This window comes from Temnothorax longispinosus, chromosome 5 (genome assembly GCF_030848805.1).
Source record: "Temnothorax longispinosus isolate EJ_2023e chromosome 5, Tlon_JGU_v1, whole genome shotgun sequence".
In the NCBI taxonomy this organism is placed as follows: Eukaryota; Metazoa; Arthropoda; class Insecta; order Hymenoptera; family Formicidae; genus Temnothorax; species Temnothorax longispinosus.
Window position 1 is genome coordinate 8,290,619 of NC_092362.1, and position 72,089 is coordinate 8,362,707.

Below are 72,089 nucleotides of genomic sequence, written 5' to 3' on the forward strand. Positions count from 1 at the left end.
GTAACGTGGATCAGCGCTCGAGAAACGTATCAGTTAAGGTGTTATACGTTTTTTGTGCGTTGATCTACGTTACGTTGTGACCGGAACAACGATTAATGTAATAAAAACTTATGTTTTAGCCACTTACTACTTGGGCTGTAATTACGGTCGCCACTGTATTTCAGGCTTGAATACAGAAACCCGAATGCGTTGCCCCGTCCTTCCTCTCAGCTTAATGGCTGCCGTCTTTTACGTCGCGGAAGTGTTCAAGGCCGTCGGCCACGCCCTGGTTGCGCGTTGCGTAATTCACGGATTAATGGAACAGAATTTTCACTGGGGTCGCCAATAATGACTCGTTTGTTTATTATAAACAAATAACAATTTAATATTTCACAGTTTACAGTCTCTCCGTTATAGCGGTCTCGTTCACTCGTGCTATCACCGGCAACGAGCCTTCTCGAATCTGAGTGTCGATTCAGAGCTAATTGCGACTAAAAGTCGTTTCGCGTGTATGGAACGTGCTCGTACTTGTAATATATGGCTGGATGTTCGCGCTTATCGTAGGCGATCACGGGATAAGCCACCCTGACTCGAGTTTATTCGCGTAACCGTCGAAACGTGTTAACGCCTCGAAATCTAACGATAGACTGTCCTGTTATTTGCTGGTTAATCTTCGCAATAATTACTCGCATTTATCGTAGGCGATTACAGGATAAGTCGTACTGAACCGAGTTATATCGCGCAACGTGTTGACGCCTCGAGATTCAACCGTAGACTGTCCGTGTCCGGGAGAAACGGGTAGAGTTCCCCCACTTTGATGTTGGCGCAGGCGCGGTGCCTCGCATTTTGGCGCGAACAGACTATCTCGCGCGCCTACCTTTCTCGTCTAATCGTATCGCTTGCTGACGAGCGACACGATCCCATTCTAAACGGCGCATCGTTCCCACGCGCTGAGCCGCTGTGATTGGCTCAGCTCTGGTACATCAGAGAAACTGCGATTTGATTGGACGGCGGACAAGGGCTCTCGCTTCGGTCTCGGCGATGCGGCAACCAATGCCAGCCGTCGCAATACGCACAAAGTGCATCTTCGCGGCTAGTCACTCAGAACGGTTCCGAGTGACCTTGTATGGTCATTGTGACGTTCCTCGACAGTGCAGGTAAGTATTTCGTTTACCGGAATCAAATTTTATTAATTCCCCTTTCTTTTCAGGTACCCGCGTTTCGTAGGATCGTCTCGCCCAATCAATGGACGTGATTGGCTCACCGGTAATCACAACGTCGGTGAGTATACGGTAATACATAATATGTAATAAAATATGGTTAAACATAATTATCTCGACAGGGAAACATAAAATAATAATTATATAATGTAAATTCGCGCGTTTCGACGCTGTCTCGCTTCGCTGAGCTACGCTCGCTTCCTATTGGTCGGTTCGTCGCGATTATCTCAAAAGGTTGCGCCTCGCGCTCTCATTGGCTGAAGGCCTCGCAAAATCATAAAGTATTCTGAAAACATGTAAAATTAAATCAAAATGCCAGGAATCGTTCCTATTGGCCATCGCTGTGTCGAGAATGTGCGATACTGATAAATCTATCGAAACTAATGCTAATCTTAACAAAATTGACTGGGTCGTTCCCCATTGGTCGTCTCGACTCGACATGACTGCTTTGCTGTCAAACCTTTTAATATGAAGTGAATAAATGTGAAACCGTTTATCTCGGACTCCATTGGCCCTTTCTCATGCAAAACTCTACTCCGACGGTTCATCGTTCGTCGATGATCAATCGCGGATCGATCTCGATACTTAATAATAATATGTATAGTGTGTATAGTGTAAAAATCATCGTAACTGTCTGTACGTCTGAAAATGAGATTATTATGGGAATAAAGATGATTAATGTGACAACTTTGTATTCTTTGAACTACATCGCTCTGATTGGTCGTTCTACGTTAAGTAATAAGGTTTTGCTTTCACCCGGTGTGAATAGGTTAATAACAGTATGCAGATGATCGCTATTGCAAATAAGACAAAAATAAATGACAAAACTAAGATACGGAACTTATCCGAATCCATTGCTTCTAAACTTTGACTCTGGCCTCTGATTGGCTCTTTACTTGACTCTAATGACTACTTTACTTAAATTATGAATTTTCTGTCTCAGGATGATTGGGATTGGTAAATGTGTGTTTTAAATGTATTTCAGTCGTGTTTATAGGTCATTCTTGTTTTTAATGTGTTTGTAAAATAAATCGCTCGCTTACATATATCCTTTACGCTTATCTCGCGCTATCTTTCTAATACTTATATAAAATGAATAAATCACTCAAAATAAAAGAAAACATTCGTATAAAACTTGTAACGATGCACCCCCAAACATGCATCGTTCCGGCAGGAACACCACGCCGAGACCACCCCGCCGACCACTCGCGGGGGTGAAGAACGGGCACGATGTGCCCAGCGTATTTTTTAATCATCTCATACGTTAGGAAGTCCGCGAATGGACTTAAACGCGGCAACCGCTTCACCGCGCCGAGCGGTGCCGAAGGCGGCCGAAGACCGCCGAACGCGATCACGGCGTCAGGGCGCCGCGATCCCCGATCGTTCCGCCGCACCGGCCCGGCGCTCGCGATCGCCGTCGCTACCCCCACCACGCCGCGACGCCGCCGCGACGCCGCCGCGACGCGTATAAAAGCCCGGCGTCGCTGGCACAGAGCGCGATTCCCGATCATCCGTCTTCCAGACAACACCGATCCTGAATTCCCGCACAAAAGCCAGTCCGAACGTAAGGTAGAGCGCCTCCGGCATTCTCTGTCTTCACCGAGTGTGTCTCGGCGAAGGACCAGCTTGTCATCATCCGAATCATCCGAAGCCTGTCCGGACAAGACGGTAGAGCGCCTCCGGCATTCTCTGCCCTCGTCGAGTGTGTCTCGGCCGACGACCCGCTTCCGCCGCGTTATCCACGCTTCGCGATCCATATTGCCGCCGCGCTTCGCGCCATTTTTCCGCGCTCCGGGCCGAGCCGGCCGGGAAACCGGCGCCGCCCGTGCCGATACCTGCCACCACGCGATTCGGTCCGCGCGAATACCAAAAGCAGTGGCTCCGCCCCGCACATACCGCGAGTTACCCCGCGCCGCCCGCGACCAAACCAACGTCGCCTCGCACGCATCGACCTATTGTAAATGCCGCGAGCGCAAATTGTAACTATCATAGAATAAATTTATCTATTTTCTTGTAACCGAGACGCGCCTTCATTTCGCTAACCTCGCCCTCCGTCTGCTTCTCCGCACCTCCTTCGAACCCCGGCCAACCGCGAGCTCGATCCGCGCTTCGAAGACAGGTTGTTTTAAACTCAAACATGCTCAATCGCACCTGTCATAATTAAAACAAAGAAATAAAATAAAATATCTCTCGCTCGGAGATTCGCGCTTTGTCACGCTTCGTTTTAACATGCGTTAATATACTTTTCAATAAAATACATCGAAATGAAAATTAGAAATAAAATATATCGAAATAACATTAGAAAAAAGGTTCCTCAGCCACGGGCTTACGCCTCCGTGCGCTGTGATTGGTCCTCCGGTACCGTCGACTCGACCACCTCCTCCGCTGCTACGAATTGGCTGGCCACCACGTCGTCAACCTCGCCTGGTTCAGCGGGCTGTTCGGCTCCTTCGGCAAGGATAATAGCTTCCGCTACCCCTCGTGGAATTTGTTCGAGGATTTGTGCGATCTCGGTGTTCTCGAGATTACTCGCCTGCTCCTCATTGGCCGCCTGTGTCGTCGACGCCGTCGTCTCCGTCATGCCCGCTCTCGGCTCCGTCGCCCTCTGCACGCTCATTGGCTGTTGGATGTCGTCTGCGGCACAAGCGGAACTCGACGCTGGAACGAATGATTTATCACCCGGTTCCAACGTTACGCTACATTACTATACGAGAGTCTTGTGCGGAAGCTCTTAATTACTCGTCAAAGTTCTCCCAACATATATTTTAAAAATATTTTATAATAATATATTTCAAATAAATAAATAATTCATTAATACTATAATCTTAGGGTGTATTAATTAATAATATAATATCAGGGAAAGTTACGTTTGAAAAGTAACTCGTTACCGTAATTCGTTACTCATTGAAAAAGTAACTTATCGTTATCGTATACAACTCGTTATTCTTAAAAGAAGTAACTCGTTACCGTTACTCGTTACTCATTGAAAGAAGTAACTCATCGTTACCGTAACTCGTTACCGTTATGCGTTACTCATTCAAAAAAGTAACTTATCGTTACCGTAACTCGTTATTCCCATTGCAAGAACACCGAAAGAACGGTTTTGCTGAAGATTCAAAAAATTTAGCTAGATACAGATCTGAAAATAATTTGATTATATTTTGTTGTACCATCAAAATAATTATGTAGAACGTTCAAACTGATTTCTAAAATGTCAAAATTTTTTACAAAATTATTATACCCTAGCGACTTACTATAATTATTTTGATCTTACAACAAAATTATTTTCTGTATCTAGCTAAATTTTTAGATACTTCAACAAAACCGTTCTTTCCGGGAGTAACTCGTTACCGTTGCTCGTTATTCATTGAAAAAAGTAACTCATCGTTACTGTATATAACTCGTTATTCTTATTGAAAGAAGTAACTTGTTACCGTGTTACTCATTACTCATTGAAAGAAATAACTTATCGTTACCGTTACATTAAACAGATAGAAACAGAATAATTGGATTACATGAAAAAAAGCTCATAAAAGAATCAAAGAATTTTCTGAGATATTACTAATGATATTTTTTAAATATAAAATATGGAATATTTTGTAACGTATTGACTTTTCGATTGACTTTACCTCGATAATTTTATACATAGAATAATAAAAGGAATCGATTGTTGTAAAAAGAAAACAGAAAAAATTATTTTAAAAACTTTGCATTTTGTAGACGCATTTAATTTTCAAATTGCAAATATAAAAACTAATATTATTATTCGATTTCTTTTACCATTCTGTGTATAAAAATATAAAGGTAAAGTCATCGAAATGTGAATACTTTACGAGATATTCCATATTTTCCACTTTTAAAAAAGGCGTGTTACCTGAGTGAATTTCGTTTGTATCGTAAAATTGAAGCCTCTTTTCCGCGATGCCGATTGGCTATCTCGATTGATTGCCGCGCCGTAGTTTGCTTCATCCCGTGAGGGACTGTCATCGCGGAGTGTGGTGAGTTTCGTGCGTGTAGTGCGTCGTGTGTGTCATGATGTGACAGCTCGCGTCGTGTCGCGAGGTTAATCGTCCCGCGTCGTGTCGCGATTATTATATAATAGCATAATGTTAAAGCTAAATAGCGCGCGCGAAGCGCGCGTCTGTAGTGTCTAGTATATTAAAAATATGATATAATTTAAAATATCAAAAAATTCTTTAACAAAAGAGAACTTTATTGCAGTGTAAAAAAATCATACAATTCTATTTTAAAAAATTGAATTTTATATGACGATAATTTTGTGACCTAAAAAAATTAATTTAAAAAAAATGATTTTACCATTAATTGTCCTCCTCCAAGTCATACAACTTTTGTCTACAACATTTTTTATTAAAACTACATGAGATATCGATATTTGACTGTTCAAATTACATCCAAAACTTTTTCATTTTTGATTGTAGAAAAAAATTGCTTTAGACAAAAGTTGTTTGGTTTGAAAAGAGGACACATGATTCTTACGTGAGTTATGTCGTAGATGTCGTTTTTAAGAAATTTTAAAGGCCACTAATTTTTTAAATAACTTGATTTTGCCTTTGAGAGAAAAGTTGTAGATCTCGAGACGTTTTCAAAACACTAATCTCTCTTCCGTTAAAGATTTCTTGAGATATTTTAAATTTTTTCATGATATTTTTATAATATAAAATATGAAATACCTCGTTAGTCTAAAGTATTCACCTTTCAACTACTTTACCTTGACACTTTTGTATATAAAATAATGAAAGAAAGCGTATAATAATGAAATTAATTTTAACATTTGCAATTTTGCAAAATTGAATGCGTTTACAAAATCTAATCAAATTTTTTTGTTCTTTTTTTACAACAATCGATTTCTTTCATTATCTACGTATAAAAGTATCAAGATAAAGTCATCGAAAAGTGAATTAATACTTTACAAGGTATTTTATATTTTATATTAAAAATATAACAAAAGAGGGGTGTCAATAAGGCCGTTTTTTGGCCTACGTCAGAATCGCTCCAAACTGTGGTATTTTTTTCCTACCGATGTAGCTTACAACCTCCTAGAACCGTTTGCTGTCCGAGCAATTAGAGGCTGAGAACGGGCAACTTGAAATCTCAAAAATCAATGAAGTTTTTCACATGGTGGTACTGCCGGTCTCATTTCAGCATGCCATTGAAAAGGACGGAGAAAGGGAGGGTGGGGGAGGGAAAGAGGGAGAGCGGGAGATAGAGAAGGGAGGAAAGGAGGGAGCGGGGAAGTAGAGGGAAAGAGAGGGAGGCAAAAATGGGAGAGGTTCACTGGCGCACAGTACAATTGCGCACGTTGCAATTGCACACAGTACTATTGGACACATAAAGTCGCGCACCGTACAATCGCGCACCGTACAATCGCGCACAATTCGTTTGGACACATTTCATTGGCGCACAGTACAATTGGACACCGTTGCTTTTGGACACAACACATATTATTAACTTATTTAAATAAATAAACGTACTCTCTAAATTTCTCGGAGTGAAAATTCGGCCGATAGAGTGAGATCTCACTCTTTTGGGGTGAGATCTCACTCCAAAAAGAGTGAAATCTCACTCCAAAAGAGTGAAATCTCACTCTATCGGCCGAATTTTCACTCCGAGAAATTTAGAGAGTATGTTGCATTGGACACGGTTTTTGCGCACCGTACAATCGCGCACCGTACAATCGCGCACCGTACAATTGCGCACCGTACAATCGCGCACCGTTCAATCGCGCACCGTATGTACAATCGCGCACCGTTCAATCGCGCACCGTATGTACATTCGCGCACCGTACAATCGCGCACTGTACAATCGCGCATCGTACAATCGCGCACCGTACAATCGCGCACCGCATGTACAATTGCGCACCGTACAATCGCGCACCGTTCAATCGCGCACCGTATGTACAATTGCGCACCGTACAATCGCGCACCGTACAATCGCGCATTGTACAATCGCGCACCGTACAATCGCGCACCGTACAATTGCGCACCGTACAATCGGGCACTTTATGTTGTAAAGCGAGTTCCACGCTTTCAACCACGGGGGGGTGCAAGAGGGGGGGTTGAAGGCCCCCCCTCGCATCGCCTCATCTGTGTGTGTGTGTGTGTGTGTGTGTGTGTGTGTGTCCACGCGGAACGAGGTGCCACATGGGTTCATGACGCGCTTTACAACTTAGCATGTACTTTAAGTTGTAAAGCGAGTTCCACGCTTTCAACCACGGGGGGGTGCGAGGGGGGGCCGAAAACTCGTCTGTGTGTGTGTGTGTGTGTGTGTGTGACATGCTGAAATGAGACCGGCACTACCACCATGTGAAAAACTCCATTGATTTTTGAGATTTCAAGTTGCCCGTTCTCAGCCTCTAATTGCTCGGACAGCAAACGGTTCTAGGAGGTTGTAAGCTACATCGGTAGGAAGAAAATACCACAGTTTGGAGCGATTCTGACGTAGGCCAAAAAACGGCCTTATTGACACTCCTCCTTTAAAATATCTCAGAAAATCCTTAACAAACAAGAGCTTTATTATAGTGTTTTGAAAAAGTCTCGACGAGCTCTACAACTTTTATCTTAAGGAAAAAAATCAAGTTTTATTTAAGAAATTAGTTGCCCTTAAAATTTCTTGAAAACGACATCTACGACACGACTAATGTAGGAATCATATATCCCCCTTTAAACCAAACAACTTTTGTCTAAAGCAATTTTTTTCTACAATTAAAAATGAAAAAGTTTTGGATGTAATTTGAACAGTCAAATATCGATATTTCATGTAGTTTTAGGAAAAAATGTTGTAGACAAAAGTTGTATGACTTGGAGGAGGACAAATAATGGTAAAATCATTTTTTTTTAAATTAATTTTTTTAGGTCACATAAAATCATCGTCATATAAAAATTCAATTTTTTAAAATAGAATTGTATGATTTTTTTACACTGCAATAAAGTTCTCTTTTGTTAAGGAATTTTCTGATATTTTAAATTATATCATGATATTTTTAATATAAAATATGGAATATCTCGTAAAGTATTCACATTTCGATGACTTTACCTTTATATTTTTATACACAGAATGGTAAAAGGAATCGAATAATAATATTAGTTTTTATATTTGCAATTTGAAAATTAAATGCGTCTACAAAATGCAAAGTTTTTAAAATAATTTTTTCTGTTTTCTTTTTACAACAATCGATTCCTTTCATTATTCTATGTATAAAATTATCGAGGTAAAGTCAATCGAAAAGTCAATACGTTACAAAATATTTCATATTTTATATTTAAAAAATATCATTAACAAAATTTGAAATATCTCAGAAAATTCTTTGATTCTTTTATAAGCCTTTTTCATGTAATCCAATTATTCTGTTTCTATCTGTTTAATGTAACGGTAACGATAAGTTATTTCTTTCAATGAGTAATGAGTAACCCTGGGAAAAAAAAGGAGATCTGACCATGTCTGATTTGATAAAATGAGATACAATGAGATCTGAAATTCAAGTAAAGTCAGATCTGATTGGATACAATTTTATCTCGCCAGATCTGCATGGCCATATTTAATCACATGCAGCCAGATATGCTGAACTATAATCCGATCTCACCAGATCTGACCATTGCTGCCGTTCGATATTGAATCGCAGATCCAATCGGATCTCTTCCGATCTAATCGGACATTATCTGATTGCTTCAGATCTCCTGAAGTACGAGCAGACATTAGCTTCAGATCTTGTCGGATCTGAGCAGACCTAGCCAGACATGTCTTCATCTCACCAGATAAGACCAATCTTGGCTTACAAAGTTGTGTTGCTGATTCAATCAGATCTCTTCCGATCTTGCCGGATCTGAGCAGACCTAGTCAGACATATCTTGATCTCACCAGATAAGTCCAATCTTGGGTTACAAAGTTGTGTTGCTGATCCAATCAGATCTTTTCCGATCTTGCCGGATCTGAGCAGATCTCGCTAGTATAGAACTTATAAAAATTTCGTTCTCAAATCGTCCATTATTAATTTTTACACCCAATGTTGGACATTATATCAAATATAATATTAACTCTAAAGGGAAAGCTAATATAATATAATATCAAATATAATATTAACTATAAAGGGAAAGCTTTTAAATTATTTTTGGTCAAAAAATCAATTAATTTTTATATTAAAAACAGTTTTCTCAATTTTGAAACATTAACATATATAATAAATATAGTCTCTGCCAATTTAATAATAATTGTTAATTTCGACACCATATTTAGAATTTATTATAAATATTCCATTAAAAAAGTACCGTGCAAAATTAATTAATAAATGTAAATATAAAAGATTAATGTGTATATGTATATATAAAACATAAATCTTTTAAATTATTTTGCAAACATACCTTATAATTTAAACTGATAAAATAATATAATCACATATAAACTTATATAGTCATATAAGATTATATATGATCAGATCATAATGCTGCATCTCAAAGTATCCGATAGATGGCATCCGACGGAATCTGATTCTCGTATTTAAAATTTGATGAACAGTGGTATAAGAACGGTATCAGACACGGCAGTGTCGTGCTAAGTTGCGCCAAATTATGTAAATTGTAGAACGGCACAACTTTTGTATCGTGGAGTCCACTTTTATAATAAACCCAGATAGCACTAAACATTTCTATGAACGTTCTATGACAAATCTTCAAGAATATTTCGAATATTCTATAAGTCAATCTTATATATCTACAGTATCTTTATAATATATTCGAATGGCACTACTTCAAATGTTTTTTTAATATAAATAGAATAATCTATCGAATATTCTATATAATATTATCTGCATATTTATAGAATATTTTATAACCATTTTAATAAAATATTTTATAAATTTGCATAGCATATTTCACAGAATGTTTTATAGATCATTCTATGTATTTACATAGCACATAAAATAAATAGGATTAAACAGTACAGTTGTTGGCCACTCTACAATGATTGGCCACATCTTACAAAATTAAAGATTATAAAAAAAATACTGTTACGCCCGTGCTGTCCTCGTGTCGCGCATATATGCGAGTCGCCCGTTATTTAATGTCGCGTCGCGAACCGTCCTTAGCGACGGATGCTGTTTACTAATATTGATTGCGAGATGCTCAATTAACTATTGATTTTCCTGTTATACCTGATGTTCAGATTTGCTCTCGGACGCGTCTCGTTCGGACGTGTCGTCCCGAGCTCCTCTATTATATCGAGAGTCGTAATAAAGAGCTACTGATTTCTAAACGAGTCATCTTATTTGTGCGAGAGTGTCGTGACGCGCGCCGTGAGTGAGAAAGTGAGAAATTGTGTGGTGAACGCTCGGCGGCGTGTAACATTTTGGGGGCTCGTCCGGGATCAAACGCGACGAGCGAAATTTTCTGAAAGATGACGACCACGCACACCCCGCCGAGGACCCGTTCGCAGGCCGCGACATCGGCAGGAACGGAGGCGGGCGCGACCCATCCGCTGGATGCGGGGGTGACGCTAGCAGAGAGTCTTCAGACCGTCATTCAGGAGGTCCGGCTCCTGCGCGAGGAACAGGCGCAGAGGGAGAAGGAGTACGCCGAGACGTTCCGCCGGCAGGAGGAGGAGCTCCGTTTTCTCCGCGGGATTATCTCCAACACAGAGCTAAGTCATTCTAATAATAGAGCGTCTGGAGACTCGGGGACGCGAGTCGCGGGCGGCGCGGAAGCGCGAGACGCACACGCGAGTGAGGGGGAAGCGATCCCGAGCGGCGCGGGGACGCGAGACGCGTACGCGAGTGAAAGGGGCGCAATCTCGAGTGCCGCGGTAGCGCGAGTCGCGCGTGCGGGAGAAAGAGACACGATCTCGAGCGGCGTGGGAACGCGAATACACGCGAGTGATAGTGTCGCGGTCGCGAGTGCCGACCTGGGGTACAAATTGAAACCCGACACGTACGACGGAACAACCCCGTTACAAGAATATTTTTCGCAATTGAGTTTGATCGCGCGTGCGAACCATTGGGATGACGCGACGAAAACTGTTGTGTTAGCCTCGAGTCTGAAGGGAAAAGCGCGCTCCATTTTAGAGACCGTGCAAGATGTCGACTGTTTAGATTTTGCGGACCTGGAAGCGAAGCTCGAGCTACGTTTTGGGGAGGGTCATTTAACGCAGAATAGTTACTCCGCTCTCACCAATCGCAGACAGAGATTCGGGGAGGATCTAGCTACTCTCGGTTCCGATATTGAGCGTCTATCTCGTCTTGCGTACCCCGAGTGCCCCTATGAGATCCGTGATAAGATTGCTTGTTCGCAATTCGTTTCGGCTGTGTCCGATAATTTTGTTCGACGTACGTTGCAAATAGAGGGGATAACCTTATTAAGTCGGGCAGTCGAGCGAGCAAAAGCATTGAAAATTATTCAAGGAGAGGGTTTCGTCCGCGAGAAATTTAATCGAAATACTCCGAAAGAAGGACTGGAGGCGGACGCGAATCATGGGAAGGGAGAGGGCGATAAGGAGTGGAAAGAGAAGGGGGAGAAAGATCAAAAAGAAAATAGCCGTGGCAGCAAATTTAACGCCAGCCGCGGGGAATGCTGGACATGCGGGAAAACCGGACATTTCCGGTCCGAGTGCCCCGAGCAAAACGGGATTTAATCATTATAATGTGTATTTAATAAAAGTTGTGGAGCAATGTGTAAAGTGTTATAATTTTATTTTATTCAAGTGTTCTTGTATTCTTTGTTTCTGTGCGGTATGTTTATTTTCATAGTGGAACGGAGTTCGAGGAGTCAGCGGTTCACGTCAAAGCGTGGGATACCGTGGCAGAACATCGGCTGAAGACTTCTTCGGGGAGAGTTCTTTATTGAAAGAAGACTGCCTCTCCCTCGGTTTTCGACTGAGGTTTCCCGAGGGACTTGGGCGAATGCCGAGGCAGGGACCTGGGGAGCCTTGAGTGGCGCTGGGTCCTCAGGAAGTTTCCCCCCCCTTGTCTGAAGATTTGGGACGGCGTCGCGGGAAGCCGACAGCGAGGGATACGCCGGGGGAGCGGAGCAGAAGTCATCTTCGGACCGTGGAGGGGGAGCCTGGCCAGCTCGCCCCAAAAGAGGTTCGGGAGAAGACTGGCGTGCGGCTACCGGGGGCCAAGAGAAGCAGAGCCCGGTAACTTGGAGCAGCAGCTCGAGGAGGGCAAGGACTGTTTCGGCGCCCTGGGGCGCACAAAAGAAGCTACCGCGAGTTGACTACCCTCCCGGATTGTCTGGGACGACAATCTTGAAAGAGGGGGGGTAGTGTTACGCCCGTGCTGTCCTCGTGTCGCGCATATATGCGAGTCGCCCGTTATTTAATGTCGCGTCGCGAACCGTCCTTAGCGACGGATGCTGTTTACTAATATTGATTGCGAGATGCTCAATTAACTATTGATTTTCCTGTTATACCTGATGTTCAGATTTACTCTCGGACGCGTCTCGTTCGGACGTGTCGTCCCGAGCTCCTCTATTATATCGAGAGTCGTAATAAAGAGCTACTGATTTCTAAACGAGTCATCTTATTTGTGCGAGAGTGTCGTGACGCGCGCCGTGAGTGAGAAAGTGAGAAATTGTGTGGTGAACGCTCGGCGGCGTGTAACAATACTATTAAAATGTTTTTAATTATAAATGCAAAATATTTAATACACTTTTAAGAGAAACATTTTTAAGGGGATGCTGGAGCCGTAGCCGAACTCGATCGGCGTCGGTAAAGAAGACCGGCGAACTCTAACGCGAATTACAGCGCCGTACCACAGGGTGGTAGGAATTGGAATAAAAAATAATCAATATGTCGATATTTTTATTTTTTGCTACCGACGGCCTCGGTAGCATGTGTGTGACAGATGACTCTGTACCGCACACAAGTGCGTGCCATGTACGTGTGCGCTGAGAGCACCGCGTAACAACCGAGGCGCGTTTCTATTATTCCGTAACATTGCATTGGATAATTTTCAAATATATATATATATATATATATATATATATATATATATATCTCACTTAAGTAAATGAACATATGCAAAGTAAAGCATTCGAGAGAATGTTTAGGCTTATATAAATATTGTGTGAGATTCTGTAACTTCAATATATTGCTCTTTCTTTCTATCAATTGACACAGTAACTTACGTGTTAATTCAAGTTATATAAGTATTTCGAGTAATAGTATATATAAATCGACAATTGAAGAGCGAACTCAATTAAATGATAATTAACTTTTCATGAGTAATACGGTGTTTCGTAAACGTTAATCGCTGGCAAATAGCCACGGGTTGAATCGCAATATTCGTTAAGATAATATCTACCATGCGTGATTATCCGAATCATGCGTGCATCGATAACGTAAGTTAAATTACTACACATCGAGAATCAATAACTTTATTCACGGGTTGCAACCATTCAGAATGACTTTAAGTTCGACTGAGCTCAGACCGATAATTAATTCCGGAATATTTAAGTAGCGATATAGCCTTTCTGCGAGGATGTAATCCGTCGCCCCGTGTTATGCGAGGATGCTATCCATCGCCCCGTGCTTTCTCGAACTGTGTAATCAGAAGATCGTTGTTTATGATAGAACGTTGCGTTCATCATAATCCGCTTGAGGATTGCCGATCAATCTCATAAGTGATCTCTGATTTCCACGAGTTCGATATGTTATCTGAAAGCATCCGCCGTAGTTATCTATGGATAGGATGGTCATTGACCAAAACCGTGAGGGCCTGTGCAATGGGCTAAGATGGCCGCTTCTTTCCGTTTTTCCGAGGCCTCGTCGCAATGGCTAAGTTCGTCCTTCCTTCAGTCGTATATGTCGAGCGAGGTACTTTCAATCGCCTCTGAGCCGGGCTGCAATGCCTCCTCTGATGTTGCGGAGACGTCCTCGTGATAGTCGTGAGCTGTCTCAGACTTAATAGTCTGGCGGATTTCAATCGCGTAGCAATTAAACTAATATACGACGCCGTGTAAAGGAACGCGACTCTACGCCTCGCTAGCCGGAAGACGATTGCTTGTTCGGCGGGCTTCACGCCCGTCCCGACACAATCACGCTTGCGCAGTATCGTCGGTCTGTGCCTTTTTGCGGCGCTGGGGCGCAACGTGGTCGTCGCAGCGCTCGCAAAACACTGAACGCTGAAGATAACTAGAGAACTGTAACACCGACGCCTTCTGTGAGCATTCTACCGAATTGCCACTTACATCAACAATGTTCACATACGCAATCTCTTCACGATTCTTATTGCCCGTTTCTAACACGCTTACTCCGTAATGTGTCCACACGTTTTCGGATATTGCGAACGACTGACTTGTCTCTTCGGTCGCGCGTCGCGGTCGAGGCTTTCGCGCCCCCCACTCCTTGTTTACGCTTCGCGCTCCGAAATTCCGCGCGTGCCACCTGTCGCACATGTGTCGCGCTCCGAATTCTCGCACGTACTTTCTAACAACGGTATAGCCACCGCTATATTCCAGCCGCATAAATTTTTCGATTTCTATCCTCATTGCTAGAAGTGGCCAGCATCTGAAAACAATATTATAATATAATTATCACTCTTTAAAGTAATTGTCACAATAATCATTACTCAGCTGATGCGAGCACGCGTTCTTAAAATAGCTGGCACAAGTCTAGAGAACATGGCTGCCTAAAGACACCCTTTCAAGCTTAAGCCCCATTTTCATGAATCACACTATAAACTTTTGGACAATCGCTTGTTAAAATTCCCCAGAATCTCTAAAATTGATCATAAATAGATATTACAAGCTTTGTGAGAGCCTTTATGCAATATAAATTCAGTTTGACACGCGGATCTAACGAAAATAAATGCATGATCCATAAGAATAAACTAAGGAAACTAAAATAAAATATAAATAAATAAATTAAAAGCAGATTATTCATAAGAATATAACCTTTTGCGCCTAAAGAACATTATCACACTAAAATAATAATTATCCTACTAGCATTTTTCAAACATGATTGTTATAAACAATTAAATTATACTATTAACAGACCTAGCTAATGTGACTACCGGAATTATCACAAAGGGTCAAACAACTTTTGGTTATATAAATCATTATTGTATCTCTCAAAATAAACTAATTAACAATAAAATTTATCATAAAATTATTATTAAAAATGATGAATAAAATCACTGCAGACACTCAGTAAAGTATGTCAAGTAATTTCACAAAAACCCTCACATCATATATCTTCTTAATTCCGAGACATAATTAAAAATTACGGAAATCCATAAAACACAAAAATTTTAAACAACCTAAAATAAAGTCTTTAATTATCTGAACACAACAAAAGAAACCCTATCTCTCTACCTCTTACCGTTTCTAAGTTATAAATTATTAAAGTTTCGCATCCGCCATTTTGAATTTCTTACCTTTTAAATTTACAAAGACCAAATCACTTTTACATTAATATTTTAGTCTTTTATACATTTTAAGATCAATCATTTCTGAATGAAAATTTTGACACTTAATTATTATGATAAAAATGGAATCCGTCATGTTCCTAAACACCAGTAGCGTTAACGCCAATTTTCTATTTAAATTAATTAAATTAATAAACGAGATTGAAAACTGAACATTCGCCCCATGAAAGACGAGGATAGTTTAATACCAGTTCACAGAGAGTAATGCCGGAATTACGATGAACTTAACGTAACGAGACGCGACGGAACGCGAAGTAACGTAAAACCTAAACACATTGTTTTTATATGCGGCTGATTACGATCGACTTTACGTAACGCATATAAAAACAATGTGTTTAGGGTTACGTTACTTCGCGTCCCGTCGCGTCCCGTTACGTTAAATTCATCGTAATTCCGGCATAAGACAAGGATAGCGATATAGACTCTTAATAAATTAAAATAAAAATGAAAACAAATAAACGGAGATAAAACAGTTATAGAAATACATTTTCTTATATTTATAGAAAAATACCACATTGAAATAACTATTATCTTATTAATATTTTTCAAGAACAATTGTTATAAACAATTATAAACAGATTATAGCTATATCAATAAAGATTTTTAATTTATGCCTCGAATCATATATAACAACTTTCATATAAGTCAAAACCTTGTTACTCCATTAATGAAGGCTGCACAAATTTCAAAGGAAATACAGGGCCGGATAACAAATATTCCGATCTGGCGCAAACTACCCTTAAAATCTGGCAACCCAGCCCAGAACTGCTTGTATAATTATAAAAAACCCGTTCCGGTAAATACGAATTTTGACCGCGCACGTAAACTCTGCATCAGTACACCTACGAAAAATGATAATAACTTTTATTTCTGCAATTGTTTATTTACGAAATATTTATAACAATAAAATAAAGAGTGCTCCTAAACAAGATGATATTAGAAATTCAAAACCTCTTAGATAAAGAGAACATAACAATATCAATACGCGAATTAAAGAGTACCAATTTATTTAATTAATAATTTGTTATTAACAAACACATATATTAATGATGAAAATTTCCAATGCTATATTATACTGTTACGCCCGTGCTGTACGCCCGTTCCGTGCGCTCATGCGGGTCGCCCCGTAGCGAGAAGTCGCGAATCGTCCTTAGCGACGGCTGTGTTATTGATAATTACGTCTGTCAGATTACGCTCCGGGTTTCCGTCACGATCGGACGTGTTAACCCGAGCTCCGTGTACAAACGAATCTTCATTAAACGAGTTCCTTTTATATAAATAACGAGCCTTATTTATTGAGCGAGTGCCGGAGTGCGCGTCGCGAGTGTGTGCAAGAGCGAGAGCGTGGCTAACGCCCGGCGAGCGTAACATTTTGGGGGCTCGTCCGGGATCGGACGGGCGAAGAGATCGGACGAGCAAGGATAACGGACGAGCGTTGTCGAGCGACGGCCAGGAGTAATATAATGGCCACGAGGAAGAGGCTCCGGGTGGAGACGCCTCAGCGGGATGCCACCGAGATGCCTGCGGTCACGACGCTCACTGAGACGCTTCAGGCCGTCATCGAGGAGGTCCGGCTCCTACGTGGGGAGCAGGCCCGAAGGGAGAAGGAGCTCGCGGCGACGATCCGCCAACAGGAGGAGGAGCTCCATCGACTTCGAGGGATGAACTCCCAGCTAAGTCCCTCCATTAATAGAGCGTCTGGGGATGTGGCAATACGCGGCGCGAACGGCGAGGGGACGCGGCACGCGCGCGAAGAGACGCGGCACGCGCGCGAAGGGGGTGCGGACGGAGTGAACGATAGCGTCGTGCGTCCGGCTGAGGGAAGCGCGATCGCGGGCACTGCGGGAGGAAGTGTCGCATACTCGACCGAAAGAGGCGCAAACGCGGCCGGTGCGAGTGAAAATGATGCGATCCCGATCGAAAGAAGTGCGGTCGCGGACGTCACGAGTGCGAGAGAAACGCGTCCGATTCGGAGAGGCGCGAATACGGGCGGCACGAGTAAATATGACTCGTACTCGTCCGAACGAGGTACGCTCGCGTACGGCGCGAGTGACAGAAATATTTGTCCGGTTCGGAGGAGCGTCATCGCGGGCGGCGCGAGCGAAACAATTGCACGTCCGATTGAGAGAAACGCGAGCGCGGGCATCGCGTCTAACTTCTCTGAACATTTGAGCGGGAGGGTCATGAACGCGGCAGATGTCGAGTTCCGTACTGTACAGACGGGGGACGCCGCCACGGGTACAGGCGTCGGGCTCGGTTATAAGTTAAAGCCCGACACTTATGATGGGACAGTCCCATTACAGGAATATTTTTCGCAATTTAATTTAATTGCGCGGGCAAATTTTTGGGACGACGCGACGAAAACCGTCGCGCTGGTTTCGAGTCTGAGGGGGAAAGCGCGCATGATTCTCGAGACGGTACAGGATATTGAGTGCCTCAATTTTTCAGAATTAAAATCAAAGCTCGAGTTACGTTTCGGTGAGGGGCGTTTAACGCAGAATTATTATTCTGCCCTCACAAACCGCAGGCAAAGATTCGGGGAAGATTTAGCCGCCCTCGGCTCAGATATTGAACGATTGTCGCGCCTCGCATACCCCGAGTGCCCCCTTGAAATTCGCGAAAAGATTGCCTGTTCGCAGTTTGTGACGGCCGTTTCGGACCATTTTATCCGGCGGACGTTACAAATGGAGGGGATAACCTCTTTATATCAGGCGGTTGAAAGAACGAAGGCATTGAAAATTATTCAAGGAGAGGGTTTCGCCCGCGAGAAATTTAATCGAAACATTCCGAAAGAAAGACTGAAGGCGGACGCGAATCATGGGAAGGGAGAGGGTGATGAGGAGCGGAAAGAGGAGGGGAAGAATTTCCAAAAAGGGAATGGTCGTGGCAGCAAATTTAGCGCCAGCCGGGGGGAATGTTGGACATGTGGAAAATCCGGACATTTCCGTTCTGAATGTCCTGAAGAAAAGGGAAACGCGGCTTAGTCGAACTTAACGAGGGAGGTTTGGCTCGTGTTATTAATACCCCGAATTTTATTTATGAAAATGTTGTGCTCAACGAAAATAATAAAACCGTTTTAAAAAGAAATAGAATTAAGTCGAGTTGTTATTATTTTTGTTATGATGGGAAAGTTGACGGAAGAAAGTGTTCTTTCAAGGTTGATACGGGCTCCGATGTGTCCATTCTTAGTAAGAAATTCGTGAAGGCAGGAAAGGAAAAGCTTCCATTGGAGGAAATAAATTTAAGATATCCTACTGGTGAAAAAGTTTTTATTGAATTTAAAGTGGAAGCTAAGGTAGAAATAGAAAATTATTCTGTGGTAATTCCTTTGCTAGTAGCTGATATTAATGATGATTGTATCCTAGGAGTAGATTTTCTTAAAATCGTGAACTTAGAAGAAATCTTTGATACTGCTTTCAGAATTTCAAAATCGGAAACGCAATTAGCTCGAATTAAGGATGTTTCTAATAAAGTCCCTGTTTCCTTGAAAGAACTCTTCGAAAATAATTCTCAGAATCTTAATTTGACTGAGAAGGAACTTTCTGCTGAATTTCTTGTGAAATTTCAAAATGTATTTTCCGAAAACATTGTTGCGGGAAACTGTAATGTTGTTCAACATGTTATAAATGTGAAAGACTCTCTCCCCATAAAACAGGTACCTCGACGAATTCCTTTTCAAATGAGAGGGGAGGTGGAAAAAGTTATGGAGAAAATGAAAGCTTGTGGAGTAATTGAGGAATCAAAAAGCCCTTGGGTTTCTCCTGTGGTTTTAGTAAAAAAGAAAGATGGAACAATTAGATTTTGTGTGGATTTTCGAATGGTGAATGCAATAACAGAAAAAGATTCACATCCCTTCCCCAGAATTGACGACATATTTGATCAGCTATCAGGTAACGCTTGGTTTTGTACATTAGATCTAAAAAGTGGGTATTGGCAGATAAAAATTCGACCCGAGGATAGAGAGAAAACGGCTTTCTCGTTCGGTAGAGGGCTCTGGCAGTTTACGGTAATGCCTTTTGGTTTGTGTAACGCCCCTGCAACCTTTGAATGCCTCATGGTTTTGCAAGATTTGCTATCTAAAATTTGCTTAGTCTATTTGGATGATATAATAATTTTTGGAAAAAGTTTTGCGGAGATGTTAGAAAATCTGGGAAAAGTACTTTTGCGGTTACAGGAAGTAAATTTAAAGATAAATCCTAAGAAATGTGTTTTATTCGGAAAGAAAGTAAAGTATTTGGGGCATGTAATTTCGGCGGAGGGTATTTCTACAGACCCCGAAAAGGTTGCTGCCGTAGAGAGATGGCCGGTTCCTCACACGAGAACTTTATTGCGAAGTTTTCTCGAATTTTGTTCGTACTATTGTAAATTTGTAACGATGCACCCCCAAACATGCATCGTTCCGGCAAGAACAGCATGCCGAGACCACCCTGCCGACCACCCGCGGGGTGAAGAACGGGCACGATGTGCCCAGCGTATTTTTTAATCATATCATACGTTAGGAAGTCCGCGAATGGACTTAAACGCGGCAACCGCTTCACCGCGCCGAGCGGTGCCGAAAGCGGCCGAAGACCGCCGAACGCGATCACGGCGTCGGGGCGCCGCGATCCCCGATCGTTCCGCCGCACCGGCCCGGCGCTCGCGATCGCCGTCGCTACCCCCACCACGCCGCGACGCCGCCGCGACGCCGCCGCGACGCGTATAAAAGCCCGGCGTCGCTGGCACAGAGCGCGATTCCCGATCATCCGTCTTCCAGACAACACCGATCCTGAATTCCCGCACGAAAGCTAATCCGAACGTAAGGTAGAGCGCCTCCGGCATTCTCTGTCTTCGCCGAGTGTGTCTCGGCTAGCGACCAGCTTTTCGCTCCTCACCCGAAGCCGTCCGGATACGAAGGTAGAGCGCCTCCGGCATTCTCTGTCTTCACCGAGTGTGTCTCGGCGAAGGACCCGCTTCTCATCTTCCAAATCATCCGAAGCCTGTCCGGACAAGACGGTAGAGCGCCTCTGGCATTCTCTGCCCTCGCCGAGTGTGTCTCGGCCGACGACCCGCTTCCGCCGCGTTATCCACGCTTCGCGATCCATATCGCCGCCGCGCTTCGCGCCATTTTTCCGCGCTCCGGGCCGCGCCGGCCGGGAAACCGGCGCCGCCCGTGCCGATACCTGCCATCACGCGATTCGGTCCGCGCGAATACCAAAAGCAGCGGCTCCGCCCCGCACATACCGCGAGTTACCCCGCGCCGCCCGCGACCAAACCAACGCCGCCTCGCACGCATCGACCTATGTAAATGCCGCGAGCGCAAATTGTAACTATCATAGAATAAATTTATCTATTTTCTTGTAACCGAGACGCGCCTTCATTTCGCTAACCTCGCTCTCCGTCTGCTCCTCCGCACCTCCTTCGAACCCCGGCCAACCGCGAGCTCGATCCGCGCTTCGAAGACAGGTTGTTTTATAAAAGGATTTTCTTCGATTGCTAAACCCCTTTACGAATTAACGGGGAACCAGGTTAAGTTTATCTGGAACAAGGTTCATCAGAACTCTTTTGATGAATTAAAGCGGGTACTGTCCTCTCCTCCAGTCCTTTCTTTTCCGAAGGAGGAGGACGAATTTATTCTCGACACTGATGCTTCCAATATTGGAATTGGCGCGGTTTTATCACAAAAACAGGAGGGGGAGGAGAAGGTCATTGCATATTTTAGTCGTGTTCTTAATAAAGCCGAGCGAAATTATTGTGTAACTCGGCGAGAACTTTTGGCGATTGTAGAATCAATTAAATTTTTTCGCCATTACCTTTTGGGACGTGAGTTTTTGATCCGCACGGATCACGTTTCTCTACGATGGTTTATGTCTTTTAAAGATTTAGATGGGCAGTTGGCTCGTTGGCTGGAGAGACTCCAGCAATATCAATTTGTTGTTTCTTACAGGAAAGGGCTTTCTCATAAAAACGCTGACGGATTGTCAAGACGAACTTGCGAGTCGTTTGGCTGTGGATATTGCGCTAAAGTGGAGAGAAAGAGTTCTGAAAGTTCGGAAAAGGAAGTCGCTCGCATCGTTTTAGAGGCGGAAAATTTGAAAGAGTGGCGAGAGGAGCAGAGAGTAGATCCGAGCATCTCGATCATACTTCGTGGAAAGGAAGCTGGAGTTCGCCCTTCTCGCACTGAGATTGCTGCGGAAGACGTTTCCGCTCAGGTCTATTGGGCATACTGGGATGCTTTAGTCCTGAAAGAGGGAATACTTTACAGAAAGTGGGAAGCTCCGAATTTTAAATCCAGTTTTCTTCAGCTTATTGTTTCTCGGAGACTAGTCAAAGAGATTTTAGAGGAAATGCATGACTCCCCATCAGGAGGACATTTTGGGGTAAATAAGACTTTGGAGAAGATTCGGAAACGCTATTTTTGGGCTACTTGTAAGCAGGACGTAGAGGATTGGTGCAAGACATGTAAAGTCTGTGTTGCCAGAAAAGGTCCCTCGGGGAAGGGAAAATCTCCTCTACAAATTTATAACGTTGGAACTCCGTTAGAAAGAGTTCAGATGGATATCCTAGGCCCTCTTCCGGTAACAAAATCCGGAAACAGATTTCTTCTCGTCGTAGTGGATTGTTTCACGAAATGGGTAGAAGCTTTCCCATTAAGGAATATGAGAGCAAAGTCGGTTGCGGAGATTTTCGTAAGCCAGTTTGTTTCCAGACATGGAGTGCCTTTGGAGGTTCATACCGACCAAGGGAAAAATTTTGAGTCGAAGCTTTTCGCAGAGTTGATGACTACTTGACATAAGGAAGACCAGGACTACTGCTTTACATCCACAGTCAGACGGGCAAGTAGAACGTCAGCATCAAACGATAACCAATTATCTGGCGAAATATGTCTCTGAAAATCAAAAAGATTGGGATCGATGGATCCCTATGTTTCTCCTGGCATATAGATCCGCAAAACATGAGACAACTGGAGTTTCCCCTGCGGAATTATATTTCGCTCGTGATCTCAGGTTACCTTCAGATCTCTTGCGGGGGAGTCCTTTGAAGTCTCTTGGAGAGGAGCCTCCTCTAGTTGGAAATTTTGTCAGGAATCTGAAGGGGAAATTGGAAGAAATTCATTCCGCCGCACGGAGGCAGATGAATATGAAATCTTCTCGAATGAAGGCTTGATACGATCGTGGAGTTAGGCAAGTTCTTTTTCAGGAGGGGCAGAGAGTCTGGTTATATAATCCCCGAAGAGTTAAAGGAAAGGCTCCAAAATTGCAGAGCAATTGGGAAGGTCCCTTCTTCATAATAAAGAAGCTTAGTGATGTTGTATACTAGTAGGTAAGCTAGGCCGGTTCTAACCCATGGGGCAATGAGGGGGGGTGAAGGGCGAGGGGAAACCGCGGGCGGGGGGGGAAGAACCGCGGGCGGGGGGCGACACGCGAGCGGGGGAACCGCGTGTTTCGGTCGCCGCGGGGGGAGGGGGAAGGGGGGAACCGCGTGTTTCGGCCGCCGCGGGGGAGGGGGAGGGGGGAACTGCATGTTTCGGGCGCCGCGGGGGAAGGGGAGGGGGAACTGCATGTTTCGGGCGCCGCGGGGGAGGAGGGGGGGACCGCGTTTTCCAGCGCCGCGGGGCGAGGGGGGTCCGCGTTTTCCGGCGCCGCGGGGTGAGGGGGTCCGCGTTTTCCGGCGCCGCGAGGCGACCGCGTTTCCGCCGCGCCGCGGGGCGAGGGGGTCCGCGTTTTCACCGCGCCGCGGAGCGTTCGCGTTTTCGGGCGCCGCGGGGCGAGGGGATCCGCGTTCGCGTTGCGCCGCGCCGCGGAGTCCGCGTGACGTCACACGGCACGCTCGCGTTATCTCCCCCTCGTAGATGTTTCTCCCCCCCCCCGTCCCCCATTCGTCTTCTCGTTCGCGCGGTGTCTCGCGCCCCCGTCCCCCCGTTTGCGCGAGTCTTCTCGTTCGCGCGGTCTCTTTCTCTTGCGCGCGGTCCCTCTCGCTCCCGGCCCCCGTTTGCGCGACGAGTGCGGCACGCGCATTCACCGCGAGACACGTATGTTCATGAAAACGATATCACACCATTAACTTTCAATGGTTTAATCTGTATAACTGCTATTGAACAGCTATTAAACAGCTAAAAACAGCTAAAAACATCTATCAAACAGCTATCAAACAGCTATTGAACCACCATGAAACAGCTAAAAACAGCTAAAAACAGCTACCAAACAGCTCTTGAACCGCTATGAAACAGCTATTGAACAGCTATCAAACAGCTAAAAACAGCTAAAAACAGCTATCAAACAGCTATCAAACAGCTATTGAACCGCCATAAAACAGCTAAAAACAGGTCTTGAACAGCTATCAAACAACTAAAACAGCTAAAAACAGCTCTTGAACAGCTATCAAACAACTAAAACAGCTATTGAACCGCTATGAAACAGCTAAAAACAGCTATCAAACAGCTCTTGAACAGCTATCAAACAACTAAAACAGCTATTGAACCGCTATGAAACAGCTAAAAACAGCTATTGAACCGCTATGAAACAGCTAAAAACAGCTATCAAACAGCTCTTGAACAGCTATCAAACAACTAAAACAGCTATTGAACCGCTATGAAACAGCTATCAAACAGCTCTTGAACAGCTATAAAACAACTAAAACAGCTATCAGTATAACTGCGATCTGTATAACTGCTATTGAATCGCTATTGAACCGCTATGAAACAGCTAAAAAGAGCCATCAAACAACTAAAAACAACTAAAAAACAAAAAACAGCTAAAACATCTATATTATACTACAAAGTATGTAGGAAAAGGAAATAAAACATTTATATATACATATATAGTTTATTTAAAAAAAAATCATAATTTTTTCTGGTGTCGCGACCACCAGTTAAATATTTTTAATACATTTTGTAATGCGCAATTCTTAATATGTTTTTCGCATCTTATAGTATTAGTAACATCTAGATTATTTAAAGATTCAATATCTTCGTAATCTGCATCCAAAGTCTCAATTTTTAGATGTTTTCTCGCTTTATTCTCAAGCAGATCCACCAGCCATTCTCGTTTCTGGCATCCCTTGACGTACACAAGAGTCGACGTCTCGTCGCCCTCTCCAAGTACAGCCGATGTAATTAGATGTTTCGCCATGCTGTAGGGCACGTTTCTGTCCTTCCATCGTAGTCCATGGTGATTCGCAATCAACCAGGAAGCGCATGATCTGTTGAATTTCGTGAGGAGACTCCATGGCATGGGACATGTAAAAATGTAATGCGCCAAAACGGTCCCGTTTCTCAGAACCGCCACCTCCTTTACGACAAATTTCATCCCGACGGTGAATCCCTGCAGATCGACAAACGTCGGTACGATCATGACGAAACGACGGAGCAATCTGTATCTTATCGCGGTACATCAGTGTATCTTATATCGCAATATCTGCTGATATTGCAATTTACATGAGTTTGCGCACTACATTAGACAGCGGGCAGTATTCGATTACACGATCATGCAAGATGAGACAATAGGCGGTAGTATTTGCAGGTACATTTTCTTTACAATCAAATTCTATTCGCACATCCACGGTGGCGCTCTTGACAGATTCGTTTTGTCGCGAGCAATCAATGACAACAAAAGGTCCTTCCATCAGGAATGTATACAAGCTGCAAAGCGTATCGAAGGAATCGTATCCGTAATAAGTTTTACAAAAACGCGCATACATATCGAAAAGGACGGCGTATCGATTTTTGTCAAAATCCAGATTCATGTCGTCGTATGGATAAAATTCGGAGTTTAGATAAAGTTTCACGTTGGTCAAATTACAGGCATTGAATACGCTAACATTTTGAGACATGATATTCTTGCGGCCGGTCTGCAGCGCAAAGATAACGTACCGCGGCTTCTCTAGCTGAGTCGCCGTTTTGACGGCCCATGAATGCTTGGTCGTGCTTTGCAACATGGGATACTCATACAGATCCCACGAACGGAAACTGACATTAAGATATCGCCCGCTTTCCAAGTTCCGTAGCATAGATAGCTTATTAACCTCGTTTAACATAACGTGAGGCATTCGCCACTGTATTTTAAACAATTCGATTTCTGGCTCCGTCGCAGGATTTCCTACAATGCAATTGTTATCGCTACGCGCTCGTATCAAAATTAATTCGTGACGAGCGTTAACAACCACGCGTTTGTAATCTTCGCAAAAGCCCAGCAACAACTTGAGCGGTACGCAAAAGTTGAAGTATCCTTCCGGTATGCTAGATGTAACGTCCCAGCCAGCATTCCGCATGAGTTGAGAATCATTATACGATAGCGATACGTAGTTCTTGATGGTACTGGTTATGCCAACGTTTCTGTTGCGATCAATCTCCACACCGTTGAGCTCGTATCGAATTTCATCAAACATGAACGCCACGCAATTATTCGCAAGCGTTGTCACAGACTCGTCATTTTTTCTCTTTATTACCAATCGTCCTTCAACGTAGAGAAAGCTCTCGCACGGCAACGTGTATAAATCCTGCTGTTGTATGGGTATTCTTATCTCATCGTTATGTCCAAACGTTGTGTTGGCGTACGGATTGTACGTGTGTGTCTCAATCTTGACGACGCTATTGTCAAAGATCGGTTCACCTCCAATGTTTAAGATATTAGCCATTTCGTACGACGAAACCCAATGATTTCAAAAATTCAATGTTTGACGCAGTGAGTTTCTTCTTTGGCGATCGGATTGTCTTTTTGTTTCTCGTCTGTTGCACCTTTTCTTCTTTTTCTTCGTTTTCAAACCCATACCGAGTTTCGTTTTAGCCTTCATGGCCGCCCAGACGGCTGTAGCCGCAGCTCTCTCTCCGAGAGTCGAATCGTTCGCGGTGACACGTTTTCGCGCTTCCGCGGCGAGTATATTGTCTGCCACGTGTCGTTCTGCGAGATCGTTGCTACGCGAGTAGGCTATGTCGTGCTCGCGACACGCCGCGTCCAATGGATTAATACCCCGATCACCTCTTGCCAATCGTGTTTCTAAACGAGTTCCCGGTCCGCAAAATTGATAGCCGGGGATATGTAATTCAATCGGAAGCGCGTTTATCGCGCGATTCAGCAGACCTCGACCTATCTTCGGCGGCATTCGCCGCAGTTTTTTATCAACGGCGGCGGACCGTCGATGTGCGTTTGCTGACACGGCAAATTATAATGTATTAAACAGCGCCGATATTGCTGAACCTCCGAATCTGCCTTGATATGTTCGGGAAGCTTATCCCACAAATAATCTATGTGATTATAAAACTGTCGCAGTAGAATGACCTTTGGTATATACTTTAACTGCTCGGCGGTTAAATCGTAAATATCGCTGTTATCCGACACGAGCAAAAACATTTTAAAGACTGAGCATCTCAGCTCTACGCGTCTCTATAAATAGGCCAATTTTCTCGATACTGCATTTCATTCGTTGTGGAGGGGAGGTAAAATGCGTTTCGTACGACAATCGCGGACGATCAAAGTGACAAACTTTGACGATAGGATGCCGTTAACGAAAGACGTACGCAAACATGGAGGCATGCTACCAATTTCTATACGCGGTATCATCTGCGGTCCGTCGAATTGCGGCAAGACAAACGTCTTGATAAGCTTGCTGGAAAGTCCGCACGGTGTACGTTTCGAGAACGTGTATGTATACTTGAAATCGTTGCAACAACCGAAATATCGATATTTGGAGAATATACTAACACCGATAGAAGAGATTGGCTACTTTACGTTCTCGAATAACAGTGACGTCATTCCGCCGAGCGAGGCGCTCCCGAATTTTATTTTTATCTTTGATGACGTGGTGTGCGACAAGCAGGATACGATAAGAGAATACTTTGCAATAGGCCGGCACGCGGACGTTGACTCTTTCTATCTTTGTCAGACGTATGCGAAGATACCGAAGCATCTTATACGCGACAACGCGAATTTATTGATTCTGTTTAAACAGGATGGTACCAATCTGAAACACATATACAACGATCACGTAAACACAGATATGTCTTACGATGATTTCAGTAAATTGTGTCATACATGTTGGCAACAAAAGTACGGATTCGTGGTGATAGACAAGGACAGCGCGATTTCGAATGGTCGATACAGAAAAGGATTTAACGACTTTGCGATACCGAAACGTGGTTAGTTGTTGTCGACGCGTCGATTGAACAACGTTAGCGCAACATGGACAGCAGCGAGGAGATTAGAGAGCGCGAGAGAATAGCAAATCAAATTGCGAAAACGAGCAATTCGATTCGCAAAAAATATCACGCCTTGAAAACTGGTAAAGTGGAGGAAGATATCGCGTTGGAGAGACACTTTAAGCCCATCATCGAGCCTCTAAGGCAGATTGCCGAAAACACCGTTGCTGGCAAAGAATCTGACGTGTCAAAGATTGAGAATAAAACAGCGTGGGAAGACGAAGAGCCGAAGATCAAACGACAACGACCAAACGCCTCGTTTAACGACTCTGTAATGGCTTCAACTCCGGTTACGTTAAAACGATCGATAAATGTGCCATCTAATTTGAGCGAAATAACAAAAATTTTTAAACCGCGTAAACCGAAACGATCGAAAGGTCCATTGAATGAACCACCGATAACCTCTGCACCTTCCGTACAACCCACAGTGCTCGCAAACAAAGATGTTTTCGAAACCTCGAATGACCCACTCGTGACGTCCGTTCGACAGCAGTTGCAAACATCTGATGGTCAAGAAACGTTGCGAGATCAATTGGGTCCATTGAGCCAAAAGTATGTCGGGGCAGTTCTGAGCGGCGATCAAGAAAGCGGTATGGACATCGCGTACGGTGTTAAATTCACCAACGATGGAATGATGCTCGGTAATAAACGTTTTGACGTGAACTACGCGGACAAGATAATTATCGACGGCATACGATACAATGGCACACGCGGTCTTTTCGAATTAATCTTTAAGAAATATCCCGATCATGATATCTACACAGAGGATGATATGCAAACATACAAGAGCATTCTGTTGATGACGAGTGCTCATAAACGCAATTATGATGCTCACGCTCAAATAAAGGGCAACGGGGGATACAAGTACACACATATAATCGGGCCGTTGATTTCGGGTAAAAAAGCTGGAAAAGGTATACCGCGTGCCATGACAAGCAACAAGATCGACCATATAATTGTATCGTCGATTTCGGGTAAAAAAGCTGGAAAAGGTATACCGCGTGCCATGACATTAAACGACAACAAGATCGATTATGTTCATTGGGACGATCCCAACGAGCTTGTAGATCGTCTCCGATTGCTCGAAGCTTCGCGCCTAGCGGGTCACACCGGTCACGATAGCGAAATCCTGTCGATTATCGAGGAACTTTGCGAGGCTGGACTTATTATAAATTAAGTGGCGCGACAGCGAGATATTTCAATCAACATCGAAATGCCGATCAACAAGTTTGGTATATCGCTCGGAAGAGGCGGTGCGGAACCGTACTATCAATGGAGAGGATTAATCAGAAATTACGTGCGCGATAACGCTCTTTGCATGGTCGCCACCGACTTTGACGCGAAATCGCGCAAGATTCGACGGATAGCGCCGCCTGTAGATGATGGCGATGCAGCCAATAAACGTTACGTGCAGCAGAGCGTGCAAATTTTGAAAGATCGACAGGATGAAATGGAGAGAAAGATGGCCGCATTCCAGAATAACGTGCAAACTACCCTAAACGAACTTCAAAAGATGATTCAAGATGTAATTGCAAATCATCGCGAATAGATAAGAACGTACATCTGATATCTGCGTCAGTTGAGCGTCATCGTCATGGCTGGTAAGAAGCAATCAACTGAGAAACGGAGGCTGGTGGAAGAATTACACGCTCCTGCGAGAAGAAATTTTTCTCGAAGACGCGTTATAGTGCGCAGATACGATGACCTGTGGCAGGCGGATGTGGTCGAGATGCGCCCATACACGCGATTTAACAGAGGCTACCACTACATACTCACCGTTATCGACGTGCTGAGCAAGCACGCATGGGCCGTACCGCTCAAGACCAAGAGCGGACCCGAGGTTACTGCGGCGATCGCGAAAATAATTCGAGACGGCGGAAGATGCCCGAAAAATCTGCAGACTGACAAGGGAAAAGAATTTTACAACGCAAACGTGCAGAAACTCTTGAAGAAACATAATATCAATCACTATTCGACATATTCCGTAATGAAGGCATCGGTCGTCGAACGATTCAATCGCACGCTCAAGAACAACATGTGGAAAATGTTTACGCGCAATGGAAATTACAAATGGATCGACTCGCTGCCAGGTCTCGTATCGGATTACAACGCGCGAAAGCATCGAACTATCGGCATGCGACCCATCGATGTTACCCCCGCGATCGCCGACAAGCTCCTAACAACGGTGTACAGCCACGTAAAGATCGCTGCTCCCGCGCGATTCAAAGTGGGCGATTCGGTACGCGTGAGTAAATTCAAGACAATCTTCGAAAAAGGATACACGCCAAATTGGACCACGGAGGTGTTTAGAATCGTCAAAGTGCAGAAAACTAATCCTGTGACGTATCTGTTGGAAGATTCCTGCGGAAAACCCGTCGCCGGCGGCTTCTACGAATACGAGTTACATCGCGTTGCTAATCCCGACGTGTATCTCGTTGAAAAAGTTTTGCGCAAAAGAGGGGATGAGGTTTATGTAAAGTGGTTAGGATTTGATAATTCACACAATTCATGGATACACAAGAATAATGTATTGTAAAAATTTATTACAGTATAAAAATATACATATATACATATGAGTCATTTATTTTTCTAAATATCTAAATGTAATTACAATATATTTACAGCGGTATTTACAATATATTTACAATAGTATTTACAATATATTTACAATGGTATTTTATAATGTTCCCATGGCAGCGTTTCGGTAGAACCGGGTATAATGTATCGCTTATCATCGTACGGACTTAGAGCTATTTTCGTTTCGGACACGGTGTATACCTCGTGTTTTTTGGATCTTATGCAGGTTTGCTGTCGCGTCATTTCAATTTCGTCGCGCAGACACCGCGTGTAATCGTCGAACGTTATCGACCTGGCTACGACGTTACTCTTAACACCTTTAGCTTTTTTCGTATCTTTCTTACCGTCCACTCGCAAGGCGTACATCTTTGCTCTAAGCCCGACGAATTCGGTCATTATCGCACCGTTATTTTCGTCTTTCATTAAGCCCGGAACTTTTTTATTGGCGAGTGGGATACCGTATGTATTATCAATCGCGTAATCGCTAGTGTCAAATCTATGAATGTGGCGCTTCATGATATCATACACATCGTCGCACTCGATGTGATAAATGAGACTGTCAGTATCGGTGTACGTGACTTTACACTTGTCGCGATACAACGGTAACATGTACTCGTGATGAAATTCGTACAAACATGTCTTGGATATATCGAGGATGCACATACCCACATAGATTGGTTTGTCGAACTTCACCTCGAGTTTTCGCATTTCTATTGCTACTAAATTCTCCGAAAAGACGCTTCGGCTATGAAAATTTGGTTTCGCAATCATAGCCTCCGCGCCGTATCTACCCTCCCAATGAGTCACGAGTCGCACGTCAACGTGATTGCGCACATTCTCCATGGTTTTGCCAAACACGGCATTGTTCATCAATTTGTATAAATTTTTCTCGAAATCATTGTTGGCCAACGTTCTAAATTTCGTATTGAGGTCTATATAATAGCGAAGCCATGGAGATTGCGCGAATTTCAGTATACGGTGAATTTTTGATATACGGAGACCGTGACGAGTACACTGCTGCAGGTTGCGATAATGTATTACATAACGTTTCTTATCGTATAATGTTGCGAGGAGCTTGTCCTGCCGCTTGCCGGGTGGTTTATCGCGCGTCGGACAGAACGGTAGGTCAGTGTGCGCGTCGTGAAGATGTTGCGGATACTCCAAGTCAACTTCGAGAATGTAGCCTATCGAGGAATCCAACGCGACATCCATAACATTAAAATCGGTTACGTCGTCGACCCATTTAAAATCTGCGTATGGCAATGGTTGACTCATTGCCCAGCCGTATAAGTTATTTACATCAAAATACATGAGGTACGACGACGGTTTCGATGGATCGTACGACTGCATGTACTTGTTGTTGGCCAGCGCGTATCTGTTTGAACATTGACTCAAACCGCCGCGTATACCGCGTTCGATAAACATGATGACCATGTCAATGTCGGTGAGCAATTCGAAATTGATGTGTGTATGCTTCAACATAGCATCCCACGTAAAACCCGGTAGAGTATAATAATACGCCGGATCGAGTCCATAACTCGCGACGCAACTATCGCGAAAATTTTCAAAGATATCGGCCAACAGCAAGACATCGGTCTTGAGATATAAATCGCTGTAATCACCGAGCGTTCGAATGGAGAACCGCTGCCAGACGTCGACGGCGTGCGCGTAATCGCTCTCGGATACGGTGTCACCTGTCAATGAACTGTAAAACGAGTCGCGCGGTGGTAAACACAAGTCCTCCAATTTTTCGACGCAGTCAATGTATTCATATGGAAATACACCTTTTCGTGTCAGCAAATTAAAATTTTCTGCGGATAATTCACAAAATTCGCGTTGCAATATTCGCAGTTTATCCTTGCTGAGATAAGATGCCAATTTGTCGAGACTAGCGGTGAGAAACTTGTACGAATCGATAAATCGCAATTTGACGCACGTTTTCTTATCTTTATCTTCGGTGCTTTGAACGTTTTTTGTAAACGAAATATATTTTTCTTTTGTGATCGGGAGTAAATCTACATGTCCTTCGTATGCTGTTGCTATTTCAGTTATAATAAAATGTGCATCGTATCCCGATAAATTATGAAACACTATGGGAATGCAATGCGAATCTTTATAGTTTAAGTTACAATTCAAATGCGCGGGACCTCTGTATCGACCGGTTAGGTGACAATGGTCGCGTACTCGCACGTTGTCTGGCTCGAACGGTTCTTCGCACACGTGACAGTGCGTTGCGCTGTTAAACTTTTCCCACTCGTCTCGCGTGAAATCTGCCATGGGTATATTAGTGGACAATATAGTTTTTACGTCGTGAGCTAAACGTCTTAGCTCCTCGGCGAACCACGCGACGCAATCCTTATCGCGACGAAACCGATACATAGATAACGACTCGTCGTACGAGCAACGCACGTAGTACCCTATGCTAAACACGCGATGATGTTGATATGTGTACCTGGACGTTTCCGGATCCGCTTCCATCTTCTCCAGGGTACACTCCAGGTCGGCGTATACGACAAACGGAACTCGTTCCTTCCTTTTGTGATTTTTAAAGGCCAACCACTTGTCATTATCGCTCGGTAACTTGATCGCGCAGTCATTCATCTCCTGACAGTCGACGGTGTGGGCAGCCAATTTCTCGTTGGAGCTGAAGTAGTGCAAACATCTGCAAAAATAAACGCAAATATTATAATTTTTTATACACAAAATATTCTATATTATTAAAAGAACTATAGGTACTTACCGATCGCAAAAGTATTTGCGAGCTCACGAGGCGGGGTAGGTTCTTGATCCACGCAAAATGTCCAACGTTGTCGTTATGCACGTACAGCAGATTTACGTGTCTGTCCATCTTTCGGTCAGTAACCCGTATTGGTAGGATTGCAAGTTCCTTGTTTTTTTTCTCGATGCTGTACACGTTGATGGAGATGTTGTTGTGATTTTCAAATTTTTTAATTTGATCCAACGTCATTGGAAACTTAATGTCCGTAAGATCTAACACCGACGTGTAATGTGGATACGACGATTTCCGATCTGCGTGTTTCTCAACTGGATACAGAGCAGCCACCACTGACCATGCGAAACATGCATTGTCCATTGATTGCACATTTATCACCGCCTTCTTCTTTTTAATTTCTTGCGGTATTTCCACAAAACACCCCGCGTGCAATGGATTGTATTTGTTCACGTTTACCATTAAATTGAGTATACGCGACAACGCCCATCCGCTATCACGTTCCTGGAATTCCTCCAGCTTTGCTAAGGTAGGCTCGATGACGTGTTGCTTGTACCACTCGTGCAGATCGGACTCACGAAAGAGTTCATAGTTTCTCGTTGCGATACTTTCATTCGCGCGTTTGTCACCCGCAACAAATTCACCATTAAACACTGTGTTAATTTTTACATTGTCATGTCGTTGCATGACGTTCCGCACACGATCGAGTACAATTTCTCTCGCATTTTTGAGAAATTGACGAGGGTCGATGTGTTTGGAATTTATCACCGCACCAGTCAATATACGGCTTTCAAAAGCCGGATCTATCTCGCGCCATCTGAGTCCTGTCTCATTCGCACTGTATCCCGCATCCACATGTACGAAACGTTGACGTACCGAGTCTTTCAAACCTTCGAGTCTTGCGATACAAGCGACCAATGACTGTTTGAGACCGATCGATGACTGATCGATTGATAATCGTGGCCGTTTAATTCGGCTTTGTTCTTCCAACGATTCGATAAACTCGTCGCATCGTTGCTCCCACGCGGCAAAGTCTTCCCTCGAATTTAACAGGGTGGATTGCTCCAACAACTCCTGCTCCATGTTATTGCACGATCCTCTTGCTAACGCCATTTGTTGCACTCACGACTTCTCGACTATTGAGCGTATCCCCTAGATTCGTCATTTTATATTCTACTAATGATGCATCGTTTGCTTATCATATCTAATTTCATCTCAGCAGCCGTACATCGGCGCTATTTGCAAAATTTGCAGTTTTGCACGTGTTCGATGAAATCATTGCGAGATACGTACGTTCACGAAAACGCGCCATTGATTTTTGGTGATTTGATCTGTATCAATGCAGCAGCCGTACATCGGCGCTATTTGCAGTTTTGCACGTGTTCGATGAAATCATCGCGAGACATGTCGCGACATGTTCTTCAAAACAATAACGCTCCATTGAATTATGCAAAATTGCAAATTTTGCAGTTTTGCACGTGTTCGATAAAATCATTGCGAGACACGTCGCGACATGTTCTTGAAAACAATAACGCTCCATTGACTTATGCGAAATTGCAAAATTTGCAGTTTTGCACGTGTTCGATGAAATCATCGCGAGACACGTATGCTCTTGAAAAGAAATCATATTTGATGCCCGATGAGGTGATCTCATCACGAATGTTCTTGACAAAGATATCACATTTAACGTATATGTGGATTGTGGTAGCGGTCACCATGCAGCAGCCGTACATTGGCGCTATTTTTGCAAGATTTGCAGTTTTGGGTATGTATAAATGGTCTACGAGGATTCTAAAGCGCAGTCGAGAGTTCGATACGGTTCGAGTACGTCGCAAACAGCCTCCAGATACGATGAACATTCACGGTGCGAACTACTACGTTCCGATTCAGGACGAAACGTGCGAGAAACAGCACAATGAGTATGTACCGATAATTTTCATATATACCTGTGCAAAAAAAACTTTTATAAACATATAATTGTATTTTTTCAGTTTTGATAAACCCCGCTACACGCCACGTATTTTGGGAAGGAGATTTGCCTTGACATCAACAGCGTATAAATTTTTGGATGTTGGAATCAACGCGGGACCTATGTCCTCTGTGGATATACTTATTGGCGATAACCGAGGCAATCGGATAATTCTGCTACATGCAACGTGGGTAACATTCATCGAAAAACGTGCAGATATACAGCGACTCGTGCAATCATCGGCACCATCATCGCTAACGTTTCGAGATCTGGAGCTTGTTAAAATACGTGACGCAGATATTGTAAAATTGACGTCGTGCGGCACCAGCTTGTACATGAAACCGTCAACTGTACTCTTCCTGTTCGAACTAGAACATTGCGTCGAGAATGTGTATTTTCAACTATGTCAAAATGTTCACGGCGTAAGTGAAAAGTTCAAACAGTTTGTAACAATTTTACGTCAAAATTGTATCACCGATAAATGTAACGCAGTTACAATCTTGCGTGACGTTTATGATAAAAATTCGATTATTGATTGCGAATTATTAGCCTACGCTTTGGATACTATTGTGTATAATGCGCTACATGACAAATAAATGCATATAATATGGTTAAAAAGTTTTTCCTTTTCATTTACCGTTCCCTTTTGTTAAGCTGTCTTTATTTAATAATTTTTGCATAATTTCTGAACGAGAACGCGCGAGAGAAAGAGACCGCGCGAACGAGAAGACTCGCGCAAACGGGGGGACGGGGGCGCGAGACACCGCGCGAACGAGAAGACGAATGGGGATCGGGGGGGGGGGAGAAACATCTACGAGAGAGAGATAACGCGAGCGTGCCGTGTGACGTCACGCGGACTCCGCGGCGCGGCGAAACGCGAACGCGGGTCCCCTCGCCCCGCGGCGCCCGAAAACGCGAACGCTCCGCGGCGCGGTGAAAACGCGGACCCCCTCGCCCCGCGGCGCGGCGGAAACGCGGTCGCCTCGCGGCGCCGGAAAACGCGGACCCCCTCACCCCGCGGCGCCGGAAAACGCGGACCCCCCTCGTCCCGCGGCGCTGGAAAACGCGGTTCCCCCTCCTCCTCCCCCGCGGCGCCCGAAACATGCAGTTCCCCCCTCCCCCTCCCCCGCGGCGCCCAAAACATGCGGTTCCCCCCTTCCCCTTCCCCCGCGGCGCCCGAACACGCGGTTCCCCCCTCCCCCTCCCCCCGCGGCGACCGAAACGCGCGGTTCCCCCGCTCGCGGGTCGCCCCCCCCGCCCGCGGTTTCCCCTCGCCCCTCACCCCCCCTCATTGCCCCATGGGTTAGAACCGGCCTAGCTTACCTACTTATACTGTATTCGGAAATCACCTCGACACAAGAATAAAAGTGTTCATTCGGATAGATTAGCTATTTATGCTGAAAGGAAATTGGGTTGAGGGGTTAGAAGTAGATCGGAGCCCGGGAGGGAATTTGTAACAATGACTGGAATTCTTGATGTATACGGAATTGATATATACTAAATAAGATAATGAGTTTTGGTCTAATTTTGTTATTTAATATTTTGTTTTCTTTTACTGTGCGCTATGTTTGTTTTTCCCTAGAGGAAGTTGGAGTACGTAAGGAGTTGACGAAGTACTGTGGCAGAACATCGGCCGAAGATTTCTTCTCGGGAAAGTTCTGTTTTAAAGAAGACTGCCTCGCCCACGGTTTTTGAGCTGTGGTTTTCCCGTGGGACGTTGAGCAAATGCTGAGGCAGGGACTTGGGGAGCCTGTAAAGGCGTTGGGTCCACACAAGTTTCCCCCCCCTTGTCCGAAGATTTAGCGGGACGACGACGCGGAAGGCCGGCGGCGGAGGGAGAACACCGGAAAAGCGGAGCTTTCGGAGTCGTCTTGAGGCCGTCGGAGAGGGGGGAGCCTGGCCAGCTCTCCCCAGAAGAGGTTCGGACGAAGTCTGGTGTGCAGCTACCGGGGACCAAGAGGGGCAGGGTCCGGTAACTCGGGACAACAGCCCGAGGAGGACAAGTTAACTGTTCGGTGCCCTGGGGCTCACGATAAAGCTGTACCGCAAAAAACTACCCTCCCGGATTGTCGGGGCGACAATCTTGAAAGAGGGGGGGTAGTGTTACGCCCGTGCTGTACGCCCGTTCCGTGCGCTCATGCGGGTCGCCCCGTAGCGAGAAGTCGCGAATCGTCCTTAGCGACGGCTGTGTTATTGATAATTACGTCTGTCAGATTACGCTCCGGGTTTCCGTCACGATCGGACGTGTTAACCCGAGCTCCGTGTACAAACGAATCTTCATTAAACGAGTTCCTTTTATATAAATAACGAGCCTTATTTATTGAGCGAGTGCCGGAGTGCGCGTCGCGAGTGTGTGCAAGAGCGAGAGCGTGGCTAACGCCCGGCGAGCGTAACATTTTGGACGCCCCCAAGGAACTCGTTTAATGAAGATTCGTTTGTACACGGAGCTCGGGTTAACACGTCCGATCGTGACGGAAACCCGGAGCGTAATCTGACAGACGTAATTATCAATAACACAGCCGTCGCTAAGGACGATTCGCGACTTCTCGCTACGGGGTGACCCGCATGAGCGCACGGAACGGGCGTACAGCACGGGCGTAACAATACTTTAGTGAAAGTCCTACAACAAATTTCCTATACACTCCTACCAAATTCCCAATGTCACGTCTGACGGTATAATCAAGGCTATATTCCAGCCGCATAAATTTTTTTTTGATTTCCATCCTAATTGCACAGAACCTGAAAACAATATAAGAATAAATAATCACACCTTAACTTAACTGTCACAACAATCACTCAGCTGATGCGAGCACGCGTTCTTAAAGTAGTAGACACAAGCCTAGAGAACATGGCTGCCTTAAGGTACCCTTTCAAGCTTAAGCCCCATTTTCATGAATTACACTATAAACTTTTGGACAATTGCTTGTTAAGATTCCCCAGCATCACTAAAATTGATCGTAAATGAATATTACCAGCTTTATGAGACCCTTTATGCAATATAAATTCAGTTTGACACGCGGACCTAACAAAAATAAATGCATGTTCCGTAAGAATAAACTAAGAAAATTAAAATAAAATATAAATAAATTAATTAAAAACAGATTATTCATAAAAACGTAATAATATTCTTTTGTGCCTAAAGAATATTATCATGCTAAAATAATAATTACCTCATTAGCATTTTTTCAAACATGATTGTTATAAACAATTAATCTTTTGTGCCTAAAGAATATTATCATGCTAAAATAATAATTACCTCATTAGCATTTTTTCAAACATGATTGTTATAAACAATTAAATAATATTATTAACAGACCTAGTTAGTATGACTACTGGAACTATCACAAAAAGTCAAACAACTTTTGATTATAAACCATTGTTGGACCTCTCAAAATAAACTAATTAACAATAAAATTTATCATAAAAATATTATTAAAAATAATGAATAAAATCACTGCAGACACTCAGCAGAGCATGTCAAATAACCTCACAAAAAACCCCACATCATATCTCTTCTTAATTCCGAGATATAATTAAAAATTATGGAAATCCATAAAACACAAAAATTTTAAACAACCTAAAATAATGCCCTTAATTATCTGAACACAACAAAAGAAACTTCGTCTTTTTATCTCTTACCGTTCTCGAGTTATAAATTATTAAAGTTTCACATTTTGAATTTCCTATTCTTTGGACTTACAGAGACCAAATTACTTTTACATTAATATTTTAGTCTTTTATACATTTTAAGACCGAAAAATTTCATTTCTGAACGAAAATTTTGACACTTAATTATTATGATAAAAATGGAATCTCTCATATTCCTAAACACCAGTAACGTTAACGCCGATTTTCTATTTAAATTAATTAAACTAATAAACGAAATTAAAAATTGAACGTTCGTCCCATGAAAGACGAGGATAGTTTAATACTAGTTCACAGAGAGTGAGACAAAAATAGCCATAATAAATTTTTAATAAATTAAAATAAAATTAGAAAACAACTAGTTTGAGGTAAAAACAATATATATGTGTAAAAGGAATAATCATTAGAATCGTTCGATAGAAAAACATTTACTACATAATTATTTATTTTTACAACTTACTTTTATAAACAATTATAAACAAATTATTGACCATGTCAATAAATAATTTTAACTTATACCTCGGATCACGTATAACAATTTTTATATAAGTTTAAACCATGTCACTTTTCTAATGAAAGCTACACGAAAATCTAAAGGAAAAACCACCCGGTATAAGACAAAAGACCCGAAACCTACCCCGTGACAAACATATATATACATGTCCTCAGGTAGTTCTCAGGACATGGGAATTAATATTATAATATCCCATAAACCACAATCGTAAAAAAATCTCTTTTTATATACACTGATAACCTGAACATTTCCCATTGAAAATAATATATAAAGCATAATTTTTAATCAACTCCTATACCTAATTAATCGAAGAAATATATATCTTTAATTGTGTCCCAACACCCCATAATAAAACTCGTTCAGATATATATAAATTTCACATGTATATATAAAATCCGCATTAGCCACTCCGTAAAAATAATAATAACTTTTATTTCTGCAATTGTTTATTTACGAAATATTTATAACAACAAAATAAAGAATGCTCATAAACAAGATGATATTAGAAATTCAAAATCTCTTAAATAAAGAGAACATAACAATATTAATATGCAAATTAAAGAGTACCAATTTATTTAATTAATAATTTGTTATTAACAAATACATATATTAACAATAAAATTTTCCAATGTTATATTATACTTTAGTGAAAGTTCTGCAATATGTTTCCTATACACTCCCATCAAATTCCCAACCATTCGCGAGATATAAAAATAATAAAAATCTTATATATATATATATATATATATATATATATATATATACAATTTAATTTCACTGATTTCCCGTACTAATGAGAATGCTGACCACTCCTACCTGCATGATACATTATTAACATGATATTAGAATCATTATTACCACTGCTAAAATCACTTTTACCAATATTATTATTATTAACAAAATATATATATATACTTACTAAAATTAATATAAATCTCGAGTGTCAAACGCTGAAGCGCCACTCACGAACCTGAGAAAGATAGAATTGTACATGCGTAGCATAAGGAACGCGAATCCGAGCGAGATGCGAGTATTGTACGATTTGAAAGAGAGAAAGAGAGAGTCAGATATACTATAGTAACTGTTAGACGAAGAGAGCAATATCTTTTATACTTTAGACATGCTAATAATGACTTTAATTGTACTATTGAATTATTCTACCCTATGTAAAGTATGTCTAAAGAAAATTTAAATAATATTCAACATATATTTTCACATTTTAAAAATTCAAATATTAAAGATTTCTTAATTTTCTTTATAATAAAAGTCATATTGAAATTTCATAATGAAAGAAAGTATCGCTCTCAATACAAATCGCTGTTAGACTAGAGAATAAAAATAGAATTCAGACGAGTCACCTGTATGACTCATTCGAGTGAATCTAGTCTTTGCATAGACCATATATGGACATGTCGAAGCAGAGCGCAACGCATGACCATATAAGGTAATGAATTTCAAGATACCACCCTATGACTCATTGCTGGCAAGCGAGCCACACCACTAGAAGTAGACTCACATCCGCTAGACAACGCCTTATGACTCATTGTAACGAGGTGCGGTCACCTCCCACTACCGTTTCCAAAATTGTATAAAAGCGGAATCTTTCACCCTCTCGACGGAGAGTGTGGAACGAGCCAGGAAAGGTCACATATCTTATACTTGTTCCATCCTCCCACATAAGCCACTTGTATCGTAAAAGTTCTACAATAAATATCATACTTTTTATATCAAAAGAAAGATAAAGATTATTGAATTACCTACCTTCGACGGATCCAAGGAGCCATAATCTACATCGCCGACCAACAGCTAATTATCCTGGGGTTTTACCTCCTTAACTGCAAGAAAAAGAACCCATCAACGGAGACGTTCTGCCGGATCGAGCCACCTCGCATCACCCAGGACGTCACACCAACCATTCGCGAGATATAAAAATAATAAAAACCTTATTATACATAAACAATCTAATTTCATTGATTTGCTGTACTGATGAAAATACTAACCATTTCTACCTGCACGATACATTATTAACAAGATATTAGAAACATCATTACCACTGCTAAAATCACTTTTATCAATATTATTATTAACAAAATATATATATACTTACTAAAATTAATATAAATATCGAGCGTCAAGCGCCGAAACGTCACCCACGAACCTGAAAAGGTAGAATTGTATATGCGTAGCATAAGGAACGCGAATCCGAGCGAGATGCGAGTATTGTACAACCTAAAGAAGAGAAAGAGAGAGTCTGATATACCATATTAACTGTTAGACAAAGAGAGCAATATCTTTCATACTTTAGACATGCTAATAATAACTTTAATTGTACTATTGAATTATTCTACTGTATGTAAAGTATGTCTGAAGAAACTTAAATAATATTCAACATATATTTGCACATTTTAAAATATTAAAGATTTCTTATATTCCTTTATGATAAAAGTCATATTGAGATTTTATAATGAAGGAAGGCATCGCTCTCAATACAAATCGCTGTTAGAATAGAGAAGAAAAATATAATTCAGATGAGTCACCTGTATGACTCATTCGAGTGAATCTAGTCCTCGCATAGACCATATATGGACATGTCGAAGCAGAGCGCAATGCATGACCATATAAGGTAATGAATCTCAAGACACCACCCTATGATTCATTGATGGCAAGCGAGCCACACCACTAGAAGTAGACTCATATCCGCTAGACAACGCCTTATGACTCATTGTAACGAGGTGCGGTCACCTCCCACTACCGTTTCCAAAATTGTATAAAAGCGGAACCTTTCACCCTCTCGATGGAGAGTGTGGAACGAGCCAGGAAAGGTCACATATCTTATACTTGTTCCATCCTCCCATATAAACCACTTGTATCGTAAAAGTTCTACAATAAATATCATACTCTTTTATATAAAAAAAAAGATAAAGATTATTGAATATCTACCTTCAACGGATCCAAGGAGCCATAATCTACATCGTCGACCAACAGCTAATTATCCTGGGGTTTTACCTCCTTAACTGCAAGAAGACGAACCCATCAACGGAGACGTTCTGCCGGATCGAGCCACCTCGCATTACCCAGGACGTCACAGCTGCCATAAGGACATTATAAAATACCATTGTAAATATATTGTAAATACCATTGTAGTATATTGTAAATATATTGTAAATACCGCTGTAAATATATTGTAATTACATTTAGATATTTAGGAAAATAAATGACTCATATGTATATATGTATGTTTTTATATTGTAATGAATTTTTACAATACATTATTTTTGTGTATCCATGAATTGTGTGAATTATCAAATCCTAACCACTTTACATAAACCTCATCCCTTCTTTTGCGCAAAACTTTTTCAACGAGATACACGTCGGGATTAGCAACGCGATGTAACTCGTATTCGTAGAAGCCGCCGGCGACGCACAGTGGGAAATTCCGTGCTGTTTTTGGACAAAATTCTTGTGACAGCACAATTTTTAAGATATCCCGTTGATTTTTTTTTTTAAATGCTCAGGAAGACTTGTGCATTAATGCAGTACTGCGGAAATATATTTGTCGCACAACGAAAATTGTTAAACATAGAGTGCAATCCAGTAAATATGAAATTCATGCAAAAAACGGTAATCCCTTCATAGACACAAGCTTCTAAGGTATAGTTTAACCGAGATGGATATCATTTTAACTATGTTTCAAGTCGCTGATAACAAATTCAAGCTTTAAATTTCAAAATTAATTTGTTTAAACAAATTATCTCAAAGTAAGATGTTTTATAAATTTTCATTTCAAAATCTGTGGATACAATTACATAGAAAAAACATAGTAGGCCTTCAAAGTAATATCTTTTAGATCCAAATTGTTAATAATAATTTACGATTATTTTTTTAACCTAAAGTATAATATCTCCTATATCTTTATTTAAAGGAATTAACGGAAGATCATCAAGCGAAATGAGTATAATTTTCATGATTTTTGATAGCTGATTACGAATTCAACCTCAGAATTGCAAAATTAATTTGTTTAAACAAATTTATTTAAACAAATTATCTGAAAATAATATTTTTTATGAATATTTATTTTAAAATCATTCTGCAGATGGAATTACATAGAAAAAATAGAAAAAGCCTTCAAAGTAACACAATTGTAGATCTAAATTGTTAATAATAAAAGTTGATTATTTTTTTATAATATCTTTTATTTAGTAGATAAATAAAGAAACGCTCGAATGTCAAAATAAATAGGAATAGAGGCCAACAATCGAGCAAACACGTAGATGTCAATTTAAAGTAAATTTAATAAACATACTTATATACAACGGAACGTTTCAACCGCACAGGGTCTTCTTCAGCCGTTTTAAATTAAAAATTACATAGAGTCGCGCAAAGTGAAAATTAACATGTTAAAAAGTAATACAGTAAAAAATAAATAAATTAATACAGTAAAAAATAAATAAATTAAAAAGTAGCCATTTCTTGATAGTAAATGACAAAGTCGTCTGGAGTCACATCTCACATGAGAGCATTCAAATTAAACCTTGTATATGAATAATAAAATTGTATATAAATAAGTATCTGTGAATCTATTGTAAAATGTAAAATTATATATATGTGAATGTCTATAGTCATTTCGCAAGTATGCAGTCAACATTTATTTAGTATTACACAATAAATACCGCGTCAAGGTAACATATTATAAAAAAATAATCAACCTTTATTATTAACAATTTAAATCCACAAGGTGTTACTTCGAAGGCTTTTACTATTTTTTTTATGTAATTTCATCTGCAAAATGATTTTGAAATGAATATTCATAAAAAATATTATTTTCAGATAATTTGTTTAAATAAATTTGTTTAAACAAATTAATTTTATAATTCTGAGGTTGAATTCGTAATCAGCTATCAAAAATCATGAAAATTATATTCATTTTGCTTGATAATCTTTCGTTAATTCCTTTAAATAAAGATATAGAAGATATTATACTTTAAGTTAAAAAAATAATTGTAAATTATTATTAACAATTTGGATCTAAAAGATATTACTTTGAAGGCCTACTATGTTTTTTCTATGTAATTGTATCTACAGATTTTTAAATAAAAATTTATAAAACATCTTACTTTGAGATAATTTGTTTAAACAAATTAATTTTGAAATTTAAAGCTTGAATTTGTTATCAGCGACTTGAAACATAGTTAAAATGATATCCATTTCGGTTAAACTATACCCTAGAAGCTTGTGTCTATGAAGGGATTACCGTTTTTTGCATGAATTTCATATTTACTGGATTGCACTCTATGTTTAACAATTTTCGTTGTGCGACAAATATATTTCCGCAGTACTGCATTAATGCACAAGTCTTCCTGAGCATTTAAAAAAAAAAATCAACGGGATATCTTAAAAATTGTGCTGTCACAAGAATTTTGTCCAAAAACAGCACGGAATTTCCCACTGTGCGACGGGTTTTCCGCAGGAATCTTCCAACAGATACGTCACAGGATTAGTTTTCTGCACTTTGACGATTCTAAACACCTCCGTGGTCCAATTTGGCGTGTATCCTTTTTCGAAGATTGTCTTGAATTTACTCACGCGTACCGAATCGCCCACTTTGAATCGCGCGGGAGCAGCGATCTTTACGTGGCTGTACACCGTTGTTAGGAGCTTGTCGGCGATCGCGGGGGTAACATCGATGGGTCGCATGCCGATAGTTCGATGCTTTCGCGCGTTGTAATCCGATACGAGACCTGGCAGCGAGTCGATCCATTTGTAATTTCCATTGCGCGTAAACATTTTCCACATGTCGTTCTTGAGCGTGCGATTGAATCGTTCGACGACCGATGCCTTCATTACGGAATATGTCGAATAGTGATTGATATTATGTTTCTTCAAGAGTTTCTGCACGTTTGCGTTGTAAAATTCTTTTCCCTTGTCAGTCTGCAGATTTTTCGGGCATCTTCCGCCGTCTCGAATTATTTTCGCGATCGCCGCAGTAACCTCGGGTCCGCTCTTGGTCTTGAGCGGTACGGCCCATGCGTGCTTGCTCAGCACGTCGATAACGGTGAGTATGTAGTGGTAGCCTCTGTTAAATCGCGTGTATGGGCGCATCTCGACCACATCCGCCTGCCACAGGTCATCGTATCTGCGCACTATAACGCGTCTTCGAGAAAAATTTCTTCTCGCAGGAGCGTGTAATTCTTCCACCAGCCTCCGTTTCTCAGTTGATTGCTTCTTACCAGCCATGACGATGACGCTCAACTGACGCAGATATCAGATGTACGTTCTTATCTATTCGCGATGATTTGCAATTACATCTTGAATCATCTTTTGAAGTTCGTTTAGGGTAATTTGCACGTTATTCTGGAATGCGGCCATCTTTCTCTCCATTTCATCCTGTCGATCTTTCAAAATTTGCACGCTCTGCTGCACGTAACGTTTATTGGCTGCATCGCCATCATCTACAGGCGGCGCTATCCGTCGAATCTTGCGCGATTTCGCGTCAAAGTCGGTGGCGACCATGCAAAGAGCGTTATCGCGCACGTAATTTCTGATTAATCCTCTCCATTGATAGTACGGTTCCGCACCGCCTCTTCCGAGCGATATACCAAACTTGTTGATCGGCATTTCGATGTTGATTGAATGACTCGCTGTCGCGCCACTTAATTTATAATAAGTCCAGCCTCGCGAAGTTCCTCGATAATCGACAGGATTTCGTTATCGTGACCGGTGTGAGCCGCTAGGCGCGAAGCTTCGAGCAATCGGAGACGATCTACAAGCTCGTTGGGATCGTCCCAACATAATCGATCTTGTTGTCGTTTAATGTCATGGTACGCGGTACACCTTTTCCAGCTTCTTTACCTGAAATCGACGATGCAATTATATGGTCGATCTTGTTGCCTGTCATGGCACGCGGTATACCTTTTCCAGCTTTTTTACCCGAAATCAACGGTGCGATTACATATTTATACTTGTATCCCCTGTTGCCCAGTAATCGAGCATGCGCATTGTGTTTTTGTTTATGAACACTCGTCATTAACAGAATGCTCTTGTACGTTTGCATATCGTCCTCCGTGTAGATATCGTCATCGGGATATTTCTTAAAAATCAACTCGTAAAGACCAGGTGTGCCGATATATGGTACGCCGTCGATAATTATCTTATCCGCGTTGTCCACTTGAAAACGTTTATTACCGAGCATCATTCCATCGTTGGTAAATTTAACACCGTACACGTAGTCTATACCGCTTTCTTCATCGCCGCTCAGAACTGCCCCGACGTACTTTTGGCTCAATGAACCCAATTCATCTCGCAACGTTTCTTGACCCTCAGGTGTTTGTAACTGCTGTCGAGCGGACTTCACAAGTGGGTCATTCGTGGTTTCGAAAACATCTTCGTTTGCGAGTGATTCGAGCATTGCAGGTTGTACGGAAGGTGCAGAGGTTATCGGTGGTTCATTCAATGGACCTTTCGATCGTTTCGCTTTACGCGGTTGTAAAATTTTGGTTATTTCGCTCAAATTAGATGGCACATTTATCGATCGTTTCAACGTAACCGGAGTTGAAGCCATTACGGAGTCGTTAAACGAGGCGTTTGGTCGTTGTCGTTTGAGCTTCGGCTCTTCGTCTTCCCACGCCGTTTCATTCTCAATCTTTGACACGTCAGATTCTTTGCCAACGGTGTTTTCGGCAATCTGCCTTAGAGGCTCGATGATGGGCTTAAAGTGTCTCTCCAACGCGATATCTTCCTCCACTTTACCAGTTTTCAAGGCGTGATACTTTTTGCGAATCGAATTGTTCGTTTTCGCAATTTGATTTGCTATTCTCTCGCGCTCTCTAATCTCCTCGCTGCTGTCCATGTTGCGCTAACGTTGTTCAATCGACGCGTCGACAACAACTAACCACGTTTCGGTATCGCAAAGTCGTTAAATCCTTTCCTGTATCAACCATTCGAAATCGCGCTGTCCTTGTCTATCACCACGAATCCGTACTTTTGTTGCCAACATGTATGACACAATTTACTGAAATCATTGTAAGACATATCTGTGTTTACGTGATCGTTGTATATGTGTTTCAGATTGGTACCATCTTGTTTAAACATAATCAATAAATTCGCGTTGTCGCATATAAGATGCTTTGGTATCTTCGCATACGTCTGACAAAGATAGAAAGAGTCAACGTCCGCGTGCCGGCCCATTGCAAAGTATTCTCTTATCGTATCCTGCTTGTCGCACGCCACGTCATCAAAGATAAAAATAGAATTCGGGAGCGCCTCGCTCGGCGGAATGACGTCACTGTTATTCGAGAACGTAAAGTAGCCAATCTCTTCTATCGGTGTTAGTATATTCTCCAAATATCGATATTTCAGTTGTTGCAATGATTTTGAGTATACATACACGTTCTCGAAACACCGTGCGGACTTTCCAGCAAGCTTATCAAGACGTTTGTCTTGCCGCAATTCGACGGACCGCAGATGATACCGCGTATAGAAATCGGTAGCATGCCTCCATGTTTGCGTACCTCTTTCGTTAACTGCATCCTATCGTCAAAGTTTGTCACTTTGATCGTCCGCAATTGTCGTACAAACCGCATTTTACCTCCCCTCCACAACAAATGAAATGCAGAGAAAGCTGGCCTATTTATAGAGACGTGTAGAGCTGAGATGCTCAGTCTTTAAAATGATTTTGCTCGTGTCGGATAACAGCGATATTTACGATTAACCGCCGAGCAGTTAAAGTATATACCAAAGGTCATTCTACTGCGACAGTTTTATAATCACATAGATTATTTGTGGGATAAGCTTCCTGAACATATCAAGGCAGATTTGGAGGTTCAGCAATATCGGCGCTGTTTAATACATTATAATTTGCCGTGTCAGCAAACGCACATCGATGGTCCGCCGCCGTTGATAAAAAACTGCGGCGAATGCCGCCGAAGATAGGTCGAGGTCTGCTGAATCGCGTGATAAACGCGCTTCTGATCGAATTACATATCCCCGGCTATCAATTTTGCGGACCGGGAACTCGTTTAAAAACACGATTGGCAAGAGGTGATCGGGGTATTAATCCATTGGACGCAGCGTGTCGCGAGCACGACATAGCCTACTCGCGTAGCAACGATCTCGCAGAACGACACGTGGCAGACAATATACTCGCCGCGGAAGCGCAAAAACGTGTCACCGCGAACAATTCGACTCTCGGAGAAAGAGCTGCGGCTACAGCCGTCTGGGCGGCCATAAAGGCTAAAACGAAACTCGGTATGGGTTTGAAAACGAAGAAAAAGATGAAAAAGACCAAGCGAATACTTCCGGTAGCGAAACGCGGCGGTATCCTACCGATCCTGCCGTTATTAGGGGTTCTCGGCTCGTTGGTCGGCGGAGCGGCGGGAGTCGCAAAGGCTGTGAATGATAACAAAGCCGCGCGACGTCAGCTGGAAGAGATGCAACGTCACAATCGCGCCATGGAAGGTCACGGACTTTATCTCGCTCCGTACAAACGCGGACGGGGAGTCTCGAGAAAAAAAAAACGTCTAAGAGACGCTAAAAATCCCCAAGGGTGTAACTACCAATGTACAACTGCAACAATTGGCAAAACGTATGCGCATTCCATATTTTAGAGGTATTTTCATGCGCGACTCGTTACCGATCGGCGGTATATGTCGAAACGAGAGCGGTATCGTGAATTTGGATAATACTGAAGGACTCGGTACTCACTGGGTGGCGTACGCGAAAAGGGGAGATCGTGCCATATTTCGACAGTTTTGGCAATCTTCGACCACCGAGAGAATTGGCGCAGTATCTAGAGAACAATGTAATAGAGTACGCCTTATTAGCTATACGATCAGACCAATTGCGGACAACTGTGTCTGCGTTTTCTACAGTCGGTTGACAATCAATTTAAAGACCGGCGTTACGCTGTTTAATCTCAGTATTTATTCAAACATGTCACTGACATTTACGCTCACCGGCAAGAGCAGCATCCTCGCGGTAAGCTACTTTCCCGCCGTGGATTTGAGCGATGGCGATTACGAGCTCGGTCTAACAGATTTTGAAACCTATCACACGATACCGAATGTAAATTCGTCGAACAATAAATTCTACTATGACGACGACGACGACAAGGAGATTACCATTCCCGAAGGATCGTACGAACTGCGTGATATAGACATGTATCTGAAACGCGCTTTTTTATGGGACCAATCCAATAATGTCTCGACAAACGAAGATGAACCGCACCCATTGATTATTATTCATGCTAATAATAATACGATGAAGAGCGAGATCAAGTGCGCTTATCGGATAAATTTCACAACACCGAACAACATTGGATCGCTGCTGGGATTTTTAGCGAATCGCGTGCTGGAGTCGCGACAATGGCACGAATCGGGTGTTCCGCTAAATATCATCAACGTAAACATCATTCGCATAGAGTGTAACGTGACCGCGGGTGCGTACAGCAACGACAAGTACGTGCACACGATACACGAGTTTTCACCGAGCGTGCCACCAGGATATAAGATATCGGAAACGCCGGCACAGATCATTTACCTTCCGATCATCGTACGGAGCATTTCGGACTTGACGCTTCGCGTCAGGACTGGATCAGGACGGTCGATTGATTGATTTTCGCGGAGAAGAGATCACCGTTAGACTGCATGTACGAAGACGACAGCGATAACGTGAGATGCTCGTACTGAACGAAGCTGAGCAGGTGCAACAGACGAGAAACAAAAAGACAATCCGATCGCCAAAGAAGAAACTTACTGCGTCGAACGTTGAATTTTTGAAATCATTGGGTTTCGTCGTACGAAATGGCTAATATCTTAAACATTGGAGGTGAACCGATCTTTGACGACAGCGTTGTCAAGATTAAGACACACACATACAATCCGTACGCCAACACAACGTTTGGACATAACGATGAGATAAGAATACCCATACAACAGCAGGATTTATACACGTTGCCGTGTGAGAGCTTTCTCTATGTTGAAGGACGATTGGTAATAAAGAGAAGGAATGACGAGTCTGTGACAACGCTTGCGAATAATTGCGTGGCGTTCATGTTTGATGAAATTCGATACGAGCTCAACGATGTGGAGGTTGATCGCAACAGAAACGTTGGCATAACCAGTACTATCAAGAACTACGTATCGCTATCGTATAATGATTCTCAACTCATGCGGAATGCTGGCTGGGACGTTACATCGAGCATACCGGAAGGATACTTCAACTTTTGCGTACCGCTCAAGTTGTTGCTGGGCTTTTGCGAGGATTACAAACGCGTGGTTGTTAACGCTCGTCACGAATTAATTTTGATACGAGCGCGTAGCGATAACAATTGCATTGTAGGAAATCCTGCGACGGAGCCGGAAATCGAATTGTTTAAAATACAGTGGCGAATGCCTCACGTTACGTTAAACGAGGTCAATAAACTATCTATGCTACGGGCCTTGGAAAGCGGGCGATATCTTAGTGTCAGTTTCCGTTCGTGGGATCTGTATGAGTATCCCATGTTGCAGAGCACGACCAAGCATTCGTGGGCCATCAAAATGGCGACTCAGCTAGAGAAGCCGCGGTACGTTATCTTTGCGCTGCAGACCGGCCGCAAGAATATCATGTCTCAAAATGTTAGCGTATTCGATACTGTAACTTGACCAACGTGAAACTTTATTTAAACTCTGAATTTTATCCGTACGATGACATGAATCTGGATTTTGGCAAAAATCGAGACGCCGTTCTTTTCGATATGTATGCGCGTTTTCGTAAAACTTATTACGGATACGATTTCTTCGATACGTTTTGCAGCTTGTATACATTCCTGATGGAAGAACCTTTTGTTGTCATTGATTGCTCGTGACAAAACGAATCTGTCAAGAGCGCCACCGTGGATGTGCGAATAGAATTTGATTGTAAAGAAAATGTACCTGCAAATACTACCGCCTATTGTCTCATCTTGCATGATCGCGTAATCGAATACTGTCCGTTGTCAAACGTAGTGCGCAAACTCATGTAAATTGCAATATCAGCAGATATTGCAATATAAGCAGATAAAACCGGCTTTATTCATCAAACCAATTCCCCGGGGGCTTCGCCCCCGGGGTACAAAATACATAATATAGGGCACGGCTTTAGGCCGCACGTCGGGCTTATTTAATTTCATGGGCGGGGGACAAGAGGCCCCCCCCGCCAGTGGGCCATCGCAGGACGCACTGGGGGACTAATCCCAGACGCGGTCATATGAGTAAATATCACAGCTGTATGGCCCCTGGGCCTATCACAGTAAGTGGGCGTCGATTAAAACTGACCCAGGGGCCCACGTGCGGCATATCTCGTTGATAAAATAATAATGCGTTAACGCTTGTCTCGCGGTCACTCACACTCGGGTAAAATATAATATAAGGCACGCGACATTCACTCTCGGAACATATATGCCCACACAAATAAGTACGAAAAAAAAGTAAAATACAATTAGAAGTAGAGAAAATACGAAATAAAAAAAGACAATAGAAAAGTATAAATATAAAGGCAAGAGTAGAGTAAGAGTAAAAAAAAACAGAAAAAGACAAACAGTGTAAAACGTCGTGGGCAGGACATTGAGCTATGTACAATAGTAATTGAGTGACCTGCGTAGCCACCCAATGTGTAAAATAATAATAAGTTACGCGACATTCATACTCGTATTACACAGAATCACAAGGGACTGAAAAAGCGCCGCTCCTATTCGCTGGTGGGCCAACGCCGGCGAATTGCGCGAGGTGGAGTGGCCGGTACCCCATCAGCGGGGGGACGCGAAGGAGCGGCGTACTGGCGCACGCCGGACACGTGCTCCACGTAAATGTCTCTGGACCAGCGAATGGTATCCGAGACAATGAGACGGCTCATCATGGTTGCATACGCGCTGCCCACGCGCAGCAATCTCAACACCCCTTCATTGTTCGGATCCCACGAGCCGAGGGCGCCAACGACGAAGGCCGTCACGACCACACGGTACCCCTTGCGCTGGAGCGCCTCAGCAAAGAGAGAATACTTGGCAAGTTTCCTCTCCCTTGCGTCCTCGAACGCCTGCCAACGGTTCTCAAAGGGCACCGTCACGTCGCAGATGACGACACTCTTGGAGGGCTCGTGCCTGATCACAAGATCAGGCCGTAACCCCTCAAGTTCCCCCTCGACGCCCTCGATCCGCCGGTTCACCCGTTTATCTCCCGGCAGCCGACAAGCCTTCCAGAGACGGTGCAGGACGGCGTCGTGCCTCAGCTGTATGGCGGCCGAGTGGACGCCGCAGTGATTCAAAACATGGGGAAGGGTCTCGGCTGCCCCCCCGCAACGCCGACACCTCTTGTCCGGCTCCCCCCAACGGCGTGCACCGTTAAGAGGGAGGACATTTAACTTGGCGCGGTGGATAAAGCGCCAGTCGGCGAAGCGGGTGAAGCTGCCATTACGGACGAAGTGATTGCTCGCCCTCGCCCGCAACGACACCTCGAACACCTTCCCCTGGTCAGGCTTGTTTAGTAGCCGGTCAGTATAATATTCTACTACAGCTGAGCGCAAACGATGTACCACCTGGGAGCGAGCTCCTGGTGGCATTTTCACCGTCGCGCCCCTGGCACCCCGGCACACTACCATCATCTCCTCGGTAGCCGCACACCATTCCCACCAAAGCGACAATCTCTCGGACTGTCTCCGCGCGGCATTCCGAGCCCTCGACCACAGGGAGCGCTCACCGCCGTCTCGCATCCGACCCTCGAGCGAACCCGAAAAAAAGGACGCGAGCTCCTCGTTAGTTGGAGGATGACCGATACGCCTCGCTACAACCCCCCGCAGCGACGCCCACGCGAGCCCCCTGACCGTCTCGTCGCCAGCCGTAAGCATACGGAAGGCGTGCGCGACGGACAGGACGTCCGCGAGGTCGGCGAGCGGAAGCAGTCCACAACCCCCCCGGCTGGGAGGGAGGTAAACTGGTTCCGCGCTTGCACGCTGCGGGAGATTGAGCCAGGCTTTAGCGGCCCTCCGGATCAATTTGTCCGCAGCTATTAAAGGACGCTTCTCCACTGCAGCCCCCCGAAGCAGAAAGTCCATCCGCGGCAACAGGTGGGTTGCAACGACTTCGACTCTCTGCCACGGGGTAAGCAGGGATCGGTCTACCGCCCGGAGACCCCCGAGCAGACCATCAATGGTCTGAAATGGTGTAGCGTCAACCGAGAATCCAGTCGGTACGCCAAAGTGACGATAAGGCTCGCCCTCTGCCAGATGATGAATAGGCTGTCCCTGGATTTCGAACATTGTGGGTAGAACCCTGCTGCCCGTCCCCGCACCGACGTGCAGGGTGACACATTTAGCAGGGTTGAACCGCAAACCTACCGACAACGCTGCGGCCTCTACGGCCTCTACGGCAGCCTCCGCATTCCCTCGGGCGAATCGGCAACGAGTGCAATGTCGTCCGCGTACGCTAGGATATAAAGCGTGAGCCCCATAATTCCAACCCCACATCGAGCGCGTTAGCTGCACGCAGCAACACGTCGATACCAAAGTTGAAACCGATCGGGCTCCACGGACAACCTTGCCGCACCCCCGAGCGAACAGGGATGGGCGCAGTGAGCCCGTCGACCGTTTGCACCCGCGTGGAGCATCCATCATACTTGGACCTCCATATATTGATGTAGCCCCCCGGCACCCCGGCGCGAACGAAAGCACGGTGGATCGTCGAGTGGGGGATCGACCCAAACGCATTGGAAAGATCCAACCACGCGACGACCACCTGCCGCCGAGTCCTCCGGCAGTGCGTCAGGATCTCCTGAAGGACGAAGTTGTGCTCGTAGCACCCCTCGTCCCGCAGGAAACCCTTCTGCGCCAGACTTAGTTTCTTATTCTTGATCGCCCACTCGGTCATACGATCGGCGATAAGCGCCGCAAAAAGCTTGAAAGTCGTGTCTCCCAACGCGAGAGGGCGCCAATTATTTAAATCGTCCCGGTCGCCTTTTTTATAGACCAATACAGTCTTGGAGGTCTTCCAGGAAGCGGGGACTGCCTCGAGCCTAAAGCACGCATTGTAACATGCGGTGAGGAGCCGCATGCCAGGATCCGCTGCACGCAGGTTACGGTAAGGACGGTAGTGATACCGTCGGGACCCGGCGCAGAGTTTGTCATACGCCGGACCCGACGATCCACCTCCTGCCACGTGAAGGGATCCATAAGGCATGCAGCATCCCCGGCCCGACTCGAGGGAGTAGGTTGCTCCGCTTCCACATCAGGGCCGGTTAGGTCCTCCCCTCCGCAGTATAGCCCTTCAAAGTACTGCTGAACCCGCTCCTTCAGCACTTGGCAGAAGTCAGCGGATCCCTGCAGCACCTCTCGGACCGCTTTGCGTCGGTTCGCCCTGTATAGGGCCTGAATGCGGGTTGCTTCGCGCACCCAGCCACCACTTCCTTCTCCCGACTGCGAAGGAGGGCCGGCCGGTGCCGGCCCTCTGTTATCATTACCGCCGTCTCGCCCTGGGCGATCTCCCTCGCCCCGACGGGCCCGCGCCTCACGCGACCGATGTGGACGATCGCGAGCGCCGGGCGCACCCCCGCGCGCCACACCCGTTGCATCCTCCCCGAAGAATGCCGCGACCGAGGCTGCGAACTCCTCCAGGTCCGCAATTAAGGCAACGGCTTCAGCCCGCCCGGCCAGCTCGTCACGAGCAGCCGCGCGTTTTTCCTTGGACCGCTTTGCGGCGGCCGCAGAGGTCGGTCGGCCACCGGACGGCTGGACAGGCGGAGCCTCCACACGCTGCGGACGTCGGCGGTACCCCCCGCCCCCGCGTCGGCGGTTGTTGGCCCTCGGCGGTGTCATCTCGCTCGCGCCGGTGCCGCCGGTTACGCGTGCCCGCGGCCGACGACCCATCACGCCCTTGACACTTACGGGAGCACTAGGATGTCCGGGCGTGTCTCGAATCTCAGCACGCATTCCCGCTGCTCCCCCGGGCTCGTCTCCCCGCCTCAAAGGGTCCGCTCCACTCCCATTCGGAGAATCTAAAACATTAGCATTATTAGGCAAAGGAATATTATTATTATTAGAAACATTAACAGAAGCAGTGTCAATATCAATGTCAAAATTATTCGCCGGCGTTATTGGGGGCGGGCTGTCGCCCCCGGAAGAGCCATCGCTCAGCCGGCGCCTCGTTTTTCTCCCCGGGCGCACCATCCTCCACGGCGCACCAAGCGAGTCCCCCTCTTCCTCGGGCGATGAAATTTGCGCCGCGCCCTCCGGCTGTAGTTCCTCCCTGGATGGTGGTGGGGGTGTCATCCTTCTTTCGGGCCGCGTCCGCTCCTTCTCGCACGGCGACGCCACCTCCAGGATCGTCGGGAGGGGGGGAGAGCGGAGCGGGGTGCTCCGTCTCCCCGTGGTAGCCCCCGTCGACATGACGGGGGACCCACACATGGTGGTCGTCATCGTGCACGTTGTGAGGGTGGCCGGCAGTGATGTCGCGGGCGTGGTGGGTGGACTAGTATTACTGGGGGCCCCCGTCGGGCTGCCACTGATATTGTGTAGCGAGCTGGAGGCCCCTCTGGGGGGCGGGGTTTCTCGCAGTGGGGGTGACGTCCTCGCCACCCCCCCCCCCCCCCCCCTGCGACTTCCCTGATCTTAGATGGACTGAGCAGGGATGCCTGCCATGCGCTCTTCTCGACCGGCACGCTGGACGCCCGAGATCTGGCTCTTGTTGTGGGCCCGGCTTTAGTTGGCCCGGGCCTCTCGGGCGTCATTTTCCTCTGCTGGGTGCCCCCCCCCCCCGCCGCCCACACTGGATGGTGGGGTTGTGATGGCGGCTGAGGATGTCCGGGGGGACACGCGTGCCGGTCTGGTAGCGTGGATCTTCTCGGGAGGCGCGCTCGCCGACCTCCGACTCCTGGTGTCCGTCGTCGAGGGCCTCGCCGTCGAGGTGGTAGGTGGCGAGGCCCCGGAGGTCGGCCTCCGGCTCTCTGCGTCCCCAGAAGCCGCTTTCGGGAACAGCGCTCGTATTCTGGAGAACTTTCCGCGCGCCTCGCTTGCTATTGGCGGGCCACTGCCATTGGTCGGGCCACCCGGCCGTTGCGGACGCGCCTTAAGGCTGGCGGCAGTAGATACACGCGGCGCGGCGCTCCCGGCGCTACGGTTGGAAACATGGGCTGCGGCCGTCTTGCTGCGTGTAACCTGGGCCGCAGCAACTGTCACCGGCGACGAAGATGGCCGTGTCGCCGACGATGCTGCGGCGGTGACGGCCGCGTATGCGGGGGACTCACGTGATCCTGCGGGAGATGTTGCAGGCGGCGATGTTACAGGTGCATATGGTGCTGCAGGTGGTGGTGCGGCAGCCGTGGTGGGTGCCCCGGGCGGCCGCGAGTCGCACGCGCGGCCTCGCTGTACTCCCCTGGAGGACGACCGCGACGATGACGCTGTCGCGGATGACGCACGCGTAGCCCGCGTCCGCGGAGGAGATGGTGGTCCACCGTTCGCGCGCTGAGTGCCCGCCGTGCGGCCCGGCTGCTGCACCCGGGGGACGCCATGCTCTCGCGCATAATGCGCTTTAACATCTCGAAGCGGAACAGCTGTTTTGCCAATGTAATTGCATATGGAGCATTTATAGGCTATGGAGTCCCCCGGATGCATTTTTTTCTGATGTTTCGCAAGGTGAGCCGGGTCGCAATACTCGCCCTGCGGTCTGAGTCGGCCAGTTTCGCCCACCCAGCACCGGGGACAGCAAACCTTCTCCGGCAATGGGTAGGCGAGCATAACCTTACATAGATCCTGTTGACCGCGCGCCTCTGCCATATTGTACGATGTGAGTTGGCAGAAATGAAGGTGAAAGTATAAAAGAAAATTAATAAAAGAAGTTATTCACGGCGCCCCCGGCAGCGCCCGGAGAGCGCGGATGCCACGGGCCGCGTGTCCCGTCCACAGGGCCGCCCGCGATGTATAACCTAAAAACGTTGCAAGCACCACGTGGCACCCGCTCCGAGATCAGGAGACACACCGCGAAAGACACCCACCGCACCCGCGATCACCGTCCGCACCGGGTGACGCAGCGAAACTTAGGCGCGCGGATCCAGGGCGAGCAGTCACGGCACTCCACTTTCGCGCGTATCGCGGGCACTATAAAATATATTACCCCGGGGATACGATTACGCCAGTTTTACAGAAACTCCCGGGGAATAACACTTAAAGACGAACGGACGTCGCTTCCCGGCCGGCACACGCACGCGACACACACACACGGAGATCGGATTTCCTAACCTAAGATCGTGTGCCGGCAGATGCTCTCTGAGCTTTAATCACGCTTTCAATTAATAAATAGCTGAATCAGATATCAAATAATCAGATAATGAGTTAAATCCGATAATCAAATAATGAGTTAGATAAGATAAAGAGTTAATCAGATAGTCAAATAATGAGTTAAATTATGTTTAAGTTATTGAGCGTGATAAATTCTCAGATAATTTCGCTACACTTTGATCTTAGCTCAGAGAGCCGAGAAGCGATCAGATATTGCAATATAAGCAGATATTACAATATAAGAGACACTGATGTACCGCGATAAGATACAGATTGCTCCATTGTTTCGTCATAATCGTACCGACGTTTGTCGATCTGCAACTATTCACCGTCGGGATGAGAATTATCGTGAAAGAAGTGGCGGTTCTGAGAAACGGGACCGTTTTGGCGCATTACATTTTTACATGTCCTATGAGTCTCCTCACGAAATCCAACAGATCATGCGCTTCCTGGTTGATTGCAAATCACCATGGACTACGATGGGAGGACGGAAACGTGCCCTACAGCATGGCGAAACATCTAATTACATCGGCCGTACTTGGAGAGGGTGACGAGACGTCAACTCTTATATACGTCAAGGGATACCAGAAACGAGAATGGTTGGTGTATCTGCTTGAGAATAAAGCGAGAAAACATCTAAAAATTGAGACTTTGGATGCAGATTACGAAGATATCGAATCTTTAAATAATCTAGATGTTACTAATACTGTAAGATGCGGAAAACATGTTAAGAATTGCGCATTACAAAATGTATTAAAAATATTTAATTGGTGGTCGCGACACAAGAAAAATAATGATTTTTTGAGATAAACTATATATGTATATATAAATGTTTTATTTCCTTTTCCCACATACTTTGTAGTATAATATAGATGTTTTAGCTGTTTAAGAGCTGTTTTTAGCTATTTTTTTAGTTGTTTTTTGTTGTTTGATGGCTGTTTTTAGCTGTTTTTAGTTGTTTAAAAGAAGTTTGATAGCGGTTCAATAGCGGTTATACAGATCGCAGTTATACAGATAGCTGTTTTAGTTGTTTGATAGCTGTTCAAGAGCTGTTTGATAGCTGTTTTTAGCTGTTTTTAACTGTTTCATAGCGGTTCAATAGCTGTTCAAGAGTTGTTTGATAGCTGTTTTTAGCTGTTTCATAGCGGTTCAATAGCTGTTTGATAGCTGTTTTTAGCTATTTTTAGCTGTTTCATGGCGGTTCAATAGCTGTTTGATAGCTGTTTGTGACGTCCTGGGTGATGCGAGGTGGCTCGATCCGACAGAACGTCTCCGTTGATGGGTTCTTTTTCTTGCAGTTAAGGAGGTAAAACCCCAGGATAATTAGCTGTTGGTCGGCGATGTAGATTATGGCTCCTTGGATCCGTCGAAGGTAGGTAATTCAATAATTTTTATCTTTCCTTTGATATAAAAGAGTATGATATTTATTGTAGAACTTTTACGATACAAGTGGCTTATATGGGAGGATGGAACAAGTATAAGATATGTGACCTTTCCTGGCTTGTTCCACACTCTCTGTCGAGAGAGTGAAAGATTCCGCTTTTATACAATTTTGGAAACGGTAGTGGGAGGTGACCGCACCTCGTTACAATGAGTCATAAGGCGTTGTCTAGCGGATGTGAGTCTACTTCTAGTGGTGTGGCTCGCTTGCCAGCAATGAGTCATAGGGTGGTGTCTTGAAATTCGTTACCTTATATGGTCATGCGTTGCGCTCTGCTTCGACATGTCCATATATGGTCTACGCGAGGACTAGATTCACTCGAATGAGTCATACAGGTGACTCGTCTGAATTCTATTTTTATTCTCTAGTCTAACAGCGATTTGTAGTAAGAGCGATACCTTCTTTCATTATAAAATCTCAATATGACTTTTATCATAAAGGAATATAAGAAATCTTTAATATTTTAATTTTAAAATGTGCAAATATACGTTGAATATTATTTAAGTTTCTTCAGACATACTTTACATACAGAAGAATAATTCAATAGTACAATTAAAGTCATTATTGGCATGTCTAAAGTATAAAATATATTGCTCTCTTCGTCTAACAGTTACTATAGTATATCTGACTCTCTCTTTCAGATCGTACAATACTCGCATCTCGCTCGGATTCACGTTCCTTAGGCTACGCATATACAATTCTATCTTTTCAGGTTCGTGGGTGACGTTTCGACGCTTGACGCTCGATATTTTATTTAATTTTAGTAAGTATATATATATTTTGTTAATAATAATAATATTGATAAAAGTGATGTTAGCAGTGGTACTGATGTTTCTTATATCTTGTTAATAATGTATCGTGCAGGTAGAAATGGTTAGCATTCTCATTAGTACAGGAAATCAATGAGATTAAATTGTTTATATATAATGAGATTTTTATTATTTTTATATCTCATGAATGGTTGGGAATAAGATAGGAGTGTATAGGAAATATATTGTAGGACTTTCACTAAAGTATAATATAGCATTGGAAATTTTTATCATTAATATATGTGTTTGTTAATAACAAATTATTGATTAAATAAATTGGTTCTTTTTAATTCGCATGTTGATATTGTTATGTTCTTCTTATTTAAGAGGTTTCGAATTTCTAATATCATCTTGTTTATGAGCATTCTTTATTTTATTGTTATAAATATTTCGTAAATAAACAATTACAGAAATAAAAGTTATTATCATTTTTCGTAGGTATACTGATGCTGAGTTTACGTGCGCGGTCAAGATTCGTACGGGTTTTTGCAAGCAGTTCGACGCTCCAATGTCTCAATTTTCGCTTCTTACGTGCTTCGTTTACGTTTCATTTTCACCAGGGCCTCCTGGTGAAAATAGAAAGCTTCTTGGAGCATTAAAGAAGGGTAAATGAAAAGTTTTAATAAATCTCGTTAAATCTCGTTTATTAGTTTAATTAATTTAAATAGAAAATCGGCGTTTACGTTACTAGTGTTTAGGAGTATGAGAGATTCCATTTTTATCATAATAATTAAGTGTCAAAATTTTCATTCAGAAATAAAATTTTTCGGTCTTAAAATGTATAAAAGACTAAAATATTAATGTAAAAGTAATTTGGTCTCTGTAAGTCCAAAGAATAGGAAATTCAAAATGTGAAACTTTAATAATTTATAACTCGAGAATGGTATGAAATAAAGAGATGGGGTTTCTTTTGTTATGTTCAGATAATTAAGGGCATTATTTTAGGTTGTTCAAAATTTTTGTGATTTATGGATTTCCGTAATTTTTAATTATATCTCGGAATTAAGAAGAGATATGATGTGAGAGTTTTTGTGGGATTACTTGACATGCTCTGCTGAGTGTCTGCAGTGATTTTATTCATCATCTTTAATAATAATTTTATGATAAATTTTATTGTTAATTAGTTTATTTTGAGAGATCCAACAATGATTTATAATCAAAAGTTGTTTGACTTTTTGTGATAGTTCCAGTAGTCACACTAGCTAGGTTTGTTAATAATATAATTTAATTGTTTATAACAATCATGTTTGAAAAAATGCTAATGAGATAATTATTATTTTAGTATGATAATGTTCTTCAGGCACAAAAGGTTATGTTCTTATGAATAATCTGCTTTTAATTTATTTATTTATATTTTATTTTAATTTCCTTAGTTTATTCTTATGGAACATGCATTTATTTTTGTTAGATCCGCGTATCAAACTGAATTTATGTTGCATAAAGGATCTCATAAAGCCTGTAATATCCATTTACGATCAATTTTAGTGATTCTGGAGAATTTTAACAAGCGATTGTCCAAAAGTTTATAGTGTGATTCATGAAAATGGGGCTTAAGCTTGAAAGGGTGCCTTTAGGCAGCCATGTTCTCGAGGCTCATGCCAGTTACTTTAAGAACACGTGCTCGCATCAGCTGAGTGATTGTTGTGACATGACAGTTAATTTAAAGAGTGATTGTTATATTATAATATTGTTTTCAGATGCTGGGCACTTCTAGCAATGAGGATAGAAATCGAAAAATTTATGCGGCTGGAATATAGCGGTGATTATACCGTCAGACGTGACATGTTTCATAGCGGTTTAATAACTGTTTGATAGCTGTTTCATAGCGGTTCAATAGCTGTCTTTTTTTTCTCGCGAGGATTATTTTCGCGTAACATAATACGCCGCAGATAAATCACGCGCATCATCGCTTCTCATTTATTCGATAGCGGTTCAGAGTACCCACTCGCGATTGCAAGATGCAACGGTAAGTAGAGGATTATTTTTCATGATAGCTAGTTTTTGATAATATAATATGTCACAGATAAATCACGTGCAACCCTCTCTCTTCATTTTTAGATGCCCTATAAATTGAGCTCTGCCTCAAGTCAGGGCACTGTCTGTACGCGGTCTGTACAAACGTTGCAAACATAGCACGTAGATTTATTAGTATCTTCTTTCCAGTAGAGATGGTACGGGTAGTGTAACGTAGTGTAGTGAACAGTGTAACATAATGGAGTGAACAGTATAATACAGAGTTTTTTCATTTGTTTTTTCTGTTTAGTGGAATGGGCCGGAGGATGTCGAGGGAATCGAGGTACGCTTGAAGGGGCGCGGGCAGTGGGTGCGGATCTGCATTCCGCGAAATTACGTGAGTATTTTCTTCTTCGTGCGTGCGTGTGTTTTAAGAAAAATATATATTTTTTAATGTTGATCTTACAGCCGCGCCTGAACTACATAGTCGGTGGGTACATAAACATCGATTATCAGCGGTGGGTGAGACGGAAAAAGCGGGCAAACAGAGAACTGTTGGACCTATTATAGGGGCGCAACAAATTCGACATATTTTATTTACGACGACTCTTCGAGGAGGAGGAAAAGTATTAGTAAGATAATCGCTTTTTCAATAAAAATTGAATCCATATCTTAATCTTGTTATTTGTATGTTTTAGGTAATGCGAGAAAAAGATCACTCGCAGTGTCTTTGTTTAATACACCAGTTAATCTACAAATAAAACAATATATAATATTTATGTTAAAATAATGATATACATCAATTTAATAACTAAGTACTACCGATAAAAACATATTTTTTATGGTTATATAATGTTCAACAAAATATAAATATGTAACACGTTTGTAAATATGCTGCATTAGGGTAACATATTAAATAAAAAAGAGAAATTTTAGTTGCAGTAAATAAAAGTATGATTTTTTTTGTTTCATTTTTCTATATATTCGTTAGATTATGTAAAAGTTTAATGACAAAAAACTACGTTTTATGGAAATCTAAAACTCGAACTGCCTTCGCCTATGAAAACAAAAAAATGCTGTTTTTCAAGAAGAGAGATTGCGGGCAGGAAAAGAAAAACGTGTGAAGGAGAGAGAACGCGAACGGGGGCCGGGAGCGAGAGGGACCGCGCGCGAGAGAAAGAGACCGCGCGAATGAGAAGACTCGCGCAAACGGGGGGGGACGGGGGGCGCGAGACACCGCGCGAACGAGAAGACGCGTGCGACCGGGGGACGGGGGAGAAACATCTACGAGGGAGAGATAACGCGAGCGGGAGCGTGCCGTGTGACGTCACGAGAACTCCGCGGCGCGGCAAAACGCGAACGCGGGTCCCCTCGCCCCGCGGCGCCCGAAAACGCGGATCCCCTCACCCCGCGGCGCCGGAAAACGCGGACCGCCTCGCCCCGCGGCGCCGAAAAACGCGGATTCCTTTGCCCCGCAGCGCCGGAAAACGCGGATACCCTCGCCCCGCGGCGCGGCGCCTGAAAACGCGGTTTTCCCCTCCCGCTCCCCGCGGCGCCCGAAAAACGCAGTTCCCCCTCCCCCTCTCCCGCGACGCCCGAAAAACGCGGTTCCTCCTTTCCCCTCCCCGCGGTTCCCCCCCGCCCCTCACCACCCCTCAGATCCCTTGGTCAGTATGCACATAGCTTACTTACTGATCTGCATAAGTACACTAAAAAAAGAATTTTCTACGATTTTTCTGACTATCCATCTCCCCTCCTTTTTCTAGTGGCACCAAAAAACCGCTTTTTTCAAAAATTATTTTTTTCTCCGGTTCCTTCATCTTAAAAATTTTGAAAAAATTTGAGAATATAGCTTATAAAAAGTACTTAACACAAAATTTTTTTTAGCTTTAGGCGCGTTGAATATCTATCCCAAAAAAATTAAATAAATATTTGAATCAATTTTTTTCTAATTTCTTTGATAGTTGCAGGTCTAATTACTCTAGAAAATTTTATATTTTAGTGTTCTACATATATTAGAATTTTTTCAGATTTTTCGGAATGGTGGGCCGTACTCAAAAATGCGAAAAACCCTATTTTTAGCCACTTTTGGGCCTTTTATGGTCCTCAAATGATTGATAGTGCCTTAATTGACTCTAAAATAAACATAATATATTACTTTTGGATATATGTTGTCAATATTTGATACATTCCGATACGTCTCATATGTTTTTGAGCATGAAATCAGTCATAATTCAATGAGAAAACCCTAATTTTTGTATAAAAGTGCCTATTTTTTCGTCGATTTCTGGATTTTTGGTTGTTTTATCTAAGTTTTTTTGCATATGATTGGTAAATGTGAATATAAATATAATAAAAAATTGTACCTTTTATACATATATTTCAAAGAAATCGTTTATTTATTTAAATATATCCATTTTCATGAAAAAAAAATTAATTTTTATGATTCCATGATCGTCTTTTTAATCCGATAATTCCTTCGCGTAAACGGGATTTTGTAGTAACTTACGATAATTTACTCCGCGTAAACGAGTAATATATTGTAAGTTACTACAGAAGTAAACGTAGTAAACGTAGTAAATGTTGTACCTCAGCTGGTCGAATAATCCTTGACAAGTATTTTGCATGAGACAGGTAAAAAACTATGGCGGTTATATACGAACAAGACCCTATAGTTCTGTTACCATTAGCGCAGTTACAGCAATAACGTCTGACACCGTTGAGTCCCACACTATCAGGTTGATATTGTAAATAAGATTTGTCTTATTCGTCTTATTTACAATATCAACCTGATAGCGTGGGACTCAACGGTGTCAGATGTTTATTGCTGTAACTGCGCTAATGGTAACAGAATTATAGGGTGTTGCTCGCATATAGCCGCCATAGTTTTTTACCTGTCTCATGCAAGATACTTGTCGTGGATTATTCGACCAGCTGAGATACTTACAACATTGTTTGACTTCGAAAAAGTAACACCAGTAATTGAGAAAGATAGTGACGAGAAGGATTAAAAAAACAATTATGGAATCATTAAAATTATTTTTTTTTTTCATGAAAATATATATATTTGAATAAATGAACGATTTCTTTGAAATATATGTATAAGAAATACAATTTTTTATTATATTTATATTTACATTTACCAATCATATGCAAAAAAACTTAGATAAAACAACCAAAAATCCAGAAATCGACGAAAAATAGGCACTTTTATACAAAAATTAGGGTTTTCTCGTTGAGTTATGACTGATTTCATGCTCAAAAACATATGAGACGTATCGGAATGTATCAAATATTGACAACATATATCCAAAAGTAATATATTATGTTTATTTTAGAGTCAGTTAAGGCACTATCACACAATCATTTGAGGACCATAAAAGGTACAGAAGTGGCTAAAAATAGGGTTTTTCGCATTTTTGAGTACGGCCCACCATTCCGAAAAATCTGAAAAAATTCTAATACATGTAGAACACTAAAATATACAATTTTCTAGAGTAATTAGACCTGCAACTATCAAAGAAATTAGAAAAAAAATTGATTCAAATATTTATTTAATTTTTTTAGGTTAAATATTCAACGCGCCTAAAGCTCAAAAAAATTGTGTGCTAAGTACTTTTTATAAGCTATATTCTCAAATTTTCAAAATTTTTAACGTGAAGAAACCGGTCAAAAAAATAATTTTTGAAAAAAGCGGTTTTTTGGTGCCACTAGGAAAAGGAGAGGGGATGGATAGTTGGAAAAATCGTAGAAAATTCTTTTTTTAGTGGTCGTGACCAAAAAGGTTGTCCGACTTTTTTTTATAAGTTTTGGAACGCGCTCTGTCATGTGAGAGTTGATGGTCCCTGCTCACGGCCATAACCTAAAGTTTCGCAGTGACACATTATCGGAGCAGACGGACAGTCTATACAAGGTGTCAGCAAAGTTTAAAATACCAGTTAAAGTATGCACGTGTATTTGACGTAAGGAACAAAGCCCGTCATAAAGAGGAAAAAGAAGAAGAGGAATATGAGCAGAGAATGGTAAGTAAAATGACCAGTGACCAATATTAGAAAAGAAATGTAAGATCCCTGTTTAAAATAATAGATACAATATGATCAGATTACATTATATTACATTCAATTTCAATGTAAATTAATAATGTTTTTATTCATTTGATAAGTAGTAAGGCTTCGATTGCTTCTTTCAATTGGTTGTATGTTTCTTCTGATATCGCTGTAGATATCCTTTGTAAATTTTGCTGAGCAACAGGAAGCAAATGTTGCTCTCTATATTTCCATCATATTGATAAGACCTCACTGCTTCACTAAGGATTTTTCTAATTCTACGAAGAGTACGCACGACGTGTACGTCTACACGATTTTCCATTTCGCTGAAACATATTATGATGTTTTAATTTTCAATCAATATCTGTCGCTATATCAACAATAAAAATGTGTTCTTTGCTTCCTGTTTTTTGCTCTTAACTTCTTTGCGACTATCTCATATTTCGCAATTCCGTCGCGTAACGTGATGTTTCTTGTCTCTTCTGAAGTTCGTCAATTTTCATCTTGAGCGACAGAGAACAAAAAACATTGCGTTACGCGACGGAATTGCGAAATACGAGATAGTCGCAAAGAGGTTAAGAGCAGAAAACAGGAAGCAAAGAGCACATTGTAGATCAGCCTTAAATGTAGATTTGTTTGTCTGATAAACGACAATTATTACGCTTTTTTGGTAATTTCAGAACTTATAAATAAGTCACAGAAAAAACAAGAAACCCAATCATTTGACTATTGACATGGCATAATAATAATAATAATAACAACAGTGTACACTTACCGATAAATTGCATCAAGTTAAAACTTACAAATAATTGAATTATTCAATAACACAAACTCGTCTCCAGGAACACAATACACAGTTTGGATGGCGACTATTATATAAGTTATGTAAAAACGTGGGGAAAGTAACGTGCACAAATGTAAACGCTAGGGCTGTATAGAATCATGTCCTGTAGCCACTTTCATTATCAGTGTTGCGAACGTTATTGTCTCAAGTTCCTAGAGTTCACAAAAATTATGTACACACGAGCTCTGGTAACTTAGCCGGTCAACTTCGACTTTATTAATTTTCATATTTTGTTATCGTTTGTTGGTCGTTTGTTGGTGATTGTTGGCCTAATTACAACGTTTGTTGGTTCTTAATTTTTTTTTAAATTTAAAAAGAAAAATTAGCATTAAGTTAGCCGGAAAAATTTTATTTTTAATTTCAAAAAAGCCTAATCGATGCGTAATCGTTTGCTGATGATTGTTGGTCTAATTTTAGCGTTTGTTGGTTTATTATTAGTCTTAAAAACAAAAAAAAAACGAAAAATTATCTCACATATTAAAGTAATCGAAGATTGGTTTATTTGCCTACGACTTAAGCTTTATTTCTATCAATTTAAGGCTAACATCTATAAAACTGCCATATGAATACGGGCCTTAACATCGGCAGAAAATCGTGAAAAGATAAAAAAACATGGTGGTTTGTGGGAAGCACACACACACACACAACGGGGGGGTGCGATGGGGGCCTTCGGCCCCCCCTCCCCCGCACCCACCCCGCCGGTAGGCTGCGTGGACCTCGCTTTACAACATAAAGTACATGCTAAGTTGTAAAACGAAATTATAAAGTACATGCATGGGGGAGGGTGCAGGGGAGACGCACGCACGCACGCACGCACGCACGCACGCACGCACGCACGCACGCACGCACGCACGCACGCACGCACGCACACCGAAAACTATGAAGCGCACTATCTGGACCTCGTCATCGGCAACCTGGGACACGTGGACATCGAATTCAAGCTTGATTCATAAGAATCGACTTAAAAATTTCCTAGCGGCAGAATTAAAATTATGTCTAGACATAATAAAAATTGGATGAATTTTTATGCACGTAATTTTAATTCCTGAATTTTTATTATGTACATAATTTTAATTCTTGAATTTTTATTATGTACATAATAGAAATTCAAGAATTAAAATTATGTACATAATAAAAATTCAGGAATTAAAATTACGTGCATAAAAATTCATGAATTAAAATTATGTACATAATAGAAATTCAAGAATTAAAATTATGTACATAAAAATTCAAGAATTAAAATTATGTACATAATGGAAGTTCAAGAATTAAAATTATGTACATAATGGAAATTCAAGAATTAAAATTATGTACATAATGGAAATTCAAGAATTAAAATTATGTACATAATGGAATTTTAAGAATTAAAATTATGTACATAAAAATTCCAGAATTAAAATTATGTACATAATAGAAATTGAAGAATTAAAATTATGTACATAATGGAAATTCAAGAATTAAAATTATGTACATAAAAAATCTAGAATTAAAATTATGTACATAATAGAAATTGAAGAATTAAAATTATGTACATAATAGAAATTCAAGAATTAAAATTATGTACATAATGGAAATTCAAGAATTAAAATTATGTAGATAAAAATTCAAGAATTAAAATTATGTACATAATACAAATTGTAGAATTAAAATTATGTACATAATACAAAATCGGCAATTACAATTATGTGCATAATTTTAATTTCCGAAAACATTTTGTCATAACATAAAATAAATTCAGAATTAATATTTTGTCTAGACATAATTTTAATTCTGCATTTTCAATTATGTAATAGCTTAATAATAATTCAATGAATTATAAATATGTCTAGACATAAAATAATTTCTTTTCTTTGAGTATCAATTTAATTTGGTAGAATTTTTATGATAGTATTAAATAGCAAAACGGCGTGCCATACTTTGTCGTTCGTCGTACGTCATGCTTCGCCGTGCCTTTTCGCCGTGCCTTTTCATCATGCCTTTTCGTGCTGGCATACGTGCATAATGTAAAACATCATTTTAATCAGAGGTAATTATCTTTTCTCCTTTATTAATTATGTTCTATGAAACATTAAATAAGGTTTAAGAATATTTTTATATATATTTTTGGTAATATTTTTCACATCCTTAACAGTTCGTTAGAATAAAACTCTTTAGAAAATTTAAGGTTATGCTTGAAGAAAGTCGCACAAGTCAACTTTGTTCGCCCTCCCTTATATAATATATTCCTGACGTCGCCGAGGTTCCTGGTTTTATACATAACCTCTCCGCTTTAAACCAACATCTTATATACAGCTTATATTTATTTTCTTATTCTTATTCTTATTCTTATTCTTATTCTTATTCTTATTCTTATTCTCTTTATATTGCAGTGTTAAATAAGGGAGATTAATTAATATCTGCTTCTGCAGATTATATTTTGTGATATTTCCTGCGCAGAGTACACGGAGAGAGATACGAAGCATATATAGAGTAAGTACAAATCAAAAACTTTCTTACATTATTAGTTTCATTTCTAATTCTTTCATTGTTATGTATACATGTAATTACCAGGGAAATTCTATAATTATTTTTGTGCAGTTTGAAAAAATCTTTCTGTTTTACTTTAAATTTAACTTACTTGAATTTCTTTTTCCGATTTCAGATTATATGGTACTAGCCTAATATTGCAAATATTGCAATTTTGTATATAAATTATAAATAGTACTGCAAATAAGAATGCCTAAATGCAAAAAAAAACGTACTTTTTTTAAAAAAATTAAAAAAAGCAGATACTTGTTATAAACTTATAAATGAAAATATTAATACATGTGCCGATGCTGTTGTTAATTTGACAGAAATTTACAGAATCAGTTCTAGTAGCGAACATAATAGCTTTGACGAAATAAATGATAGTGAAAGCTATATTTCTAACGAAATTTTTTCTGATATTTGTATGGAAGATGGCAATAATAGTTTAAACGATTTCGATAGCCAACCTTCGACTATTTCTAATAATAACAACTGTGATGTTAATTTAAGAAACAATAGTGTAAAAACTAATTTTTTTTCTAAGTTACGTGAATGGGCGATTACATACAATGAGTCTCATGAGTCATTACGAACATTACTAAGTTTATTGAAAACAATACCTATTCTTTCAAATTTACCAAATAATCCTAGAACTTTGCTTACAACACCTCGGAAAACATTAACAAAAAATGTAGAGCCAGGAATTTATGCACACTTTGGCTTAAAGTTTGCAGTAAAAAAGTTAATTTCTAAGGTGGACATTTCCACATTATTATCGATTGATTTATTAGTTAATATAGATGGATTACCTCTGAGTAAAAGTTCTAGTAGTCAAATTTACCCAATTTTATGTTCCCTATTTAAATATCCTCATAACATATCTGTAATTGGTATTTACCATGGTTACGAAAAACCCACTAATGTTAATGAATATCTCTCAGATTTTGTAAAAAAAGCTATTGAACTAGTAAATAATGGTTTTGTATTTCAAGGGCGAGTTTTACCATTTACAATTAAAGGTTTTATTTGTGATGCTCCTGCAAAGTCTTTCATAACTTACTGTAAAGGGCATTCAGGATTTTATTCTTGTACTAAGTGTATACAAAAAGGTAAATATATAAAAGGTAGAGTCTCTTTTATTACAAATAATGCAAGAAAAAGAACAAATGATAGTTTTCGCCGTAAGTTGCAGCCAGAATATCATAGTGGAGTATCTATTTTAGAAGATATACCTAATCTTGGAATGGTAACTAATTTTCCTTTAGAATACATGCATTTGATTTGTTTAGGCGTCGTAAAAAAACTTCTTTTAATATGGTTACAAGGAAAACCTTCACATAAGTTATCAAAGAAATGTATAAAAAAAAAGTCTGATTTACTTTTATCGATAAGAAGTTATGTTCCTATTGAATTTGTTAGAAAAACGCGTTCATTGGATGAAGTAAAGCGTTGGAAAGCGACAAAATTTAGATTCTTTTTATTGTATAGCGGACCACTAGTTTTACAGAATTTAATACCTTACGATAAGTACTTACATTTTCTTACTTTACATATTGCAATTAGAATTTTGATATCTACAGAATTACACAAAACATATAGTGAGTTCGCAAATAGTTTATTGCTATACTTCATTGATCAAGTAAAAGTTATTCATGGTTATGAATATATTTCTCATAATGTACATGGATTAGCACACATAGTGGAAGACACTAAGATCTATGGAACATTGGATTTGTTTAGTGCGTTTCCGTTTGAAAATTGTTTGCAAGCCTTGAAAAAATTGGTAAGAAAGGCAAACCAACCATTAGCTCAAATTGCACGTAGTTTGCATGAAAAAGATTATACTATCAACATGTGATACAATCAAAAACGAAATATTGTTCAGCACAGAGCATAATGAAGGACCTTTATCGTCAAATGACTTCGAAAAAGAATATAAGAATTGTACATTCCAAAACTTTAAATTGAGTACAAACATTGGAAACAATTGTGTTTTACTTAAAAATAAGTTTGTAGTACTTATTGATAATTTTGCTTTACGCAATAATAATTATTATATTATTGGTAGAAAGTTTGAAAATGTTTGTAATTTTTTTGATGAGCCATGCCAGTCTTCACGATTAAATATTTACTCCGTAAATACTCTTGGCTCTACTTCACTTTGGTTAGTAAATGATATTATTAACAAACTTGTTATTTTTCCAAATAATAATGGTTTTGTCGTTTTTCCTCTCCTTCACGTTTAAATATTATCTACACACATAAAATTGATTCTGTAAATTTTTCTGTACATTTTTATTTTAACAATGGCTTCTGTGAATGTATGCAATAGATAAATATAATAAAATATTTTTTTAATTATATGTAATTATATGTAATTTTATTTATATAAATCAAAATATTTTATTTTGCAATAATATGTTTTGTTTAGCAAAGCAATAATAAAATTACATCATTAAGATTTGATCTTAATAAAACTGTAAAGATGGAATGGAAGATAATTCATTTCGTTGATGATAATGTTGTTGAGGCTGTACCATCTGCTTGGGTGTTCGATGACATTTGTTATTGGCCACCTTATAAAGGGTCAAAATTGACACAAGCCATATCATCGTGTATATCTCCAAAATTTGGCGAATGGAATTTGTGTATGTACAATACGACAATTAGCAGGTGGACAAATATATGGTAAGTTTATAGAATGTTGAATCTGGAATACTTTTTTTATTACATTTTATTAGATTGAATATTTTGTTTTAATATATTAACTTATTATATTATTTATTGGATATATGTTTGTTTAAGATAATTTGCTGAAAGCTAAAGCAAAATGCGCGAAAGCAGAAGATACGTCAGATCTTAATTCAGATTTTGAACCTAAAAGAAAGATTAAAAAAACACGATTTTTTGATGAGAAAAGTTCTGGAGACGATGTTGCTCAGCGTGATATTGATTCTACCCCTCGACATACCATTTCGTC

At 42.1% G+C, this 72,089-nt stretch overlaps 5 protein-coding genes, 1 long non-coding RNA gene and 1 pseudogene across 8 annotated transcripts in view; 4 read left to right on the forward strand and 3 right to left on the reverse strand.

The window, feature by feature from the left end:
- Positions 1–30,389: 30,389 nt before the first annotated feature.
- Positions 30,390–33,100, reverse strand: LOC139813394 (uncharacterized). Its single transcript, XM_071778894.1, has one exon. It carries the CDS (start codon positions 32,975–32,977, stop codon positions 30,464–30,466), a length of 2,514 nt encoding a protein of 837 aa, XP_071634995.1. The 5' UTR covers positions 32,978–33,100; the 3' UTR covers positions 30,390–30,463.
- An 8-nt stretch (positions 33,101–33,108) lies between these two features.
- On the reverse strand, positions 33,109–34,220 carry LOC139813396 (uncharacterized; annotated as a pseudogene).
- Positions 34,221–34,286: 66 nt separating this feature from the next.
- Positions 34,287–35,772, forward strand: LOC139813395 (uncharacterized). The gene is made up of 2 exons (XM_071778895.1): positions 34,287–35,026; positions 35,099–35,772. The coding sequence occupies exons 1-2, from the start codon at positions 34,287–34,289 to the stop codon at positions 35,670–35,672; spliced, it is 1,314 nt and encodes a 437-aa protein (XP_071634996.1). The 3' UTR covers positions 35,673–35,772.
- A 14,259-nt stretch (positions 35,773–50,031) lies between these two features.
- On the forward strand, positions 50,032–50,874 carry LOC139812882 (uncharacterized). The gene is made up of 2 exons (XM_071777992.1): positions 50,032–50,505; positions 50,614–50,874. The coding sequence occupies exons 1-2, from the start codon at positions 50,032–50,034 to the stop codon at positions 50,872–50,874; spliced, it is 735 nt and encodes a 244-aa protein (XP_071634093.1).
- A 1,063-nt stretch (positions 50,875–51,937) lies between these two features.
- On the reverse strand, positions 51,938–53,500 carry LOC139812883 (uncharacterized protein T26G10.4-like). The gene has a single exon (XM_071777993.1). The coding sequence runs from the start codon at positions 53,498–53,500 to the stop codon at positions 51,938–51,940; it is 1,563 nt and encodes a 520-aa protein (XP_071634094.1).
- Positions 53,501–61,354: 7,854 nt separating this feature from the next.
- On the forward strand, positions 61,355–62,657 carry LOC139812950 (uncharacterized). 3 transcript variants are annotated; one of them, XR_011731987.1, is made up of 5 exons: positions 61,355–61,724; positions 61,817–61,929; positions 62,022–62,108; positions 62,180–62,343; positions 62,410–62,657. It is a non-coding gene; the product is annotated as an uncharacterized lncRNA (long non-coding RNA). The 3 variants fall into 3 exon arrangements; XR_011731988.1 differs by having other exon boundaries at positions 62,180–62,337; XR_011731986.1 differs by having other exon boundaries at positions 61,356–61,724; positions 62,180–62,657.
- An 8,775-nt stretch (positions 62,658–71,432) lies between these two features.
- LOC139813590 (uncharacterized) overlaps positions 71,433–72,089 on the forward strand; it is a 2,419-nt gene continuing 1,762 nt past the window's right edge. The window contains exons 1-2 of the mRNA XM_071779170.1: positions 71,433–71,797; positions 71,915–72,089. The exon at positions 71,915–72,089 is cut by the window's right edge and continues 17 nt beyond it. The gene's annotated coding sequence lies outside the window, so the exon portion shown is untranslated. The remainder of the gene's footprint in view (positions 71,798–71,914) is intronic.

Bases quoted from the DNA above. Each gene is read 5' to 3' on its own strand.
- LOC139813395 (XM_071778895.1), top strand. From the start codon at position 34,287: ATGATGCATCGTTTGCTTATCATATCTAATTTCATCTCAGCAGCCGTA. The intron at 35,027-35,098 runs GTATGTACCGAT...GTATTTTTTCAG, and splicing joins TGCGAGAAACAGCACAATGA to TTTTGATAAACCCCGCTACA.
- LOC139813394 (XM_071778894.1), bottom strand. From the start codon at position 32,977: ATGAATGACTGCGCGATCAAGTTACCGAGCGATAATGACAAGTGGTTG.
- LOC139812883 (XM_071777993.1), bottom strand. From the start codon at position 53,500: ATGTTCGAAATCCAGGGACAGCCTATTCATCATCTGGCAGAGGGCGAG.
- LOC139812882 (XM_071777992.1), top strand. From the start codon at position 50,032: ATGGCTAATATCTTAAACATTGGAGGTGAACCGATCTTTGACGACAGC. The intron at 50,506-50,613 runs GTTGTTAACGCT...TTTAAAATACAG, and splicing joins GCGAGGATTACAAACGCGTG to TGGCGAATGCCTCACGTTAC.